General features: G+C 42.8%; 5 protein-coding genes across 5 annotated transcripts in view; 3 read left to right on the top strand and 2 right to left on the bottom strand.

Annotated features, from left to right (window-relative positions):
- Nucleotides 1-2,030, top strand: part of LOC133919692 (GPI-anchored protein LLG1-like) — a 3,203-nt gene extending 1,173 nt beyond the window's left edge. Inside the window, exon 3 of the mRNA XM_062364165.1 lies at nucleotides 1,422-2,030. Coding sequence (XP_062220149.1) covers nucleotides 1,422-1,780 — 359 coding nt within the window. The 3' untranslated portion in view covers nucleotides 1,781-2,030. The remainder of the gene's footprint in view (nucleotides 1-1,421) is intronic.
- Nucleotides 2,031-16,222: 14,192 nt separating this feature from the next.
- LOC133919690 (uncharacterized WD repeat-containing protein C2A9.03-like) lies at nucleotides 16,223-23,118 on the top strand. The gene is made up of 10 exons (XM_062364161.1): nucleotides 16,223-16,413; nucleotides 16,977-17,148; nucleotides 18,980-19,147; nucleotides 19,227-19,313; nucleotides 19,984-20,118; nucleotides 20,211-20,321; nucleotides 20,779-20,870; nucleotides 20,950-21,055; nucleotides 22,286-22,372; nucleotides 22,509-23,118. Exons 2-10 carry the CDS (start codon nucleotides 16,996-16,998, stop codon nucleotides 22,920-22,922), a joined length of 1,353 nt encoding a protein of 450 aa, XP_062220145.1. The 5' UTR covers nucleotides 16,223-16,413; nucleotides 16,977-16,995; the 3' UTR covers nucleotides 22,923-23,118.
- Nucleotides 23,119-34,863: 11,745 nt separating this feature from the next.
- Nucleotides 34,864-39,803, bottom strand: LOC133919689 (aspartyl protease family protein At5g10770-like). Its single transcript, XM_062364160.1, has 3 exons — nucleotides 39,614-39,803; nucleotides 36,567-37,113; nucleotides 34,864-36,144 (listed from the first exon to the last, which is right to left on the bottom strand). Exons 1-3 carry the CDS (start codon nucleotides 39,786-39,788, stop codon nucleotides 35,415-35,417), a joined length of 1,452 nt encoding a protein of 483 aa, XP_062220144.1. The 5' UTR covers nucleotides 39,789-39,803; the 3' UTR covers nucleotides 34,864-35,414.
- A 10,435-nt stretch (nucleotides 39,804-50,238) lies between these two features.
- LOC133917687 (aspartyl protease family protein At5g10770-like) lies at nucleotides 50,239-52,023 on the top strand. Its single transcript, XM_062361559.1, has 2 exons — nucleotides 50,239-50,412; nucleotides 50,503-52,023. Exons 1-2 carry the CDS (start codon nucleotides 50,277-50,279, stop codon nucleotides 51,720-51,722), a joined length of 1,356 nt encoding a protein of 451 aa, XP_062217543.1. The 5' UTR covers nucleotides 50,239-50,276; the 3' UTR covers nucleotides 51,723-52,023.
- Nucleotides 52,024-62,388: 10,365 nt separating this feature from the next.
- On the bottom strand, nucleotides 62,389-65,995 carry LOC133919688 (protein-tyrosine-phosphatase IBR5-like). Its single transcript, XM_062364158.1, has 5 exons — nucleotides 65,566-65,995; nucleotides 64,423-64,522; nucleotides 63,869-63,926; nucleotides 63,674-63,780; nucleotides 62,389-62,955 (listed from the first exon to the last, which is right to left on the bottom strand). Exons 1-5 carry the CDS (start codon nucleotides 65,806-65,808, stop codon nucleotides 62,654-62,656), a joined length of 810 nt encoding a protein of 269 aa, XP_062220142.1. The 5' UTR covers nucleotides 65,809-65,995; the 3' UTR covers nucleotides 62,389-62,653.
- Nucleotides 65,996-71,888: the final 5,893 nt, after the last annotated feature.

Below are 71,888 nucleotides of genomic sequence, written 5' to 3'. Positions count from 1 at the left end.
TGGGAGTAGCCTTAGCAACTTCTAAAGTATCCCTTAGCACCCCTTTATAGGTGCTATGATGATTTAAAATATTTAATTTTGTTACTAAAATGAAGTTAGCACTAGTGACAAACCTTAGCATTGATGCCATGTATTCTAGCCTTAGCACTCATGCCTACATCCCTTAGCACCGGTGCTAACTCATTTCTCTCTCCCGTCGCTTCTTCCTAGCACCAATGGATGTACTTTCTCTTATGCCGATTAAGCTGAAAAGGAAAACCCATTCGTCCTGCTTTGAAACATTTGAAGGAATCAAACAGAAAAAGGAGGGCATTAACTTATCGGTCTTGCAACTACATTTTATATATGCAAAGGAGAAACATAAACTTGATACAAAAGATTCAATGGTGCCACTGAAAATAGAAAAAGATGGCAGTAACCATACATAAAACAATTATGTACAACACAGCAAGTTAATTAATTTAAGAGCACACCGTACTGCATTAGCAAATGCAAGATTTGCGAATCTCGCGGGTGAGCTAGTGGAGTGTCAGGAGCACATGGATCGTGGCGTTCACGGTGATCAGCGCCATGCGCAACTTGCTCCTAGGCGAGAGTGACATTCACATTAACTTGTTAATAGGAGGCATCTCGTATTTTCATTGACAAAATCACCTTGGAAAGGACAGGGGATGAACCACATTTAGACATCAGGGATAAACTTCTTGGTGCTGTAAAAGGTGCATATATCATATATGGTTATAGCTTTCAGAGAGTGACATGGAGCTTCTGGACTTGGAGAACAAAGCAAAAGTTGCACATAAAATTTATGAGACATCATTCGGGAGTATAACCAGGAATTTTGCATTTGTGATAATTTTCGAACATCAGGAGCGATAAAAAAAAAGGACCTGACCTTTACATGCTGATACTTACTAGGATGTTTTCGTTTGCTAATTTATATTCATATCAATGTATATCCATCCGTAGTCCCTACCGTAGCGCCAACCGCCAGTAAAGAGAGCGAAAAAATGAAGGATATCATCAAGCCTGTGTGTGCCCTGTGACGGTGAAGCCTATTTTAGAACCTTTTCTGTTGTAAAAACTGAACCGTTCTGATAGGAAAAATGGATTATTGCAAGAAATTTGTTGACATGACAGCCAATTTCTGCGGAGGAACTAAAAGTTTTAGGTAGGCTGGTCCTGGCTATAGTCTGCGAAAGAACCAAATTCTTCGAGGCAACCCCTGACTGCATTTTTTTTGTGTAACCTCAATGCAAATAGCAATACATATATATTGCTGACATTGAGTATCGAGTAATATCAAGCTGAGCATATCTCATCATTCTAATGTATTTTTCTCAAACACACCTCTCGTCACGTTCCATAGTTTTAGTACCTCGATCTGACACAATCTTGTTACTACTGCCTATGGTTATCAGATTGCCCCGTGAACTTTGAGTTCCAAAACTACACAATCATCACAAGCAAGTGCAAAGGGCCAAAATTTCCTGCCGACAAATGCTGTGGTGCTCTCGTGGAATTTGCATGCCCGTTTAATGAGTACATCAATGACCTCAGCAACGACTGTGCATCAACAATGTTCAGCTACATCAACCTCTATGGAAAGTACCCACCAGGCCTGTTTGCCAGCGAGTGCAAAGGAGACAAGAAAGGACTTCCTTGCGCAAATGTCTCCCAGAAAGACAATACCGCTGCAAATGGTGGCCAACGAGCTCAAAGCAGCTTGCTTGCTTTGGTTACTCTCATGTGCGGACTAGTAGCATTGTTGTTCCACTGAATGATGATTATCATTTCTCCGAAGTGGTGTGTTGTGACTGATGAGTCTATTCGTTACTCCTCATGGCGCTCGTGGTGCGGCCGCCTCGTGTTTTTTCCTTTTACATGTAAAATCCCATCTAATGCAACATATTCTCTGGAATTCCATTCGTCGATGCCAGCTTAAACTCGAATTCAACTCACCGTATCATTGTATTGTGACTGTAACATTAAATTATGTTGAATGCATATCGTTTATGCTTATACTGATACATATTTTGTTGGGTCAGCCTCAGAAAAAGAGGATTGATCGTACCCAAGCTTATGTTCCTCGGGAAATTATTGTATTTGGAACATGGAAACTATTGTTGCCATCTTGTTGTCAGTAAGTGATCCTAAAGGATTGCCTTTATCCAGGAACTTTTCTGATTGATTAGAAATCGGTGCGAGGTTTTCCACCGACAGTCACAACAGGCGTAATCTTTCGGTGTTTTCCTGGTGACAGATCGAGATAAAGAGCATTTAGTTTTGGTCTCCGTTCAGTAGGGCTGGGCCCGAAATGTCCTGGAATCCTAACATCCCTGGACTGCTTCGTGCGTGAATGTTATTGGCCGCCACCGTCACGACTCAGAAGGGCTAGGTTGGATAGGTCGTGTCTTTATAGTTTTTGTTAGCTGAAAAAATGGTTGTAATTGTTAAATTTTATTTGTTGGTTATTATAATAATTTTTTAGCTTTTCAGCATATCTAAAAGCTAATTAAAATCTGCTTATCAGTTTTTAGTTTTATTCCAGCTACAATCATTTCTCCTATTAGTTAAAAATAATAGAAACTAGGATTAGAAGCTAGCCGTTTAAATAGTTTATTAAAAAAAAGTTTAAAAAAAGTCTATCCAACGGGGAAAGTCACGTTGCTTTGTTGAGTAAATCGTGATGCTTGTCAACTACTTGCATCTCTATGTAGCCATATCATTTCACAGTTTCTGGAAGCACTCAGAACCAATGAATTTCATAGTTCCTTTTCTAGGGGGTTTGTGTTAGAAAAGGCGCTATATACGGTGAGTTACACTTTTCACTCTGCTTTTTTCTTGATTGTCATAAGTATACTTGGACTTGGATTCTGGTTAGTGGAAGTGCATGCATGCGCATTCTTCTCTTGTTAACTTATGCACTACTATAGAAATAGATTTATATATCGATCCATCACTACCGATTTCTTACGAGTTGACAGTGATAGAGTATCAGTATCGTTTTGTATCAAAGACCGACATAAAAAATCATTTGAAAAGAACCGACAATGAAACTTGATTATCACTGCCAGTTCTAGCCACGAACCGGCAGTGATACTATCACTACCGGCTCGTGGCTAGAGCCGGTAGTGAAACCTTGACTATCACTACCAGTTGGTGGCTAGATCACTGTCGGCTCTAGCCACGAGCCGACAGTGATAGTATCACTGTCGATTTGTAGCTAGAGTCGGCAGTGACAGTGGATGATAGTTTATTTTAAAAAATTCATAACTTTTTCATACAAAGTTAGATGGGAACAAACTTTATATCAAAATTGTAGCCCTCGACGAGATCTATAACTTTGTAGTTGAAAACTTTTTCATTTGATATCATATCTAAATAATCATTTGAAGTTTCAAACAGAAGATGTCAAAAGAATTGCATATGCTAATGATATCACTAGTACTTCTATGGTGGGATGGTAAAGACATATCGCGCGAGCTGAGAGGTTTCGGGTTCGAGTGCAACGAATCACACGCGCGCGTATTTCGCGTGACTTGTGACTCGATGACGTGGGGATTCCTCGGGTGCAATTTTTTTCAATTTTTTCGGCCCCAAAAATATCGATTTGGTGTCCGACTATCATTGCTGGCTGAAGCTTTCTACCGGCAGTGATAGTCTGAAGCCTTCAGCCGACAGTGATAACCCCTTTACTGTCGGTTCCCGAGTCGACAGTGATAGTCTGAAGCCTTCAGCTGGCAGTGATAGCCTCTTTATTGTCCGTTGTTTACTGCTGGCTCTAGAATCTAAAGTGAAACTTTTTTTATGGATCGGTAGTGAAAGGTTTTTTTTAAGTAGTGGTATGTGATACGGTTTGAAGTCAGACTATGTTCTTCTCGCTAGATCAAGAAAGTAAGGCCATGCACAACGCAATGAACTGGCCAGACGCTTGGAGGAGGTTTAGTGCGGTTGTTGCCACGTTAGAGTGATGGGCGCGCACATACATGCGCTTGGAGAAGGTGTCACCGCTCGGCCAGCGCCGGACGTTTGGAGCGGAGAGCAAGTGATCTTGCGATATAACCACTATTTCAACTAGCAAACCGATTGTTTATGCATCTACAAAATAATTATTTTCGTTAAAGAATGTGGCTCTTGTATAGATGCTTGATGATGTAGCAATTATTCTCTCTCCTTAAGCATCCGTGGAAATATCTTTGCATTGTAATACCCTTAGAGACTCCTGTTAGCAGTTGGAGAATAATGGCCACCGCAATCCACTAATCCATGTTGATTTGGGGCAATGGGACCAAGACACGTAGGCATCATCTCTCATACTTAAAAAATTCATAATACATGTATCGTTAGCCTTTTTCTGCCCCCGCGCTGGCTCGCCCGCCCATCGTCCGCCTCGCACGCATCGTCCATCCCACGCCCTTCCTCACATTTCACCCGCTCGCTCCCTCTCGTGTCGAACGGCCAACCACTGTCCCACGATCTCCCCACTCCTCTCTCCCCGATTCCCCACCCTCCACTTCTGGGAGCCACATCCAACCGCCCCACCCCTCTCTCCCTGATTCCCCTCCCTCCGCTTCTACTTGCGCCGCTTGTCCCATCCCTCTGCTGGCACCTCCAAATCGCTTCGCCACAACCTCATGCATGCCATCGCGTCCACGTCCTCCACCTCCTTTTATTCACACCCCTCCCGAGGTCGTCACTACTAGTCTGCGCCAGATCTGGAGGACACGGTGGCCCTCCCCAAACGTGCGGCCCTCCCTGAGCTCCTGGCGATAGGCGGAAGCGGTAGCCCTCCCCAAGGTCAAAGGCTCGTAACAGCCGAATCTGGTGGCAACAGCCCTCCCCGAGCTTGTTGCGGCCAAAGCCATGGCGGCGGCCCTTTCAGGCACGCTGTAATGAGATCAGGTGATGACAACTCTTATCAAGCGTGCGGTGGTGGAATCTGGTGACGGTGGATGTTCCCAAGCACGCGGTGGTGTAATCTGGTGACGGTGGATATTCCCAAGCGCGTGGTGATGGAATCTGGTGAAGGTGGCCATTCCCTGAGGCCCAGATCTAGTAGCCCTTCCCAGACTGGGTCTCAATGAGGGCTACATGAACCGTTGGATGTGGCACCTTAAACAATGCAAAGATGCGTCACCGCTGCCACGGCCTGGTCATCGTGTCTCAGACCGCACCACAACTGTGGTTAAAAATTTGGGCCCTCAACGATAGCTGCAATCTCATTCTCCCCATTTCCGTGCTTGTTCACTTAGGTTTGAAATACCCCAAATTCGCTTGTTCACCAGTGATCCCAATCCATAACTATGATTACATCAGTTTTGCTATTCTGAGTATTTCTCTCTTTTCTTTTATTCACGTGTGATTGCAGTTGTGCATGTGTTAATGGTGATAGGGTTAAAATTGCTTCAGCGCTTGCTTCATGCCCCGAAGTTTGAAATGGGATTTGGTGCATGCGTGCTAAAAATATACCGTGTTAATTTGACTGTGCTAATTAGTCTGAATTGATACGAACAAATGAAGCAGAGAACAGTCCACACCGTGATTCGGCTTTCTGTTGATATATATGTGCTCCAAATATTTGATTTCTGAAAAACTTTGAATGAGGAAAAAACAAGCTGACGTCTGTTTACTAAAACGTAAAGTCGCATCTCTGTTGCTTTGCATCTTTGTATGGCGATAGCTTTCAGAATTACATATAGGCAGGAGGCAGAAGTTTGATGGTTGAGTGCTTCTGCGAGACTGTGATAAAACATGTTGACAGTTCAAGTTACGAAGTAGTTTATTTTTGGTCTTTTTTTGTTCGTAGTTCCCTCATCCTGGTGCACGATCACACCAAACTGCTGTCACTGGACAAACAATTGCGGCTTAGGATTGAGTTGTAGGTGTCTAATTACTTTTTCTTTTTCTTTTTTTCTTTTTGTAATGGGCATGCTGATTCTGACCAATAGTAACCATAGTTGTTCAATAATTTATCAAGTTCTATCAATTTTACTGCATATTAATTTTGAGCAAATTTCTTTTATCATTAGCCATCTATTCTTATAGCTTAGCATAACATGTCAAGCTTGTGCTAAATTTCCAGTTAATTATATTATCACGTGATTTTTTTTCGTTGCAACGCACGGAAAACTATTTATAATAAATAAATACAATTAGTGGCAGACTCTCAAGTTATTTCATTGTGAGTTCTTGACCTGTGTCTAACTTTGAGTCATCCTCATGTCAACAGGGTTTTGAAAAAAATTATATTTTGCATGATCAAGTGGACTAGGATGGTCTTCTCATTGTTGGGTATTACTGAACAAACGAAAAAATGGTAGCCAATAGTTATTACATTGCTTGATTTTAGCAATGATGTGTTCTGATGGATGCATTGCTTTGATGTTCTGGGTACTATTGATTTCACATTTCTTTTTATACTATATTTGATCGTTTCTACATTATAAGTTTATAACTGAAGAGTTTCTTTGGTGATGACAGATCAACTCATGGTATTGTGCTTTACTTATAACCAATCGATGGTCCATGCTATTTCTGATGGCATGCTCATAGACGATGACTTCTGGTGTTCTCAGAGGGGCTCTGCAATTAAATGTTTACCTTAGTTTTGCTTCATATGTCTTCTGTCATATTTGAAATTTTTGTGTCTATCTCAAAAAAAAAAAAAAGATGTTACATAAAATTTATCTTCTCTCTGGATAATGTTACTATAATTCTATATTTAGTAGCTATATATAGTTAAACTAATAAATTTATTGTTCATACATGTTTGTCAGTCATAGTTATCTCCTTCCTAAATTTAGCATGCATGAGTTCGATCAGTTAATTTCATGTAGCCTAAATTCGGGTTTGAAAATTGTCACGCCCCAAAAATACTAATCTAGTCATTTAGTGTGCATGAGCATCATGGCGTCTTAAAATAATGTTTTAAGACGCCATGAAGCCTAAATTCGGGTTTCATGTTTTAAAATCATGGCGTCTTAATTTCATGTAGCCTAAATTTGGGTTTGGAAATTGCCATGTTCCAACAATCCTAATCTAGTTATTTAGCGTGCATGAGCATCATGGTGTCTTAAAATCATGTTTTAAGTGTTAAAAAAAGTTTCAAAAATGTATGTCTTTAGTTTATGTGTGTTTTTACCATATTACTTTTGGTGAAAATGGTTTGGCAGTAGCTAGGAAGACCTAAACCCTTTAGAAAAAACCGGGAAAAAGACCCTCCCCCCATGGTCCAACTTCGCACCTGTCGGTTTGACCACTAGAGGCGTGTAGAACCCCCAAAGCCTCTGTTCCCGGGTGATCTAACTGAGACTTCTTGTGGTCTGACCACCAGAACCCAGAACGTCCACTTAAAGCCATTGACCAACTCTTATCTACTCGCCCGCTCATTCGTTCTTTCCAACCCGAGTGAGAGAGAGAGAGAGAGGGAGGGAGAGGGAGAGAGAGGAGAAGAGGGAAGACCCCCCACCTCGAGCTCAAAAAAGGCCGACGATCAAAGGAGATTGTCGTCCATGAGTCCCTCGCATCATCCCCGAGCTTGTCACAAATTTTTCCCCTTGTTGGAGCAAGACCCAAGCCAGAGGAGAGAGAGAAGAGTTCCATCTCAACTGCCACGACTGCCGGAGATCAACGAAGATGATTTCCCCAAGCTCCTCAAGGACTTCCACAAGCTCATCCCCTTCCTCCTCTTTACTGAAGACGTTTCTATGTGGGTTCATCCACCCTAAGCTCGTACACCACCCCGGAGCCCGATCTCCAAATTGAAGCTTCCCCGGAGTGATTCCATTCAATAGAAAGCTTTCTTACACTAAAGTGAGGCATCTCCTACCATTTTCCTGTCATTCCCGAGCCCTAATCGGTCCCTATTCCGTTTAGACTCAAGCTCATCCTAGCCTAGATCCTTTCAATGGAGCTTTTCAAGTTTAGCTTGATGAATGTTGTCCAACCCACTCTAGAAGCACTTGACTAGTCTCCTAGAGTATCTTGGTACCCTTCATGTTCAAAGGCATCGCCGGCGACCTCACCAAGGTGCTACTGGTAGGGACTCATGGTCTGACTACCGCTCAGGCCGGTCTGACCGCTGATTGTAGGTCAAAACGTCATTCAAACTTCGTAATCAGGAGTCAGATTGCCGTTTAGCCTGTCTGGTCGCCAGCCATGGTCTGACCTCTAGATCCACTCAGAGTCATTTTCGTCTCTATTCGCCCGTGGTCCGACCGCCACCCTGCCCTGGGTCTAACCGCCAGCTACCCAAATCATAGTTCCCTTAGGTTGTCTTGTCCGATGTTTAAACATTCTTCTATCCTAATCTTCTGAGCGTTCTTTTACAAATATTTTCATAATCACACATCATATAAATTATTTTGTATCATATCATCATGCTTATTGCAATGCATTCTCCTCTTTTAGTGATCGTCGAGCCAGAGAGTAGCGAATTTTCGTGAGAAGGTTTTGCGGGTTGATCTCGTTTTGAAGCAAAGCAGCAAGAAAAGCATCTAAATATATTTCACCTTATAATTTGGATCATGTAGAGTCTAAATTGATAAGTTACTGCTTATGTAAGATATTCATGTTAGAGTTCCAATGTTGGGTAATATGGATAGAACTTATGTTGATGTATTACCTCTATCTTAAATTATTTATAATTTCTATCCTTGTAAACTGGGTTAACAATGTTGTTGTCTAATTTAAATGTTTTCTTTAATATGCTTAGCAATGCATATATCCTCGGTAGAAGTCGAGCAGTAGTTCAACCATTGTTCGCGAGCTTAGGGTTTATTTTATGATATTGGGAAGTACGAGTTGTCAGAACGAGATGAGATATGAGCAGTGCTGGGGTAGGTCGGGAGAAGAACCTGGATGCCATAGACCATTTATATCGTTTAAGCACTGACCATTGTTATAGTTGGATCTAGTATTTTTCGTACTAACCACATATCTGATTATGAGAAAGATGAGCCAAATACCTCGTGTAGTTGTGACCTTTTAGCTTGCACGTCTAGGGTGTCGTAGACATAATAGGTTTGCAGGGGTATCTAGTTTGCTCTAGAAGTAGTTTTAGATGACCCCCGCACCTAGAGTCGTATGTTCAAATGGTTGGGGTTTATTTGTGAAAGGTTGACACGAGTACCCGTTGTGATCATGCAAGCTGAATAGTCTTTGAGTCGTGTGGTTAAAGATATACCACATGTAGGGTGTAAGAACAATTTAAATTACCATACTCTCAATTATGAGCATGCTTCTGTCCATTTGCAGCAGTCGTAGAGTACCGATGTGGGATGATGGTATGATATATTGGGAAATTGTTGGTGATGGCTATTGATGAGATAAGATTATTCTGTTACAGATATATTTGTGTTATGAATTTCATGATAGAAGTGTATATGTGGTTAAATATAGATGTTCACACTTTTGTGCCAAAATTAGTTTTTCATATGAATCTGCTTAACCTTGTGGCTGATTCCTTACTAACTCATCCAAATGCATAATCTTTTGAGTCAGGTTATTATATAGACCTATTATGGATTAAGTCTTAGAGTACTTTTGTACTCACGCCATTTATTTCCTTTTCAGGCCTTAACCAATAGAAAAAGAAAGAGATCACAAGCCCGTACAGTTTGTTTTGGGGGGGAAGGAGCCCGAGGGGGTTCGGGGGGAAACCTTTTAGGTCCCCTCGTGAAGTTAAGTCATAGCTACTTGTCTCCCACTGAGAGCGGTGTGGTGGCGAGCAACAGCTATACTACTCTAATCCCAGTTGTTGGCCTTGTGGGCAAATGGCGCCACCGGTTTTGTTTCTTTAGTTGTGTTTTACGTTGCGATGTATATATGTTTACGCTAGATGAAATCTTGTCTTTTGTTAAATGTATCAACATGTAATCTTTTGAATCCTAGTAAATCTTGATGTTGTGATATTTATGTTGTTAAAGGTATATGTGGGTAATAGCTTTCCTGGGAGTTATAGACGCACATATATCGGGACTACCGGAATTAGATTCGGACTAATCATTGGTGGTTACGATCTTTGTGATGACATGTGGGTTCGCACGCGACGTGTTGGAAGACATGCGAGGTTAACTCTAATCTTATCAAATGATCGCCCTAATAATTAATTCGAATACAATTTGAACAAGTTCTCACAGAAATAAAAATCTAAAACCAATTTAGAATGTATTTTGTTGTAGTGACATGTCTTGTGTTTGTATGTTTCGTTGACCTAAATGCCTTGCCTTTCTTTGGTTTAGTCTTTTCCCTACTGATTTTTCATGTGATAGTCTATTGGCCATTATTTCCTCTTGCTGCTTACTGATACTAAACATTCCAATTGGGGAAGATGCTTTTTCTTACAAAATAGCTCGCTGGCTAAGTCGTTTAAAGAAAGACATTTGAGGAAACTTTATATATATCAGTAATCTACTTTTGAGTACTTTCCCCAAATGATACCATATTATGAAGGGGTTATTCGTTATAAGGATGACTGCATTCTGTAAACCTCTCGAATTTCCTTGCTATTTGCTGAAAGAGGAGTAGCCTCAAAATTGGCGTGACCAAATATCTTGTTTATGATAGTTTCTATTGTGATCTCACTGCAGTGCAAAATTTGGTATGCGCAGGTCTGCTTCCATCATTCTTACTATTCTTTTTTTTTTCACTATCTACGGCCTCCATTTTAGGTATATGATGATGCAATGATGTTCCATACTTTCTGATTGCCGTATTTTATTTTCTATTGACTGTACTATCCTGAGGAATTATGACATCTCCTAGTCATTGACTCTTGCATCCCCACCGCAGTAATGCTTGTCATTAACATCTTTCATTAGGCACATGGTTTAGAGAATCCCGTCAATCATTGTTAAGGTTTCTCTATATGATCTTCTAGTCTCCAGGTCAACATTGTGGATCCGATAATGAAGAGATACATGGTATGCCTATCTGGTTTTCATGGTTTGGTTGCAGTACTGAATGATAAAGAAAAAAATTCCCTTCATTTCGAGTGTTGAATGAGCGTCAAGATGGTATATATAATATTCTTTTGCATCTACCAATTTACAGACATCAAAATTTAGGATCCTTTGTTGGGGGTAAAGATTATAATGCATCTCTTGCTCAAGGAGGCTGAGAAAAATCTGCTCAAGATGCAAAAGAATATTATATTTTGTTGGAATTATGTAAATGAAAGTGTATCCTGTTGGAATTATCCAAGAATGTCGATCATGCAAATGAAAGTGTATCTCGTTGGAATTATCCATACATGACCTTTGTCTGCCAAAATGCAAACATTTTATTCAGTATTTGAAGTAAAATTGATAAACTCAAATAAGTATAAGGGCTTGATGTTTGCTGTAAGGGAAAATACAAATCATACTATAACTTGTACGGCTGTACTGCATAAAAAAATTAAATCACAAGTGCTTATGCTAATGAAAATGTTCAGAGCTGGATCAAGCTGCAGACTTACCTACTTCACTGCACATTCTACTGAGCTGCTAAACTACCTATTTTAAACACTAACGTAACAATTGCCTTTCATAATCCACAAGGTAGGAAGTAGATATTATACAATGCTTAGTAGCCGCTTCTTATTAATACCCGAGTTTGATTTGTAATCATTTTCAGAAGTTCTGCATTGTAGTTTCTACTAGCTAGACCAATAATTGGTTTTTGCTTGTGTTGTCATTTGGCATGTCCTTATGAATTTTATTTGTCACTAATGTTGCTAAAATTTTGTTATCTTAATATGCATGGACAAGTTGCAAGGATGTATCGTGTTATTTTGTATTAGCTTCACCCAATCAACTATATTATCTCAGAAAAACTCTTGGCTCCTGTTGCAAGATGGCCTTCCGTTGTAGCTCGTTGTGTTTCACTCTGTAAACTATATTACCTCGTGTATATTTTTAGCTCCCGTTGCAACGCACGGGTATGTATCTAGTCTAGTTATTTATAGAACTAGTTGTACATGATTTTTTGTGTGATCAATTTCTTTCAACAATTAAAAGAGCATGAGAAATTATTACAAGTCAGCAATAAGTTTTTCTAGGCAACATATACATATTTTCATGGACTTGTTGTTATTGGTCTTGTTAGATTCAGGGTTCCAGTAGGTTGTAGAAGAAGGATGGGAAGCGATGAGTGGTATGGGCTGGACTAGTGCCAACTGTTGCAACTAAGAAAGAGGGCAGTGGGCATAGACAGAGAAAGCAACATAACTACACCGATGGATGTCTTGGGCCAATCAAGGGCTACGACGGCGACAACCAATGATTGTAGAAGAACGACAGGCAGTGCTAGAAGTCGAAGCAAGAGGAGAGCCAACGAGTTAACATGGCAGTCAACGATGTCACTGAAGACAAGAGAGACGACTGATCGTGCGTTAGTCACCTCATAGTATTATTTTTGTCTTGCAACTTTCCACTCATCAAGGTCATACTTTTAAAAAATGTACAACATGACTATATTTTTACCTCTAAGTTTTGTTTACTATATCAATGAAACACAATAAAACCATATATTATAAGAGTACTTTTGGGAAGCTATACATATGGTTTTCGTGTGTACAATCAAAGTATTTGAAAAGACACTGATACTCAGAGATTCTAAAAGTTACTAAACATATGCCTACTTACCCAGACGTGTATTTGTTGCTGAGCCTGAAAATGAAATAACTCTTTTAAGAAAACTAAGGGTGGGCACCTCTAACGGTGACACGTCAGCTGTCTATAAGAGTCCACATAAACCTTTTTTCCCTAGATGGAGGGGATAGAGAGAAAAACTCGCACTAGAATAGCCACTAACCGATAGCACGCAAACTGATGCTCGAACGCCCTCACCCATGTGCTTTGTATCCTCTGCATGCCCTCTCTCCTGGCCTTCCCTTTGTAGCAGCACCACGGAACATCAACGATGACAATAGTGGTGTGAAAGCTGTGGATCAGGAAGGGGAGTGAGGATGTGGTGGCCACCCAACAACAATGTGCGGTGTGCTTGAAAAAGACAACTTCAAAGGGGCAGACAATGACGGTGGGTGGGGGTCTTGGACCTCATCAGATCTAGCCGCCAATGGCTCAATCAGCGTGGGAGGTTGAGGGGAAGAGGGTGGTTGCCAACGAGATTGGCAGGAAATTTCTGGTGGGTGAGGGGGTTGACGACCTAGTTGTGGGAGGGAGAGTCCGGTGATAGAGCAAGAGGGAAGGGGCCAGCTGGTGCAAAGGGAGAGGCGAAGGGCATGGATCCTGAGGCAGTAGCTCAGATCTGGCTGGTAGCTGGAGCTCTGGTCTCTGGTGGTCGGTGGCCTCATCTCGCTTGATTGGGGAGAGGGTGTCAGGTTGGTGGGGGAGTGAGCAACAAGGAATGGGGATAAGGAGGCATCTGACAACATGCTTGCATAAAGCATGATGATGAAGTATATAAGCTCTTAATTAGTATTTTAATAATTAATGATAACACTTATTTATGGACTAACTTGTTTAATTGAGGCATGAGGAATGTTAGTCCTGGAATTGATGAAAAAGCTAGAAGATGCATGTGTGAAGGATATATAAAGATAGCTAGCTCATGGCAAAGGTATAAAAAATAGTTTTTTCTCCAGTCAATGATGATTAGAGGAATAAATGACCAGATTATTAAGAATAGATGACGTTCTATTAAGAGGGGTTGATGTTCATTTACTTGAGGCATCTATAACTGCTATTTTGCTCAAACTTGTATTGCATTATAGATGAAATATTAGTTTGAGATAGTGGGAACTTTACCCTAGAAAAATCTAAGTGATTAGTGTCTAGCGGTCTGATCATCATCTGCGTAGGGAGGGCAAAGTCATTCAAAGGTCTAGCAGTTAGACCCCCAAAGTGGGTGGTTTGACTTCTGGAGCTTGAAAACGATGTGTTCCTCAGCTAAAAGGCCTCACCATCAATGAGTATATAGTATGGGTGGTCTCTAGACTGACTCGTGGTTTAACCATGGGGTTTCACGATTTGACCATCATTATGTGCAATGTTAAAAAATAGGTGCATTTAATACACCTACTAGCCATTGGGCTCGACATACTTGATAACCTTGAGTCTCCCTCTCCCTTTCATTGCTTGGAGGTGGTAAAATCGGTGAGCCTTTCAAGAACCTTGTGAATGTGCCCTGGTTGTGATTTTGAGATGCCTTGTGCATGCATCACCAGAGCGGTCAAGTGCAACTCTAGTAAAATTAAGGTCTTGAGTTGTTCATTGGACTAATTCGACTCAAAGATCAAGTCTATTTCTTTCTGATAATCGTGACTTGGTAGAGGAGTGGTTAGAGGCTTAAACCAATCTCAACGTGGATTAGTGGTGACAAGCAAGTCATCGATACCACAGAAAAATTCATTGTCTCATTTGTGTGGTATCTCTCAAGCTTAATTTATATTTATGCAATTTACATTTTTTTCTATTCATATTTCAAGAAATTTGAATTATTATATGTCACCATTGAATTGCAAAACTTTGATTTATATCAACTTAGGTGTAGTCATATTTACCTTACTTAGTGATTAATTGATTAAATTCTATAATTAGAATTATTTGTTTAACAATTAATTTTACAACCGTATATTCACCATACTCTAATCGGTATCTTATATCCTACAGACGGCCAGTGGTGCACATGTGGAGCAGACGGTGCTAGAGGTGAGGAGAGTGGTGCACGCGTGGAGCAGGCGATGCTGAGGTGAGGAGAGTGGTGCACGTGTGGAGCAGGCGTTTGGTGGATGGACAAGAGAGAATGGGTTGGTGTTGGTCCAATAAAATATTCTAATATATATGATGCACATGGTGGTACTATAGATAGTTGATAAAATTATAGCTAGCAATTTGCTATATTAGAAGTGCTCTTGCATCACATTTCTCGAATTTCATAAACATAACACACAGAAGCAAGGTTTAAAAAATTGTTGAAAATCGCCTGGTATTCCCGAATATCTGCCAATTCGGTTCGCACAGCATTTAGAAATCGATTAGTTTCCAAATTTGAATTCAAAAAATTCCAAAAAATAAAAAATCATAAAAATTCTAAAAATACTAAAGATAATTCTAAGTCCTTATGTGAAAAAAAAATTCAAAAATAATATCATTTGCATCGTATTTTATGGAGAGAAAGTTTGAAAAAAAATGCTAAAATGGGTCATATAAATATGATGATTTGGTCTATCACCTTAATTAAAAGCTTAACATGCAAGCACATATTTTTTTTTATGTAGAGCGTATCTTAAGATGATCTTTAAATTTGGTTTCACTTTATTTAGAGTTATATTAATTTCTCCATGATTTTTATAAAATTCACAAGCATAAAGTGAACATGTTAAGAAACAACATTATAATTAACATTTTCATGTCTACTATTATTTTTCCTACATAAAGCATAATAAAAGTAGTTTCACTAATTTTGGAGGTGTGATTTGTTAGTTATGAATTAATCTAGTTGAAACATGAGTTAATGCATTTTTAAAAGATATACGATCATGTAAGAAGACTAACAAAATTGGTTTCATGATTTTTGGATTAGTAAATAATTAACTAGGTTTATCAAATATATTTTCTCATAAAAAATATTCAACTTTTTTATGAGTATAAATATTTTTATCATGTAGATCAGGTTACAACGAAACTAATAAAATTTATTTACTTGATTTGAAGCTTAGGTAAATCGAAGAATTTGCTCGATTTTTTTGGAATTTAACTGATTTTTTATTCGATTAGGTCGTTTTTTTCTTATAAATTCGATCGAATGAATTTATCCAAATTTTTACCAATTTTCTAGTTTTTATAAATTTCGGAAAATCACTAGATCCCCATTTTCAGCGCCAAATGGTTTTATAAACCTGGCAGGAAAGTACGTTTTACCGGGCTGAAGACAGGAGCGCCATGTCTCCAACGATCTCATCTGCTACTGTTGCAGCGCCCCCGTCAAAACCGACGTGGCCAAAATGACGTGCCCCCTTCTTCCATGTTTTCCACCGATATAGGGGCAAAACCGTCATTTCCTGCCACCGCACCCGCTATACTATCCTCTCCCTCCTCCCGCCGCTGTCCTGACACGCGGCCTGTCCCCGTCTAGCCACATTGCGACGAACGCAGCAACAGCGATGGCGAAAAAAATTGATTTGCAACGAGAGAAATCTCGGTAAGTAATTTCCGGAAACGAGATAAAATTAGAAAACAGTTAAAGCAGTTTGGGAGACAACAAGAAGGGGAAGGAGAAATAAAAGAGGAAATATATATTAAAAAAAATTCTGTGCTGTCACGAAGAGGAGGAATAGGAAGCGGCTCCCCGTCTCTTTTATATCCCCGGGAATCCGTCTCGGCTGGGGTTCGGGCTGCGTCTGAGGCGCAGAGTTCCCGCTCCGCTCCCCCGGCGGCCGGTTCGCCGCGCTCCTGATCAAGCCAGGTGCGTCCACTCTTCCGTTTTCGCTTTCCTTCGGCGATTATGTTGTGATTTGCCTGGCTTTTTTTTGGTTGGTGGGGAATGTTGATCTATTCGAATCGGGGGCAGATCTGGGTGGTGGGCGTGCTGGGGCGGCGGGTTCTAGGGTTTGTAGCGTGGGCACGCGGGGGGATTGGTGATGTGTGAGCCTGATTTGAGGAAAAAGCGCGTTTGTGAGGATTTACGGGATGATTGGTCTGCTACAAATGATGTCACTGTTGACTTTTCATTACAATTTTTCCGCTTCTGATATGCTTCTGAATTCTATCCCGTGTTGACTTCGTTCCATTTAGTGAGGATTTTATCATGTTAAAACAAGGATAGTATGTGATGCTAGAAGTTGCTGAGTTATGTGCTCAGCAACTTCTAAGAGCAGCTAGTGATTATTGCTATGATTGGAAAGTGCTACTAGTGGAGTGGATTGGTGTTGGAGGTTGTAGAGGTGCTTGCTCACATGATATGTAAATATGTAATTGATTTCAGCGAGGGCATGTTCGCTGATGGTGGTGTGGTGTTTCTGTTTGCAGGCAAGGAACGCTCTCTCTTATGAGAGGATCAATGTCCAACTATCACGACGACCACGTCGAAGAGATGGAGGACGATTACGACATGAATGATCCCACTGATGACATGGTCGATGAGCATCAGGAGCGAGGGATTAGGGACTCTGATTCGGACGATGATGAATATGGGCATTCGGTATGCTTTGTTATTTTCTATTGTTGCGTGTTGTATGTGCAATCAAGGCTATGCAAAGCTTTTCTGATACGCAGGCTAACTGAGTGAGTAGAGCATTATTCCACTGATGACTAGAAGCGTGTATAGTCTTGAATGCTGTGTAGTGTTTCTCTTACATAGTCCACATGCTTCTTGTGACATTAGCACTATATGCTGAGCAATGTCTGGTCAGCGAATCAATGAAATGTTTAGTTAAACTTTTTTGTCGCATGTCATATGTGCAATCAAATCTATTAAAAGCTTTTATGATACATTGTTCTTATTGGGTGAATAGAACGTAATTCCACTGATGATTAGAAGCGCTTGTCGTCTTGAATGCAGCTGTAGTGTTTCTCTTACGTAGTCGGCATGCTACTTGTAACTGTAGCACTATATGCTGAGCAATGGCTAGACAGCAAATCAATGAGAACCTTCTGTCATTGACTTGGTTGGGCCACCTGTTGTGCATGCCCTTGTTTAAATTGTTAACTGAACCCATGGAACTCCTATGTTCACGCTTTGTTTGCTGACCGTTTAGACTTGAGAGCCTTGTACAGTTGTCTCTCTCCTTTATATATATATATATATGTGTACTTATAGGTTTGTCCTCTTATACAGTTGCACAATGTCCTTTTCTGCTACCGATCATAATTCTACACATTCGGCGTTCGCTACTATCTACTTTTCTATCTTTCCAAAGTTGCCCCTTTCTTTCCATAATTTCTGTTGGTTTTGCTATGTATCTGCTTGAATTGTTTCATGTATTCTGTCTTAGTGTCTGACATCTTTTAAATCACTGTCAATTTGGTTTCTTTCTGGAAGCATAATAATATATAAGATGATTGTTTTGTTTCCATCGTTCATTTTTTGAATTTATAATGTCACTCGTCTAGCTTTACCGACACAGTTTTGTATAAATATGGTTTCTTTCTATTGTACCACCAGTTTGGTATCCCATGTAATGAAATATTTAGGTGCAACTCAGTGCAAAGGGAACCATGCAACTCAGTGCAAAGGGAACCATAGCTGTTTGACTTGGAAGCAATGCCTTATCTATCTTCACCCACAGACCAAGTTTTCCACCTATCTTCTCATCTTCCTCTTAAGATTTTATCAGAAAATTATGTCCGTACTCATGGAAAGCCCCTGCCATCAATCAAAATTGGAGAAGCGCTGGTGCTTGCCGCCATATCAATGCATCCCTTTTCAGTTAGACCCATCTTCCCCAACGCACGAGCCAATAAAGAATGATTTGGACAACACTGATATTCAAAAGGATCTTTGATAACGGTGATGATTCTATGGCAAAGTTCATTAGTATCCTTGATGAAGCAATCATATCAAGACACAACCAGTATCACACTCTCCAGTTGTCAATCACCTTCGGTTTCAAAGTGAATACGGCTTGGCAATCGAGTCCTTGAGAGGAGCTTGGGCAGGAATATGAGATCTGGTATTGGTCTTGAGGAAGAGGAGCAGGGTAGGTCTTGTTTGATCAGTCACAACTTGTATTCCCTGGAGGCTCTAGGGCAGTATATATACATATGTACAGGTGATAATATGCAAGAAACCCCTTATAGTCTGGGGATATTACACAGAGCAATATATATATGTAACAACAACCTCACAATCTAATCCATTGCAATAAAATCAATCATCTGTGGGTTTATTTTACATTAAATTGCATCTAAACAACCCTTTGCATGGGCCATAGTGTGCCATTTATGTTGCAACTTGAAAATTAGTCCAGTTGCTTATCTGATCACTTCCATGCACTAACTGGTTGTATTTTTTTCATCTTTTTTCTGTCTAGCACGATAAGATCCCAGATACTTCATCAGCAGATGCAAGAAAAGGAAAAGACATTCAAGGAATACCATGGGAGAGGCTAGCTATAACTCGTGAAAAATACAGACAGACCAGATTAGAACAATACAAAAATTATGAGAATGTACCTAATTCTGGAGAAGAAGCAATAAAGGTGTGTTTCTAACTCTTTTTCGAAGTTGAGTTTTGTAAAATTTTCTGCGGGCATATGGTTGACACTTACCTTGGAACAGGATTGCAAACCAACAGAGAAAGGTGGAATGTATTATGAATTCAGACGAAATACTAGATCAGTAAAATCAACTATCCTACATTTTCAGGTGAGCTCATTTCCTCTTCCTTATCCCCCCCCCCCCCTCCCCCCCTTTGAGATAATATGCCAGCTTACCCCAACTTGCTTGGGACAAAGGCTTTGTTGTTGTTGTTGAGATAATATGTCACAGAGTAATTATCAGACGCAATTGATGTTTCCTCTGAGGTCTATTTCAGTCAATTTCACTTTGCATGTTTGTAAATTCTTACTACTAATTCTAAGGCAAAAGTTTGTGTACATTAGGGCATGCTTTTAGATGTATTGGTTTCTTGGATGTATGCTAAGTTACGTAAAGGTTATTGAAACATTAAAAATTACTTAAACTTTGCATGGACAATGACATTTATTCTTATATACAAAGAAGCACAAGTTACACCTGTTAACTGTGTAAAGGATTGTGTTACCTTTTGTACTAATTCAACTCTGTGTTTGCTGTTTGGAGTTGTTCTACTGAGGTAATGGTTCAATGCATTCAGGGAACCAGGGCTATCTGCATGGTCTGATTATGTGGTTCTGCCTATGATCTCTTATGAAAAGTGAACTAAGATTTTGCTGTATTTGAGCTAACCACTTGCAATAGGTCTTGAATTCTTGATCAATGTTCCTGCTCTCCTTTATATGGTTTTGATGTGTAAACGTTGAGAGTATGAAACAATGAGCCTGATTTATGCCTGCAGCTGAGAAATTTGGTATGGGCTACATCCAAGCATGATGTCTACTTAATGTCGAACTACCAAATTCTTCACTGGTCGGCATTGAGTGGTGTGGATACTGAACTTATGAACGTCCAAGGACATGTGGCACCAAGGGAGGTATGATATTTCCTTTTATTTTATTTTCTGTACCAGTTTTCGCATCCTCCCTTCATATTTAACTAATATTATTGATGGTCATCTCTGTACAGAAGCACCCTGGAAGTTTATTAGAGGGTTTTTCTCAGACTCAAGTTAGTACCTTGGCGGTCAAGGACGATTTGCTGGTAGCTGGCGGTTTTCAAGGAGAGCTAATCTGCAAAGTAAGTTATGCAAAAATTATTCAAATTTGTTTGGATCCAAGCCGCTGCAGCACAAGAAAGGACAAATAGCAAAGCCAATTGAATTTTTAATAGACCACTATGCTAGGCATTAGTTATTTGCACAGTACTAACTTTTACATGGTTACATTATTTCTGCTATTCAGCATGGATCGATTTGTTCTTTTACTGGATGCTCATCTAAAAGTCCAAGTGAACTATCTATTCTAACCACTGGAATTTTCTCTTGTGGAAATTGAGATGTTATGGTGAATGCTCAATTGCTCATAGTAGACCAGTATAATAGCTGATTTTGATCTATTGAAATGAACTAACGTATGTCATATACATTTAACTACAAAATAACGAACTGGTGGATGTTATGCATGTTTACACATGGTTAATCTGTTCCTGCGTTCTCAATATCTGATTATTTATTTCCGGCTGATCTCAAATGCAGCACCTCGATCGGGAAGGAATAAGTTTTTGCTGTCGAACAACGTATGATGATAATGCTATTACGAATGCGGTTGAGATATTCAATACCTCTAGGTAACTTCCTATCTATGTTACTAAAGATGCAACCTCATTGAACGCGTATATTCATTTTAGCTTTTGTTTTACCCTGCAGTGGCGCCGTTCACTTCATAGCGTCAAATAATGACTCTGGTGTGAGAGACTATGACATGGAGAGATTCCAGCTCTGCAAGCATTTTCAGTTTGAATGGCCAGTGAATGTAAGTTCCTTTGGTTTCTTTTTCCCTTGTGCTCTGTTTGGAACATCTCATCGGTGCCTTCATTACTAGAGATGCTTTTTTCTACACATGGTTGTCAAAATTTATCTTTAGAGACTTTATTCCCTATTTCATTCTATTCATGTTGATGTGCTTTTCTATGATCAGCTTATTTGCCTTCTTAGGCTTATTTTTGGCCACCTTGCTCTTGGTGAACCTGGCAAATTAGGATATGAACCTATGATAGGTGTAAAGGCAAATTTGAAGTGTCTTACATTTCAGTTGCATAGTTACGACATTGTACACTCCCATCTTCTGGGTACAGTGAATAATGAAAGGAAAGAATGGCATTGCACTGTTGGCACCCTTGAAGACACTTGCACATGCCAACCATGGAACCCTTTTCTTTCATCTTTCTCGTCGCTGCCCTTCTAACTTAGTGTTGAGAATAAATGGGTCCAACCTTAGTATGGACATGATCATAGTTATTAAGGCGTCGCCATAGTGGCGATATAGCGTCGTGGCGGTGAATTGGAGGTCACCACGGCTTGGTGTGGTGATCTCCTCGTGGCACTGCAGCCTGGCAACGGAGTTGAGGACGGGGCTGTCCAGCCGCCGCTTCCGTCCCCCAGTGCCGCCCCCGCCCTCACCCCCTGTGCCGGAATGGTCCGTGCTGTCGCTGCCCCGTCATGTGGAGCCGCACCCGCAGCGGCGACCGCTTGGGCCCGTCCATCCCCCTTTCCTCCTCCGCCTCCACACGCTGGATCTAGGGGGTCTCACGAGTAGGCAGTGGTGGTGGGATGGTAGGGGATAAGGTTGGCTCAGGTTCAGTCGAAGCTCTTATCTGTGTGGGACTGTGTGAATAACGCACTGGGATCCTCTGCGCTGCTGCTGCTGCGGTTAAGTGCATGTGTCTGTCTACTACTATGTACAAATATTTCTCATCTACGAACCCTCGAGCAAAACAGCCCTCAAATCAAGGAGAAAAAAAAAGTTAGTTCCCTTACATTACATGCCACCGTATGTTCCTAATATCCTAGACTGTGATGTGTGTATGGCGTCGCCATGCCACGCGCCATCAGCGATATAAATGTGCGAAGGTGGTGGGTCGCCGTGCCTTGCCGCACCGCCGTAAGAACTATGAACATGATAAATAATAGGCCAAATACAGTGTAATTCTTCAATATGTTTGTTACTGTATTCTTACTATGTGCTTTTTTTTTGTTGATGCAGCATACTTCATTGAGTCCTGATAGAAAGGTGGTTGTTATTGTGGGGGATGACCCTGATGGTTTACTTATCGATGCTAATTCTGGAAAGGTATGCCATCACATGCAAGTCCAGGCATAAAACATCATGATGTTAACCATGCTCATATCAATAGATCCTTCGCATCGAAGTACTGGTATGATATGTGCAATTAAGCCCACTTCACCAATTTTATTTCTGGATGTAGACTCTTCATTCCATGAAAGGCCATCGGGACTACTCATTTGCATCAGCTTGGAGCCCAGATGGACGGACATTTGCTACTGGGAACCAAGACAAGACATGCCGAATTTGGGATGTGAGGAATCTTTCAAAGTCCGTCCATGTTTTGAGGGGTAACCTTGGAGCCATTCGGTCGATACGCTTCACCTCAGATGGCCAGTTCATGTCAATGGCAGAACCAGCTGACTTTGTGCACATCTACGACGTGAAGAGCGATTACAACAGAAGGCAAGAGCTGGACTTCTTCGGCGAGATATCTGGCACGTCTTTCAGCCCGGACAACGACACCCTTTTTGTTGGGGTGTGGGATAGAACATATGGCAGCCTGCTTCAGTTCGGCCGCCTGTACAACTACTCGTATCTTGACTCCCTGTTTTGATGTGGAACCAAAACGGATGTTGGTGGTCCTGATGCACCTCAGCTGCTCTGAATCATGTCAGCATAAATTTAGGTGGTATCCTTAAATCAGAATTTTAAGTTGACCTGATTGTTCAATTAATAAATGGTGTATCCTGCTCGATGTGTATATAAAGAAATGTACAGATGCCTATATAGCCCTCATGGGATAAGGCGCAGATGATGTCCAGTGAAGTGTGAGGTCTGCTGACTCGATTCTGTAGAAGTCGAGAACCTTCGGCAGCAGTTGTACTCTGCCCTCGTCGCCTTTCTGAGTTGCCCGAGTGAAGCTCACGCAAGATGCATACTCCCTCGTTTGACTTTTACTATTTATATTTTAACTAATTCTAGTTTTTTTTAAATATTTAGTTGATTGATATAATATAAATATCACTTATTATGCTATTAAAAGTATTTTTATAACATCATACACTTATAAATATTCGGTCATGTATTTATGAAAAATCGATGATCAAACTTTAAATAGTGAGAGCAAGACGGGCTGTTCGTTCGGTGTATACGGTGACTTGGCAGATACGGTAGTTCTTTCGTTAATGGATTTAGGGCTGTTCGTTCGGTGTATACGGTGGCTTGGTAATATGGTGTTTTTCCGGTTCATACAGTGGATTTTTTGTGTATGGTTTGGGATTGGTATATATTTATCGAAGTTGACGCGAATTGCCGAGCGACATGACAAATCGCCAATGTTGCAAATTAGTGCTAATAGTCGCCGGCCGGCTGTTTCGGTGTTGCCTGCCTAGTGCTAGTGGCCTCCGGCCGCGGCAGTGAAGCACGGTTAGAACTTGGTAAGTTGGAAGGCAATTAGCATGATCTCAAATTAGCTAGCTTGGAAGCCATTAGCATGATATCAAACTATGATCCATTACTTTTGTGAAACAGCGAAGCAGATTTGATAGGGATGAGATGAGTGTTAAGCTGCCTTTCCGTTGGTTATGTCCTTGTGATGAAACATGTTCACCAGAGTTTTAGACATAAGACTTGCCACAGGTACTAGTATTTTTGAGATTAAATCTTAACAAGAATAGTATATACGTATGTATATGTGTTTAGTGGTCAAAATATGTATCCATATTATGTGAAATTATGCCTTTAATTTTGTTTACATATTCACTAAGACGCACCGATATGAATGTATGTAGATGTAAATACATGTGTGCGTGCGACTTATACATAAAAAATGTCTTCTATTTTAGAACTTTGTTAGAACCGAGAGCTAGTTTGTTATACCACGCAGCTTGCCGCCACGCCACGGCAAAACAGGGCAGAAGACACATGGAGAACGGAGGGAGGGGAGAGCTGTGAAGAACCGTCTAAATAATATTCTAATTAATCATCATGAGGATCATTATTCATAATCTAATCTCGACGATTATCCTGTTTCGGTAGTCCCGGCACGTGTTTTGTGTCTAAGGATCGAAACACATTCCTCTAACATAGTACATCACAACATAGCTTAATAAAGAGCAAGTAATAAACATTCATATTAGAAAAATTAAGTATGCAACTGATTCCAATAATTTATAACAAAAGCGAGCTAGGAGCAGACAAAAACCCCCCTCAACTCCTAACTAACCAAAGATCTACGCAACGAAAAGAATAAACTAGACAACAAAAAATAGTGGAGCCACATGCCCTTAGGCTCCACTCCAAAAGCTCGAGCTTCGGAGTAGGATGCACTACTTCTGCCCGCCACCCTGATCGGCAGGCACAAAGTAACCAAACACTGTCCCTTCCTCAGCAGCCGGAGTACCTGCATCAACTTAAGGGCAGCACCCTGAGTACGAAGGTACTCGCAAGACTTATACAATATGGGTATATAATATCCCGACTCCAAGGATTATGCATTGAGCTGTTAGCAAGAATATAAACATGCGGTTAAGTTAATTAAAGCTATAAGCAAACTAGACATATGTTTGAGCAGCTAACTTAACCAATATATATGAAATTACCCTGCAACTACCAATTGATCATATGAAACTGTAACCACAATAGTATCAATGTGTAACAAGTGCCATCTCGACCACCTCCCACATATCTGAACCACAGACCACATATCCGAACCATCATCCACAAGCGAGCACTCTACGACCGATACAAATGAAACCATAGCATGCTCATGAACGAGAGCGCGACAGATCAAACTGTTTATACACCCTGCAGGAGGATACTCCTGGACCCACACGACTCGGGGACCATATGGCTTGTGCCACCCGCTAAAGTGCACACAGGGGTACCCGTGTCAACCTTTCCCAACCAGCCCCAACCGTGTGCGGCATGCATCGCTTGGCGTGGCGGTACTAGAATTACTCCCGGAGCAAACTAGTACCACTTACAAGCCCACCTGCTCATACCGTCGATGTTCAGGCCCCACAAAGTCACAGCTACGAATGTATTCAGCTTGCCTTACTATTAGATCAGCATGTAGTGAGTAAGGTAAGTGCTAAGGCTAACTGTATCGACGGACGGCCTTAAACGATGCAAGCGGTCTACTATGTCCAAGTTCCCTTCCCGAACTGCCCCCAGACTTTCCTTGAGGGCAGATGACACCCCTAACACCGCCCACATCTCGTCTCATATTCACCACTCAACCAACCATAACAACGTCAACCATGTATTTGTGCGACAAAAGTAAATCCTATGCTCGCGAACAACGGAAAACGCCATCGTTCGACTTCTACCGAAAGACCTAAGCATGGCTAAGCATATAAGTCGAACTTGTACCTAGACATAACATCATCTCAAAACTACAAGGAATGTGAATGAACAAGTCATCAAGGTAGAAGAATGCAATTGGTGTAGGTTCTACCCATTTTTTTCCGACATCGACTCTCTATACATGCAAACCTATACATAAGCATAATTTATCAATATTTAGACTTCATTCAATTCAACTGATAAGGTGCAATATGTTAGATGCTTGCCTTGTTGTTCAGGTGGCTACCCAAAGTTCCCCTCGCTCCCCTGGATCACCGGCTCGACGTTCTCTAAAAAGAATAACGCGTGCAATGCCATGAGTATGAATAAAGTGCAACAATACATGCCACAATGCTTAATAACATGCTAGAAGTATAAGATATGCGAATCAATGCAACACTAAACGATCTAAATGAAAACCGGAAAACAACAGCCATCCGGAGTATCCGGGCTCGAACTCTCCGGGTGACCCTCTGGAAGAGGTGCTCGGTTGCTGCCTTTTATTTGACTGGCCCGGAGTATCCGGGTGAATCCAGAATGTCCGAGTTCCGGAGTATCCGGACCATCCTCTGGGAAAGGCTTTCGGTTAGCATTATTTTAACTTGACTCAGAACCTTCGAGTTGGTCCAGACTATCCAGGATGTGCCGGACACTCCGAGCGAGGTTCCGAACGAAGCTCTTGGCTACACGATTACATAACTACCCGGAGTCTCCGGGTTTGTTCGGATAATCCGAGCGATAAGACTTGGTTTCTTCACGATTTTTTCACTCGGGTGTTTTGACTCATTTTACAAATCTGTGCTACACAAACGTGTACATGATCTATCCAAAGGATCCTAAACCAAACTCGCATCCTAAACCCTAACCAACTTTGAACACAATTCATCGGACAAATTCTGCTAAACCTGGAGTATCCGGGTGAGTCCGGAGTATCAGAGTCAGCCCAGAAAAACTGTTCTCGAGTGGAGTTTTGGTTGATTCGAGTTGCAATCTTTTCCAATCCTAAAGGGAACATGTTAGGGATAGTCCAAGGGTACTAAAACTTGCTCATCAACCATCAACACGACTCTAGAGTTCAGATTCGACCAAAACTCTATTTTTGCTCCAAAAAGCTCAAGAATGTCAAGAACTTCAAGAACTACTCGATTCTTCCACGAAAATAAAAATTGATTGGATAGATGAGTAGCTTATGAGCTAGATAATGCAATGACACCATATGCATACCTTGAATCCTCCACTTGAGCTCGGATTTTGGGAAGAAAGGGAGAGAGAGAGAGCAGGTGGGGTGCTGCCCACTTGAGAGAGGGAGTGGGTGAGGAGTGGGGCCACATGTGGGGCCCATATGGTACAGAAAATGGGTATTTCCAATGCATTTTTCATTATTTTCTCCCCCAACTTTTCCTCTTATCCAATGATTATTAATGAAGTGCATTAGCGCTCTGGATTACCATTACGCAAAATTTAAGCATAATGCTTAAGAAGCATCATTTTGCTTAAATGTGTGATTAAGAAATTTGCGTGGATAAGCACCTCACTGTCGTTGCCGGCCAAGGAGGAGCCAAGCAGGCTCCGAATCCGGAAGGAGCTGCATAAGCTGTGGGTGGACCCGCTGGTGGTTTGCCGGCCCGGCGCGCCGGCGGTGGCGGACCTCCTCCACTGGGAGGTGGTCATCGATGGCCCCTACGCCAGAGGGATGTTCCCCGTCAACGTCCAGTTCATCGGCAATTATCCCTTGAAACCCCCAAAGATCACGAATAATTCTCAATTGAAATAATCTATTTCTCTAGTAAGTAGGTCCCTATCAGCTAGCCCACCACCTCCTCTTTCTCTTATGTAGCCACACTTAGTGTCTATTTGGCAGAGCTGTCAGAGCAGCTTTCCGCTTGGAATCAGTGGGAGCTCTGTCAAACAATAGCTTTTAGCCTTTAGCTCCCTGAGTGGAATCCATGAGAGTGATTCTCTAAAATGAATTAGAAGCTGGGGAGCTGAAAAAAGTAGCTTTCTTTGATTCACTTCTCGTATAGAATCACTTCTTCTATATAGTTTATTCTAGAGAATCACTTTCAGCCACAGAATCACTCCCCGAGAGAATCACTCTTCGCAGAAAATTTGAATCAGGAAGAGCTCTACCAAACAAGCCCTTACTCACCCCTTCCTCATGCCACTCCCTCTCTCACTCCAACCGAGCAGCAAGGAGCTGCTCCCCCCCCCCCCCCCCTAGCTCTCTCACTCTCCTTTAAATTTCTCCTTTAAAAGTAAGGATTTGAGATATGCATATCATATCATTGATATCTCTAACTTCTTAGCTACACATCCACCTAAGATTTTCCTGCATACATGAAGTTTTGGGTGAGTTTCAATCAATTTCGTCACCTTTGCTCCACTGAATTTTCAGCAGTAGTGTTTTCCTCATCCGTGAACTTTCCCCTCCGATTCTTCCTTCGCCAAGCCGTCCCTGCAGCGTCCCGAGCCGCCCTGCCTGGAACTCACCATTGCCGGAGACGTCTAGTCCACAGGCCGCTTCCTCGGTGCAGAGAAGCAAGCAACAGAGAAGAAGCGAGGAAGAAAAGAGAAAGGAGAGAAAGAGGAAGAAGGGGATTTTTCTGGGATTTCATTGGATTCGTTTTAAATTTGTGGTTTATGCTGTAAGGTTAACCTCTGATTAGTCTCTAGAGTGTTGTCGGTTAATTTGGATGGAGGTTTTAGTCATCGAAACGATAGATCGAGTCGGTACGCATTAACTATGCTAATTTATTCATCAAATTTCTGGGATTAAATGACATAGAATCTCAATATGGCACCAAAACGAAAGTTGTAGGTCCGCCCGATGTCTTTCTGATTGCCGATGTCTTCTGATTTGGATAAGCAGTTTGAAAGTTATCAAGGAAACCGTACCATAGTCTGGAACCAAAAACCTACGTAGAAGATCTTCTTTTTAAGTCTGGGAGCGATAGAGGTAGAATTCGAGTTTCGCACAACATGAAAGTTGTAGATAATTTTCTCTAGATATCCCAGATGTATTTATTTACTATATTTGGATAAGCAGTTTGCAAATTATTCCCAAAACAGTGCAGAACAATCAATATGTCTTCCTGTGTTCCGGCGGTCAGATCGCGAGCATAGTAGTCAGACCGCCAATCATACATAAAGTTTTGAAAGTTCTGAGTGTTTCTCATGGTCAGACTGTCTGGGGTCATGGTCAGACTGCCCGGGGTCACGGTCGGACCGCGAGACGGTGCAGTCAGACCGCCCGCGGACAGAGACTATTTAGGAACTGCGTATTCTAGCGGTTAGACCGGCCATGGAGCAGTTAGACTGCTAGGAAGGGTGTTTTTTGGCTGAAGGGAATTTCTAAGCATGTTCCCTTCAGAGTTCAATTCGAGAGCATAGTTCAAGCATCCAATGTAAATTCACGTGATCGTTTCGGAATAGATTTTGAGTATGATCTTGTTTCTTAGGTGTCGATGCTAGCGGTGGGAGACCGACTCTCACCACGGTTAAGACAAGTGTATGATGAACCCGTGCTTTGGCACACAAAAAACACCCATTGGTGGTTCCTACTGATTCTTTACAGTTGTGTTTATTCAATATTCGAATTCCCCTATGTTCATGTGATTCAAGTTCAAGTTCAAGATTCGAGTTACATGTTGTTCTACTTTATATATCATTCATGATCCGGTGTTCTAGGAAATTTGGTTGTTTTTCCCTGATTCATTCTGGTTGTATTTGTTGAATATTCGAGATTTCTTATGTTCATATGATTCAAGTTCAGGGATGTGGTTCAAGATTCCAGTTTTTGGTTTCAAGTTATTTTTTTACATTCCATTCAAGTTCCTAGAGAATATCGGTTGTGTAATTTGGTTCTTATATTTATGTTCCAGTGAATAAGTGTTGGTCACATTTGCTTGGCTTTACCGGTAAATGCAAAGGAAATTCAAGATATTCGTCTCGAACGGAAACTACAGGTTTATTGCTGAAATTCAAGATGCCCATCTCGAAAGTTTATTGCTGAAATTCAGGATGTCCATCTCGAACGGAAACTACGAGTTTATTGTTGAAATTCAGGATGTCCGTCTCGAACGAAAACTATGGTTTATTGTTGAAATTCAGGATGTCCATCTTAGACGGAAATTACGAGGTTTATTGTTGTTTTCAAGGAAAAAAAAGAAAAGAAAACTCAGCATTTCTCATTCTTCCTTGACACTATTGATGCGTATGTTCTTCTAGTTCCATTGTGTTCTTGCTGGGTGTTCTTACCCACCCTTATATTTATTTGGTTTTTTGGTATCAGTGATCGCAGTATGTGCGGAAGAGGAAAATAGCATCATAGTGATAGTGATCACACTTAAAATACTTAGTAATTGTCTCCAACACTCTATCGCCATACTTAGTTAGCTAGTCGGTTGCTGTTTGTGATTGTTTTGGTGTAAGATATCCGGTTCATGTGTTGCATCGGGTCCTAGTTTTAAATGATTATGTTTACTTTCCTTTGTGAATATTATGCCTGTGGCGTATGTATAGATTTTGCTTGTGCAGAAAAACGATAGTTACAGAAAAAACTCTATTGAAATTTCAAATAATTGTCAGCCTTGATAGGTCTGGTTGGTAGCGATCCGGGTTGTAGGAACCCGGGGTGTTAAAAGAGGCGCCGCGCATCTACTGCTCCAGAGAAGGGCAGTGGCGTTTCTTCAGGGCCGGTCCATCGCATTGCTATGATGCCATCTACCGCGAATGCTGTAGCAAATTAGCACAAGAAGAATTCTCTGCTCTAAGGCACCTCTATAGCATACTCGATAATGTTGAGAAGCTGACGCCAGACCAAGTGACGATCGAGCACTTCACAACTGTATCCCATGTCGTATTAGGTCCTGATGTTTCGTGTGGTGATTGTAGCTTAGTCCAGTTGTAGGTTCAAGGGTGTGTTTCGTAACTCTGTCGTCTGGATAATAGTTCTGAACTTCTAATATGTTGGTGAGAGTCGTTGTCATGATAGTTCACTCCTGCAGTTACCTTGCCATTTTGGATGTTGACATTTATGACGATTGCCTCCCCAATTATATGCTAGCAAGATACTAGTGGTCATTTTGTAAAAAATAAAAAACAATGCAGATGTGTAGCATCATCTGACCTATTCTTAATTTGGATCTCAAAATGATAGACGATATTCACTCAGTATTTTATCATATATGTCAAATAATAAGCATACGAATTAATTTCCCATTTGAACCTAGGGCGCTTGCTCGTTCACCATTTTGATATCTATGTTGGGGACATGTGACGGCTATTCAAGCGGTGCGTAGAAGGAGGTGTTTGTAGCACCGTTGCATATAATTTGTTCCCCATCTTTTTCATGTTTCAAATGTGTATATATGCTTTTATTTTAGTGGTCAGCTGTAAATGGCTGATTGCTTACACATTCTAGACGAAATCTCTTTGAGAGTAGTGTGGCTTTTAGTACTACTGCCTACTAAATTGCTGGTTTTGCGAGAGGCCACAAAAAGAAAAAGGACAAATTGAGCCCCTTTTTACCATTTTGGTTGTTAATGTTGTGTGGCACGCACAAATTCTTCAGCTGACGCAGGATGTGTTCGTGATGGTTTATCAGGTTGGACGTATTATGATATCTATATAATTCTGAGAGTGTATGATATCATGTTGTCCTTGCTTTGTCCAGCTTAATTAGATGCAATCATTCATGTGTAAATTCCTCATTTTCTGAATGCTAGCTTCTACATGTGTTGTGTTTTAACGTCCATAATACCTATATGAGGCTATGATTGGTCATATAGTCGCGCTTGTTTTGCAACAATAGTTGCTTTATCTAATATAAGTTGTTATATTCCATCACCACCATCTTGATCAGCGAGAGTATTTCTAGAATTTTGAGCTTCTCTTTTATCTTTTTTTTTAAATACTAGTAGAACTTGTAGACACACGCACACAATCACATCATCACACATGCATTTATACAACGTCTACTTAAGATTGGATATACAAATTTGAAGATTGATGAAGTCATTATATAACTCTCAGTGTCAACATGTATGCCATATTTCTTGGTATGGTATTGAGGTAGTTGTATATGTTGCGCGACTAGTTTTCGGCAAATGGAGTCCCATCGGCCAGTTACGGGCTCATGGCATCTGGACACATGCGAGAACCTAATCAAGTAATCCAACACTCACAACTACGGCTGACATAGGGTGCAAGTCATCTCGTTCCGTCTATATATGGAAGTTCAACTCATCACAGGTCGTTTCGCGCCAGATGCATCACCACTCACCAGCCCTGCAGGCCATGGCTCTCGGCGCTGCTCTCCGGGGAAGGATCACACCGCTGCAGGAGGATCGTCTCTTCGCGACGAGGCGGCTCCAGAAGGAGCTCGACATGCTCGATCTGGACCGATACGGCGCCGGAGTGGTGCATCCCCGGCGCGGACGCAACGGACCTCTTCCACTGGCAGGCCATCATCGTCGGCCCCGAAGGAAGCCCCTACGACAGGGGAGTGTTCGTCGTCGGCATCAAGTTCCCGCGCGACTACCCCTTCAAAGCTCCCAATGTAACCTTCAAAACCAAGGTAACTACTAGTACTGATCGATCAATTAGCCTTCTCTCTGCAATGCAAACTGAAGCCATCTGTTCTTTCTCACTCAGTACCTAGCTGAACTGCCAAAATTATTCTTGTCGGTTTTGGGTTGACACGCATGCATGTCCTGCTGCTCTGCACCTACAATTGCATGCAGGTGTACCATCCGAACATCGGAACGTTGATCGGGGAACTGACTGGTTTGTCTGGACTTCCTGACTGACAAGCACTGGTGGACGCCTGCGTGGAGCGTAGGCCAGATTCTCATGGTCATAGTCTCACTTTTGTACTGTACAAGCCTGTCATGGATGGCATCGCCATCAACCCGGGGGCCGCGCACCTCTACAAGAGGAAGAGACTCAGATATGAGGAGATCGCGAGGAAGAAGACCCGGGAGCACGCGTCCGGGTCCCCAGACGAGCCTTCAGAGAAGAAGCGTCGTCCGTCACCGTCATCCTGAGAAGGGTAGCGTTTCTTCAGATCGGCCCCTCCTTGCCTGCTGAAGTTAAGGGTGCGCCTACAGAAGTGTTTTGTGAGAAAACCAAAATTCTGAGATATATGATGGATGCATGGTGAGTTTGTCATATCATCTTAAGATTATCCTATGGTCGCTTATGATTATGTAATTTAATGCCATATTTCCAAGCTATTATGCGTTGTTTGGATGGTTTAATTTGGATAGTGATGTTTGCATGGTACCACAGTATTTCTGATTATGAAGAAGACAGAAAAAAAAAACTTTTGCTTGCTAAACTAAAGGTTGTCAGCGCATGCAGAATCTTATTTCTTCTGCGATTGCGCATATGGTGTTCTTGCTAGTAAAAGATCGCTTGGTTTTGATCATATCCCACTAGCACGTTTTGGTGTTTTACTTCTCGATCTCAAAGACGTTTTGTTGTGCACTCTCTACACATCATGGACAAACCTTTCAGCATGCAGTTATCATCGACGTCGCTTCGAGCTTTGAACAATTTCCAACTTTGGAAGGACGGAAACGTTCCCAAAAAAGCTTTGATATATCCAACGAATGCCACGATTAGAGGCCATTCAGGTTACACGTTTCGGAAATTTCTACTTTAGCACTCCTATTTTTTAGGTGTGCTTTCTAACTTAAGAGAAGGATTGAGCACAGCAGTTGCTTACAAGATAGATATGCAAAATAAGTAGACATTCACATAGTGACTTCCTGACAGTGACTCCTATAACCTCCGTTAGGAAAAGATAGACGTAAACGGAAAAGGCAAATACAAAACACCAAAGAAAGAATATATAGTTCTCTCACTCGCGCGTGCGCCGCGGGTCACGCGTCCGTGCATCCTGCGTCCAAACGAGAGATTTGGATATTTGTCACTCTTAGTATGGAGTGACAGCCAATTTATCATCTAAATTCAGTTACATAGACCGGCGAAATACATTCATAGAACGTCTACAGTTTACTTAATTGTCGATGCCATGATGCAAATCAGGAGGACTGTGCTCTGAAGTCCTCGACACTTATCGACAATTGTACATCAGGACATCGATAAGGTCCCGTACGCTGGCCGTAGCCAGCTCCGGGGCGAAACGAATCCGACTGTTCCCAGGAGGCCAGGACCAGCGAGCCCCACAACGAAATATGGAGACCGCCCAATCCTGCGCGAGGTTCAATGAACTCCGGCTTCTCTCAGCGCATCTGGGTGGACTTCAATTCGACTCCTTTCGTCACAGCTAAGCCGACTCCCCCGAGTCCTGTCGTCGGCCCCAGCACGGGACCAACGGAGTGCCGAACTACCGATAAGACTCGCAGCGTATCATCCATCAATCACACCCAAAAAATCATGAACTCATTATGAGTGCGCGGTGCGGTGCGGTCTGTCACGAATCCCACGGAGCCTGCCCGATGACGCGGGGTTTATTAGGATTGATATTTATGTTGGAATGCTAACTAAAAAAATATATAGTATATAAAAAAATCAACAGATGTATTAGAGAGATGGACAGTCGAGATAAGTGTGCAATAAGTTGTGAGTGGTATTTACCGACAACACAGGTTGGCGCCCACCTCCCTGCATCAAAAACACCCCTCGCACGGCGTTGTGCCGACTGCCAAGAAATGCCGTGCGCGCCCGTAGAATCGGCGACCGCGCGCGCTGTCCAGGAACGCACGCCCAGTCGCCCGTCCGCGCGGGACGCCGTTCTCGGCCGCCCTACGAGCGCGCGGCTATGCCCGAGCCTCCGCACCGCGCGCGGCCTCGATCGGCCCCCGCACCAGCGCACCAGCCCGGCCCTGCGCGGTGTTGCACGGGCAACTGAATATGCTCGGACGTAAAAGAATGCGTCATTCAATATCTTTTCGGTTCATAACGGAAAAGCAGTACTTACGCTGTCTCGCTTTTCTTCCGTGCTGCAATTATTGAAGACTGCAACATTCGAACAGCTAAAGTTTCTCTCTTTATTCTCCTCGTAATAAGCAGTAGTTGCACTTTGCTAACCACTTGTTCGGCCCATGTCCGATCATATATCGTGCAAAAGTACAGAAGAATTTTTACTATATTTCTGGAGTTACGAAAATAATCTTGTATTCAGTGCTAAGAAAGGTAACTAAAGTCACCACAAACCATTTTCATTTCGTTAATACACTATATAAATAAATATCTGTTGCTCAAATAAGTACATATGCATACATCATATATTGCGGTTACAATATTTTCACTGTATAAAAGGGAGGAACCCTTGGAAGTTCTAAGGAGCAAACTCTGAAACACGCGCGCACACACACAGCCCTTAATTTAATTTACCTACACTGCACGAAGTAAATATTTTTTTACCAGTACTTGCCAAATTAAGAATTACATGAGCAGCTGCATGCTATATCCTGGCTATGTGAATTGTAATCTTCTTTAGAGTGTCATGCATTTTTCACTTTCACATAATTGGCCTGAACAATATAAATAGCTAGCTTTACTCCTATGTGTTTTGGGTGTATTTTTGTGTCACAACGAGGTAATAATACGTGCACACACCGAGCTAGGTGCTTGAGCAACACTTTTTAATCAGCTCCGTTGTATATTTCTTACATGTCATCCACATGCATCTACTGTACGGAGCTTGCATGGTCAAAATGAAGAGTTTAGATTTCAGAAAGCGAATGCGTTGCCCGTTTAGTTACCCAAGTCCGCGCATGCGTGTAGCTTCTCAGCGGCAGCCGCCGGCTGCGAACCCGATCTTGCTGTTCTTGACGTCGTAGACGACGCTGAACGTCTGCTGCTGCGTGTTCCCGATGATGGCCGCGCTCCTGGCGGGCGCGAAAGCCAGGCACGTCGTGGCGCTGTCCACGTCCACGAGCAGGTTCCGCGCCGCCAACTTCAACACCGCGCCGCCGGCGAAGGCCATGTTGACCGCTGGCACGCGCAGCTGCGAGGCCTGGCCCTGGAAACACGTGTCGAGGATGGAGAACGACGACGCGCGCCGCGCTCCCTTCATGGCCCCAGCCACCGCCTTGCTCAGCGCAGAGTACACGCCCGTGGGCAGGCGCGTGATCACCGTGCCAGAGTCGATGATCGTCGGCAAGCTTGAGTAAGCAGACGATGACACGGACAGCGACTTCCCGGCGACCGTTATCCCGGTCAGCTTGATGAAGTAGAGCGAGTCGTCGAGCGAGCTGGACACCATGGGTGTGTACGAGTACTGCCCCGGGTTGTACGAGCCGATGGACAAGTACCCGGAGGACGAGGACGTTGGGAGGCAGTAAGAGAACGAGTAACCCAAGCTCGGCGCGAGCTGGTAGAGCAGTGACAGCTTGTTACGCGCCAGGCCGATGAGCCCGGCCGAGCGACCGAAGAGCCCCTCGTTGTCTTGCCCGCAGCCGTAGTAGAAGTTGGGCATGCTGCTCGAGCCGAACGACACGGTGTCCTTGCTCAGATACCTGCGCGTAGCACGCCATGGAGATATAGCATTGCACATGCATCTATGTTAGTGACAATCTAGGAAAATCGTGTAGTTCTTTTTAGAAAATAGAAACTTCTTCTACCCTCTGCACCATTAAAAAATTGTGTACGTTCGAGTGAATTAATTTCTCAAATTATAAATACTTATCGTTTTAACTAAGATTCGGTTAAAATTTTAAAACTTTAATTGTCAATAACTTTTAAAATATTTAATTTTAAAATATAAAAATCACATATATAGATTCATCTTAAAAAATACTTTTACAATATTATATTTTTATTAGATATTATAACTATATTTTAATAAAAAATTATTGTCAAAATTAAACATCAAAGATCATAAAAAATAAAAAAACAACAAGTATTTATGATTGGAGAGGTAATTAAGATTACTGCGTACCCGACGGAGAAGGAGCTGTCGCCGTAGCTGGCCTGGTAGATGCAGACGTTGGAGGAGGAGCAGGCGGCGGGGTTGAGCGTGGCGGAGGTCAGGTCGCTGCACTGCGATGAGGAACACGGCACGGAGGCGTAGGACCTCGACGCCTTGGGGTTGAACACCGGCCCCGCCTGGCGGTGGCAGGACACGACGCAGGGGGAGCACTGGAGCCAGGTGAGCGAGGAGCCCGTGTCCACGACCATGGCGTACGACTTGGCCGGCGTGCCGAGGCCCATGCGGGTGACGTAGTTGCCCACGCCCAACGACGTGCCCGGGTTGAGCGGCACGGACGCCAAGGACTCGTCAGCGGCGGCCGCGCGGTTCTCATCGAGCGAGGTGGGCCGAGCGGACGGCTTCTTGGCGAGGCGCGCGGCGAGCGACGCGATGCGCGCGTCGTCGTGGGTGAGCACGGCGGAGAAGGGGAGGTCGGCCAGCAGCGGCGCCGGCGAGCAGGGGCTCTGCGGGTGGTGCAGCTCGAGGTGGAGCCCGGTGCTGTTCAGGTGCTGGAAATCTGCAGTTCAGCAAGTAGTAGTTTGTTCACCTCCGTCAGTTCGTGCAGACTTACTGCGACCGCGACAAAAGTTGCAACATTTTTTTTGCTGCTGCATGCATGCCAAGAAAGGCATCCCTTCCTCCAGTGCATCATCGTCGCCAAGACACTGAACACGCACTAAGCCTACCGCACCAGTTGCTGTCGCATAGTTTTTAGTACTCTCGTAATTAGACACTGGTGCATATAATTTTCTAATGTTACTGTGAACTTGGACTAATAGAGTTTTAGATTGTCTCGGAACATGCAGAGCAGCCATCAGATTTGGAACTGGCATGACCAGGCCTGAGATCAGATTAATTATTAGTCCAAGGAGTTTTGGATGACAGACGATACATGATAAAAAAAAAATCATGCAATACTACGTTATTTTACAGGTGGGACTTGTGACTTGTGAGTGGCAATCACATGACGTGGTACACCCATACAGTGTATATATGTATCATGTAGCGTGTACGTACAACTTGATGACCAGCACCCAAATATTGAAGGCAAACACCAATCAGCCCCTAAAGGCTATCACGAGAATGGCTTACAGTGTAGACGGGCGGACCAGGAGAAACCAAGACGTGTTACAGGTGGTTGGCAGCAAGTCTATTATTGACTTGAAGTTGTAGACAGTACGGCCCGTACTTGATGAGTAACAAGACATTCAATCTTGTGCTAGTTAATTTCCACACGTATAGCTTCGAGACAAATTGGGCAATCACGTGATATTACTTCATCGGTTAAGTTTGAGCACATGTTCGATCCATGGAGCGCGTAATATTAGCCCTAGAACACTTGATCATCAAGAGCACTCAAGATTAAGTTTTTACTATCTCGTTTAAGCTAGGGGTGCTTTCACTAACGAACATGCAACACGAGAGAGAGAGAGAGAGAGAGAGAGAGAGAGAGAGAGAGAGAGAGAGAGAGAGAGAGAGTCAAAAAAGAAATGAAGAGGATGCGTTTAGTTGGTAGTTAACACGACACTAATAATGGATCCTAGTTGAAAAGGAAAAAAACATTATGGATAATTGGAGTGGTTGCCAGTTTGTCACAACTCACAAGGACCATCCGTCTGAACACGTCTTCAGTGACTTTTGTGCATAAGTACAAACCATGCACTTGTAATATGCACCTTATTTTTCTGTGGAAAAGACATAACCCCCCTCCCCCCCCCCCCCCCCAAAAAAAGATATTTTTCCCAAAAGAAGAAGAAAGAAAACTGTACTACGCTGGATGATTGGAGAACCCATTACTTCAATTTCCAAAAGGAAGCTGGACCACTGCAACCCAGGGATGGTTCATTGGCTACACACATCTAGCCGAATCACGGAACCACATTTCTGGTAGACATGAACATGATGCCGTGTGGGTACATGCGCACGGGCTCATGGGGAAGAAAGGAGAAATTGAAGGAGGCATCTCCTTCATGGCGATCGAATGCATGGCATCTGCATCTCGATCGGCATTGAAAGCTATGCGTGTCCGGCCGTCTCTGGCGCAGCATGCATCCGCTGGCCATTTCGACGGCCATTCTTTGCCGACATGATAGATCATAGATACGGATGGTGGTTGGCTGTGGGAAACGATTGGTTGGTTGGTTTCACGGGAGGAGAAGCACAGTTCATCTGAACTTCGTATTTTGGAGTACGTCACTGAATGGCCAATGGGCCATCGATTCGATTGGGACCGTGTGATAGATGGCTTCCAAAAAGGCCTTAAATTAGAGCTAGCTTTGATCTTATCAGACTCATTTAAAAATGGCAATTGCCAAATAAACAGATGGATTCTAAGAAGCGATTTATTCGGCTGAATAGAAAGTATATATGTATGCATGCTTGCAGAGGAAAAGTATCTAGTGCAAACACCAGCCAGGCTATCTTCACGAAGCTAAGCAACAATTGGCCATCAGAAAATACATACCTAGCTACGCTTTCGTGCTGGTGGTGATGGAATGAAACCATGAAAAAGTATGAGTAATCTACCGAGCATACGTGTACCTAACGTGCTTTTGTACTGTTGCCGATATTTTAATTTTCCTGGTGGCGAAAAGAGTTAACACAGTAGGCGGCTTGAAAAGATTCGATCTGGTTTGTCCTTTGGCTCCCACCCTAGCTGTCAACTTTCAGACAGTTAGGCACTTACGCTTGTCATGGACATGGCAACGAGTTCAGCCTCTGCTTGGAAATGTTTTTACACAAAAAAGTTGAGCTCGAGCCATGATATTTGTCATCGTAATTTCAGGTCCATCACCTCAATATTACTGGTAAACATCTGGAAACTATAAATCTAATGCCGCCTATACTTTTTCTTCGAAAGGGCAAAAAAGAAGAAGTGCTGTCTAAGTTCAGTACTGATGTATGCTATAACGTTTATAAGTACGTCTGAATTACATGCAGGAACCAGAGCTAACTAATGGCAACAGAACATGAAAGAATCAGCAAAAAAAAAAAAAAAAACGAAGGCTGAGCAGTACCCTTTACTTCTGACGAGCAAGCATCGGTGATATCTCTGATAGGAGTGCCCACTGCAAAGAGCAGCGAGAGAGCAAGAAGAGGAAGAAGCAACGCCATCTTATCTGAAAGCTTCCTCTCCTCCTTGCGGTGGCTGTGGCCTGTGGCTCTATAACAATAGAAGCCCGGCCACCTCATGGCCCTTTTATAGAGATTCTGAGCGCCATTTCTGGTTGGGAATTCCATCGTAGCTTTCACTTTCAGCAGTTGAAATGGTCTGTTTTAAATTTTAATCCATTTCCAACCACCTGACTACTGCAGTACTGCTACAATTGCTTATTTCTGCTAAGGCCGTACCAGGATCAGGCATCAGACCTTTTAACTTCTTTTCAGGAAAAAAAAAACTTTTTTCTGTTTGGAAGCTTCTGATGTCGATGGCTTGTAGTGGTATTGTTCACCTCAAAATTAGGAGTGTTCTGATGTATGTAGCGAGATGGTAAGCAAGAGCTACTTTTCTGCAACCCAGAAGCCAAGTTAGGTGCACAATTATGAAGCCGGCTTCTGCTAACCAGGCCCAATTAAGCACCGTTAAGCGCACCTGTCTAGCTAAATAGAACTCCCATCACTGATAAATGGCGTCTAGCATCGGTCGTACAAGTTTTGACAAATCGTAGACTGCGGTGGTTACCAAATGCTCTTGGTGGATCGGTGTTGTATTCGAACTCTTTCTCCTCGCCGAACTGAATGAGCAGAGCTCCTAACATATGTTAAAAAAAAAAAGTGGCTGGAGCGAGCATCAAAGTAGTTCCCACTAGCACAGGCCTCTAGATAACAACTTGTTTAAAGCTGGTAAAAATTTAAAATTAGATAACATACATGAGCATATTTGCTGAAATAGACAATATATTATCGTATTTATAATTTTAGCATTCGTATTCGGCATATCATTTACTAAAAATAGAATTTCGGTACACTGTACGCCGAAAAACCGTAGAACCAGTCATATTCGGTACACCGTGTGCCAAATACGAAACTATAGCATATATTCAACACACGGATGTAGCCCATATTCAGCACACCATGTGCTGAATATGGGCTACAGTGCCGTATTCGACACACGGTGTGCTGAATATGTCATTTGTCTGCCGTGCTATCGCGATGTGAGTTGATGTGATCACACGGCAGGCAAAAGCTATATTCTGCATACCGGTATTCGGCACACTGTGTGCTGAATATGGGCTACAGTGCCGTATTCGACATACGGTGTACCGAATATGGGTTTTTTGACGTACGGTATACCGAAAATCTATTTTCGATAAATAATGCGCCGAATACGTATGCTAAATTTGTAAATACGACAATATGTTATCTATTTTGATAAATACACTCATATATTTTTTCTAATTTTTTTTTTTTTTGCCGTTTAGAGCTAGGTACCACTATCTCGTAGTCTCACTCTCAGTTCAGAAACACAGAAAAAGTACAAGAAAGGGACCTACTTGCTAATCGACATATGTAACGGCATCATATGATCATGTCACACCATACCATATTATCATGTTCCTGCAGCACTGAGAATTGCATACAGTTCAGTTACTGGAGAAGAAAAGAGAATCTAGCTAGCATCTGATTAGCCGGTGAATCTTTCCATCAGGGCAGCTCTAATGGTTGCCCTCAGAAGCTTCAGCCTGACGCCTCTGATGGGGCAACACCGCAACACACTGCTGCATGGAAATGATAGGGTAATGATCCGAAGCAGGCAGGCACGCACCAACCGGCCGGCGACACGAACACCAGCAATGGAAGTGGCCATCTCACCAACCGCGTGAGCTGTTCCGCCCTCATGGATCGATCGGCCGTGCGCGTGCGGCCGTGCACCGAAAAATCATTCACGCCCGCCCATCAAAGGTTGCCAGGACACGGCCGGCTGAGAAGAAAAGGGTGACGTCCACGGACACGAAGGAGAGGTAGGCGGAGTGTATTAGGTAGCGCAACACTGCGTCTGGTGCGGCGAGGCAACCCGTGAAGTTTATCAGCGAGGCAAAAAAGCTCTTGCCACAAACGGTTAGTGAATACCCGGTCCCTATCCGAGATGATACCAGGCGGCGACCCGTGAAGTTTATAGATGTGGTTCAGATATACCTGAGCAATTTGGAGCGCCGTATACAGATGAGAAAGGGGAATTAAGTGACCATACTTCGTGAATTTATCAATGGCCACCAAGGTGGCACCGAATTGTTGCGGTTTGGGTAGCCTTTCGATGAAATCAATATTGATCATGCTCCAGGCTTGAGGTGGCATGGGTAACGGTTCCAGAAGACCAGACAGCTTGACATGTTCCACTTTAGCTTGCCGACAAACCTCACACGATTGAACATACTGCCGGAAATCTTCTTTTAGCTTAGGCCAAGCAAACAATGATTTCACCTGGTGATAAATGGCATGGAAACCAGAGTGTCCACCGATGGCACTGGCATGTAGTGCTTGTAGAATACGACGTTGGGCCAATGTGTTAGTGCCCACCCATACACGGCCTTTGAAACGAATGACCCCATTCTGAAAAGAGAACCCTTGTTCATTGGAGTCGAAAAGGCTTAATTCAGTGAAAAGTAGCTGACAATGGGGGTCATCGACATAGCTTTCAGTCAGACGCTCAAGCCAGGAAGGAGAACTAGATGAGATAGCCAACACTAGAGAGTGCTCAGGATGGCGAGATAAGGCATCAACAGCATTATTGGTACAACCCTTCTTGAACTGAATTTTGAAGTTCAAGTCCATCAGTTTCAAAATAGCCTTCTGCTGGAGACGAGTGGAAGCACGCTGCTCAGTGAGAAACAATAGGCTGCGATGATCAGCCCAAATAAAAAACTCCCCATATTACAGGTATGGGCGCCATTTCTCCACCGCCATGAAAATGGCCATACATTCCTTTTTGTATGTAGACAGTGCTTTGTTCTTGTCACGTAAAGCTTAGCTGAGAAAAGAGATGGGGTGCCCCTCCTGCATGAGCACGGCGCCAATGCCCAAGTCGCTAGCGTCAGTCTCGACCACAAAGGTCTTAGAGAAATTGAGAATAGCCTTTTTCCATGGGCAAACCGTGCTCCCGGGCGCCAAAGAGCTCTGGAAGATGAAGGCCCCGCTGAGGTGCAAGTTCTTCTTCTGCCTTGTGCTCTTCGGTCGATGTTGGACTAATGACCGCTTGCAGCGACATAATCTGAGAAACGGTGGCCCCTGCTCGCTCTGCCTCCAGGCGCCCGAGACAATACAACACTTAATCCTCGGGTGCGTCTTTAGCAGAGAAGTGTGGCTCCACCTTCTTCATTCTGTTAATCTGCAACGCTTCACTCCGCAAGCGGAGATGGAGCTGGCTGATTGGTGGTTACCGACTCGCAAACGAGTGCCAAAGGTCTCCAGGCAAGGTTTCGACGCCCTATTCCTCCTTAGTATTTGGTGCATCTAGAAGGAGAGGAATCGGCGGGCTTTCAACCGCGCATGTCTGCTGCCCGGAGAGCTTTGTAATCTGGTTCGAGACGAAGGTCGCTGCTGGATTCAGGCTGGAAATAGGCCTCTAGCGCAGCTGCTCGGGCTCTAGTGTCGTGTTTTTCTTTGGTCAGTGCGTCACTGGCCGTGTTGTCGGTTTTAGTTTGTTACTGTGTTGTCGGACGACGCTACCGGCCGCCCTTTATTTCCTTCAGTGTAATCTGTACTTCTGCTTTCCTCTTAATGAAACAACGCACCAAGGCGTGTTCTCGAAAAAAAAGAATAGCCTGAATGGGTGCTTGCACCAGAGATTGTTTCAGAAGTTAAAAGGTGTCCTCAGTAGCACGTGTCCATTGAAAGGGTGTACCTTTTTGAGCAAAAGGGTCAGCGGCCAACTGATCAATACATAATGTTTGATGAAGCGCCTGTAATAGCCGATGAGGCCAAGAAAGCTGCAGAGGTGCTTAACTGAAGAAGGGCGAGACCAATTAGCCACAATAGCAATCTTTGAAGGCTCGGTGGCAACTCCAGATGCACAAATGCAGTGACCCAAGTATTCAATAGAGGTCTATGCAAACACACACTTCAAAGGTTTGATCAGAAAACGATGCTCCCAAAGGATGGAAAACACTTGCCTGAGATGGTCGAGATGCTCGCTCAGAGACTTGCTATATACTTAGGATATCGTCCATAAAAACCAGCACACAACGATGCAACAGCTCTGCAAATGTATGGTGCATGATACTCTGAAAAGTAGCCGGCACGTTGGTGAAACCAAAGGGCATAACCAAGAACTCATACAACTCATTGTGTGTGCGGAAAGCTATTTTGAATTCATCTCCAATCGCAACGCGAATCTGATGAAACCCAGTGCCAAAATCCAATTTGATAGCTAAGGTGGTAAGAGAGTTGCGTGCGAGACCCTGGACATGAGTTCGAGTCCCATAAAATACAAAGACCGAAATATGTTTGAAAATAATGTGGATTGTGCATATGCGATGGGCCTTGTATTAGAGTGGCTCTCGGGTGATTTTTTTTTAACCTTTTCATGTAAAAAAATGTGAAACACGTTTATCAGTCATAAGTGATACATCACTGTTACAACTCGTCACTTATATTTAGTTATAGATAATGGGTAGAGACGATCCGTCACATATGATATTCATTGGTGTAGCATCTAGGCCCCTAGGTAAGTGGTAAGTGTTTCGGTGATTAATGACAACCATATTACTGTGACTAACAATTTGTTTTGAAGGGAATCAAAAATTCAGTATACAATGACATTTGGTTAATCTTGGTCCCTAAAGTGCTTATATGGACAATCAAAGGACATATGCTTTAAGACTAAGGATCTTCTAGTTCTAAGTGTCACAAAGGAGATGGAGGATACTTAGAGTAGTATAGGTCTCCTTTTCTTTTTGTCTTTTGACCGTACTATAAAGGGGGGCTAAAAGTAGTAGCTTGACTTAGTGAGTCTAGACGTAGATGATGCACACTTATTAAATTCTAGCACTAGGTAGAGCATACAAGTCCATGGTGAAGCTGTCAAGGAATTAGAGCTCAAAGAGAGTTGAATTGGACAAGCTCACAAAACATTTATTCACCGGATTATCCTCTGATGGATGTCTAATACTCACCGGATAAACACTAATTGAGGCATCCGAATTATATGAAAAATTTCAGAAGTGTTATACCGGAATATCCGGTGATGAAAGTCCGGTGACCACCGGAGCTTTTCCAGCAGAGAAAATTTTCGGAGAAAAATAATTTTGTACCCACCGGATTATCCGGTGAATGCATAATATGAACACCGGACTATTTCTTGCAGAGAGCATTGCTTCGGGCCACAGTGGAAAATTACGTTCACAGGATTATCCGGTGTTGACTGTTGTTCACCGGAGTTTATCACCGGACAAATGTTGCCGTGCAACGGCTAGTGACAGCTGGCTCTGGGTTTGAACCCACCGGACTATCCGGTGATCTTAAGGATATAGCCAGCGGATTATCCGGTGATTACAGTAAAATGAGAGTGGTTAACCAACGGCTAATTTTTGATCTCTAGGCTATAAATACCCACTCAGTTGGTTTCAACAGTCGCTCTTGCGACCCTGTAGCAGCTCATACACTTGGTGTGTCATTTAGAGGCAAGAGAGGGAGCACTTGTGTCCATTTTAAGTTCTTAGTTGAGGATTAAGGGCTTCTTTGAGTGCTTGGAGAGTAACAAGTGTGCATCTAGCTGTTGTCTAGGCTTGGTCTTTGTCAAGTGAAGCTTGAGGCTTGTTACTCTTGGTGGTTGGCAACACCTAGACGGTCTTGGTGATCGGAGGATTTCTCGGTGAGCTCTTGGAGCAATTGTGGGAGCCCCGGAAAAAGAGGATGTACTTGGTTTGATACCCGCCAATCCGGAGATGGAGAAGGGATAATCAAGAGGGAGCACTTGAGCCTTGGTGACTCAAGGGGGAGCGACATCCTTGGTGGATGCTCCAACGAGGACTAGGGGGAAGTGCCAACTTCTCGAAACCTCGGGAAAAAAATCGGTGTTGTCTTCTCCAACTCTTTACTTTCTTGCATCTTATTTTGAGCTTTGTTATTATTGCAAGTTCTTCTTAGGAATTGTCTTTCTTAGTTAATTCTTGCGTGGTTAGCTATCTTGTGCTAGTTAAAATTCCTTACTTGCGTTTCTTATAAGTTTTATTTGGTCAAGCAGTAGTTAATTAAAAAAAATTAATATCCCAATTCACCCCCCTCTTGGGCTATTCGATCCTTTCAATTGGTAACAGATCAAGTTATGATTTATCATCTATGATCATATTGGTAATGAATCTGTAACTATCACCTACGACGACTCATCAGTGATACGTTCAGAATGATAAGCGTGAAACTCATCACCCATAAAGATTAGCACCTGCCATCCATATTCTTTTTTCACATAGTAAATCCGGTGCATACATGATGTGCTTGTCCAGCGTTTGCTGCATCATGAGCTCAAAACCTTGAAACTGCTTCACCAATCCCTCGATCGATGTCGCCATCTGGGCTTCGAGCTTGGTCGGCTTCGTCAATGGTGCCAGGTCGGAGACGACAGCGGAGAGGCGGAGGGAGGCTTTGATACCACTTGTGACGTTCCCGACGGTGCAGTTCACCGTCGAGATCGGTTACGCATCCACGAATCAAACTGGAACCAGAAGAGGTGAGGGAGAGACGTGAGGAGGAAGAAGATGGTGCTCAAAAGCGTCTGTGTCATTGCCTGCCTGTCTCCAGAACAGCACGAGTCGTTTTAATCTTGCCCGCGCTCACGCATTCATTACAAGCCGAATCCGGGGCTAGCCTTTAGAGGATTAGCTACTGTTCGGCGACAAAATATCACAACTGTTTCATTCATTTCTTGGTTAACAGAAAAAAAAAAACAGAGCTACAAAGGACTGAGAGTGAGAGGGCATCAGCTTCTGCGGCAACTTCTCTGACGGAGGAGGCATTCGGTGCCCGGCGAAGCTAGCACACCTCCTGAAAAGCTCGTCATATCCATCTCAAGGGGTCGACGGCAAATGCTCAAATAATCACACAGTGCGTACACAGACGTATCTCTCTCAGATATGCGCACGTCGCACGTCGCACTCGCTCGCATATATGCCCGCGCCACTGTAGAGGAATCCCCGGTGCAAAACAAAGCCAGCGAACACCCAACTCGAGCAAGGCGAAAGCTCAGCGCACGCACAATTTCCACAGAAACAGCAGCCCGTTTTCCACTGTGAGAGCAAGAGAAACACTGTGGCAGGAATTAATAGATTATCGGGTTCGGCCGTGCGATCGATGCGAGGAATAAATAATAAATAATTATATTAGTTTAATAAAAATATGGTATATTTTTAGAACAAGTATCTATCGTACACGTGTCTTTAACTCGGTGCGGTAGGTTTCATAACCGCCACGAGTTAGATAAGGCATGATAGCTTATCGTGTTCTACACGGAAACTATCATCATATTAGGAAAAAGTCTAATAGATATTTAGAAATAATATAATCTAAAAATGTTACACTGTAATTTGTCTTATTGATCTGACTATATAAGAAGGGGAGAGGGCATGTCTAAATGGAGTTGAAGTGAGACAATCAAACTCCAAGCCAGAAGCCGGATAGGCAGTACAGAGCAGATCTAGTTGGATAGGAGCAGAAACAACTCATTAAGATCCACAACAAAATCATATCATGATTAGATTCATCCGATAAGATTTTAGAATTTAGAACCCAAAGAGAACTCACCGAGATCCTTATGATTAGATTTTAGACATATTCTCATTGTAATTATCATTTAAGATTAATTAAGACAAAATAAGATATGAGACTATTATTTTAAGGGAGCCCTACATCTGTATAAAATATCGAGTTTTTCTCTTCAAAACATATAATTAATGACCATGTATTGTACTTTAAATAATTATTTATATAATCGACTTTACCACCATGGTGCATCCCCACTGCAACATTACCTCTACGTCTTTTGTCTTCAAGGATGATAAATACTGGCGCAAACAAAGTCCATCGCGTTTCCGCGTTGCATCCGCAAGATGCGAAGGAGAACGTCAGATAGTTACACAGGGCTCGTACTCACGCGTGAGAAGTCAAGCGCATAACAGGAAATGGGCCAAGAAAGCAACTTTAATATACGTTCTAGTTCGCATTGGTCACTGATCCGTCAAGAGGGGCAGGAGAGGCTGCGAATAGAGAGATTGATCATTGTTTGGTTGTGCACTACTTGTCCAATGTTACTATCCATGGTTGACCCATTGACCCTTTTTTTCTAAGGCCCTTTTTTTCTAAGGCTAATTAGCTGTTCTTTTGAAAGGTTGGGGTCTTGGTCTTTAACTTGTTCTTTTGAAAGGCCGGGCCGGAGACCGGAGAACGTACTGCATTATATTGATTCTACGACGGCGAGGGACATGACGTGTTGCCGAACCGGTCGGGACTTTCCGCGAAATGCGACCTCACAAATACCTAACCATAACGGGACACAGAAAACAAAGGAAATGTAGTTTACTAATGGCTACTCTCTCCGGTCAACTCTCACAAATACCTAACCACACAAGGTTCGATTGAACTTTTAAAATTTGACTATTGATAATTTCTATAATATTTAATTTAAAAACATGAAAATTATATGTGTATATTTGTCTTTCAAACACTTTCATAATTTATAAATTTATTAGAGTTTATAAATATATTATAGTAGAAAATAATAATCAAAGGTCACATCATGTCTAAAATAAGTATTTTTAACTAAAAAAGTATTATAATTTCACTCTAGCGGATGGGCCCGAGTCTGCTACCCAAACATATATGTTCTCACTTCAAAGCCCGATTGAAACACAAAAATTATTAGAATCAAAACATGATTAATAGGAGTGAAAAAATAAAAGTGGATGGACCTCATGTGAACAACGCCGCAACGCAAGGGGACAGAATGAGAACGGTGGAATTGTTAGTTTACTGGGCGGTCATTATAATTTCACACTATCACTACTAAAAAATTATTTTTAGGGACGGGTTATAACCAATTTTTACAGCCGTTTAGTGCAACCGTTTGCGATCGAAGGCCTGTAGAAATGAATGATTTTCACAGGCGCAAAAGTGACCGCCTGTGTAAATCTATTACCACAGTCGATTCCTGTGAAAATAGGTTTTCACATACGGTTCCTTAAACGGACCGCCTGCGATAATCGATCCCTCAATCGATATTTTTTGAATCGAAAAAAAGCAAAAAAAAAAAATTGACCGACCAGGAACCCCACGTGATCGCAAGTCGCAAGTCACAAGTTTTTTCGCGTGAAATACGCGCGTTACGTGATTTTTGGCACTCGAACTTGAAACCTGTCGGGTCGCGCGAACCCTCCCAACCATCACACCAGAAAACGACTACTGAACATATAAGTATATGTAATTCTTTTGATATCTGCAATCCGAAATTTTAAATAACTATTTGGGTATCTAAATGACTTCAAATAAAAAACTTTTCAACTACAAAGTTGTAGATCTCGTCGAGGGCTATAATTTTCATATAAATTTTATCCTCATCCGACTTCGCATGAAAAAGTTATGACAACTTCTTAAAAATTCATAACATTTTCATACAAAGTCGGATGAGGATAAAGTTTATATGAAAATTGTAGCCCTCGACGAGATCTACAACTTTGTAGTTGAAAAGTTTTTCATTTCAAGTCATTTTGATGCCCAAATAATTATTTAAAACTTCAAACGATTATTTGAATATCTAAATGACTTCAAATAAAAAAAATGTCAACTACAAAGTTGTAGATCTCATCGAGAACTACAATTTTTATATAGATTTTTTTCTCATCCAACTTCATATACAAAAGTTATGAATTTTTTAATAGATGATCATTTCCACAGACGATTCCTTATGTGAACCGCCTGTGAAAATGACCATTTTTACAGACGGTTTCTTATATGAACCGTCTATGATAATTTTATCACAGGCGGTTCATATAAGAAAACGTCTGTGAAAATATATTTTCACAGGCGGTTCGTAACCGCAGGAGTCTTTCGTCAATTGGTCAGACGTTTTTTTTGAACAAATCGTCTGTAAAAAATTACCTAAATATCTCGAAAAATAGTTTTTTAAGTAGTGTATCGGATGGACTCCATTGTTTATGCATTCCTGTTCTCTTTTTTTGGAAACAGTTATGCATTCATTCCTGTTCTCACTGAACCCGTTAACAGCACCAAATTTTCACAAAAAAAGAAAGAAAACAATATATTTTTCGCAGAAATCTAGTGGAATTCATGCGCTCCAAACAAGGTGTAAGCTGTTGAGCGCTCCGAAGTCCGAACAAGACTTCAGCTGGTTGGGTAAAAGAGCAAGACAGACATTATTGCCCAATCCAACATATCGAGGAACGTCCAATCTTATCGCGAAGGATTCAAAACCGGCGCTTTTGTGCGCCGATCAAGGCGGAAACATTCGTTAGGAGAGGACCGCACGTCTTGACCGATTCGATCGTCCCCATGTATGCACGCCACCGTTACCTAGTCTACCACGAGACCCCATCCAAGAAGCCTAGTTGCGTACGTGCCGGGCACCCCGGCCCCGTGCATGTCACTCCTCTATATAAGCAGGTTGGCATTCTGGAGCTGCAACTCACTACATCTCAGCTGCTGCAACATTGCCTGGGAAGCAAGTACCAGCCAGTCATGGCCTCTGTTTCGAAGCTTCTGCTTCTCTTGTGCAGCTATCACACTCTCACTGCTCATGCAGGTGATGATCGCAGCTACAAGGTTCTTGCCACCGGTTCTCTGAAGACTGACGCCGTCTGCACCGACCCCAAAGGTGCGGCACTCTCCCTGCACGCGCGTACAGTTTCACTTGGTTGTTCTGTGCACGGTTGTAGTAATCCTTCCCATGATTTTATTGTTTCAGCTACTCCGTCCTCCGGTGGCGCCACGGTGCCGTTGCACCACCGTTACGGTCCGTGCTCGCCGGTGCTTTCCAAGAAGATGCCAACCTTGGAGGAGATTCTCCGCCGTGACCAGCTCCGAGCTAGCTACATCCTACGGAAGTTCTCCGGTGCCACGGGCCGCGCCGGTGACGTCCAGCAATCGGATGCCACCGTGCCGACCACCCTGGGCACCTCCCTGAACACGTTGGAGTACGTGATCACCGTCGGCATAGGCTCGCCGGCCGTGACCCAAACATTGCTCATAGACACCGGCAGCGACGTGTCATGGGTGCAGTGCAGACCGTGCTCGCAGTGCCACTCCCAGGCGGACCCCCGCTTCGATCCCAAAGCGTCGAGCACGTACTCCCCGTTCTCTTGCAGCTCGGGAACCTGCGCGCAGCTCGGCCAGGAGGGCAACGGCTGCGTGAGCTCCAAGTGCCAGTACATTGTCAATTACGGCGACGGATCGAGCACGACAGGGACGTACAGCTCCGACACGCTCGCCCTGGGCTCCAACGCCGTCAAGAGCTTCCAGTTCGGGTGCAGCAACGCCGAGTCGGGCTTCAACGACCAAGCCGACGGGCTCATGGGGCTCGGCGGCGGCGCGCAGTCGCTCGTGTCGCAGACGGCGGGGACGTTCGGCAAGGCCTTCTCGTACTGCCTCCCGTCGACTCCAGGCTCCTCAGGGTTCCTCACGCTCGGCGCTGGAAGTTCGGGCTTCGTGAAGACGCCGATGCTCAGGAGCAGCCGGAACCCGACGTTCTACGGCGTGCTCCTTAAGGCCATCAGGGTGGGCGGGAAGCAGCTCAACGTGCCGCCCTCGGTCTTCTCCGCCGGGTCGCTCATGGACTCCGGCACGGTCATCACGCGGCTTCCGGCGACGGCGTACTCGGCGCTGTCGTCGGCGTTCAAGGCCAGGATGAAGCAGTACCCGCCGGCGCAGCCCAGCGGCATCCTCGACACGTGCTTCGACTTCAGCGGCCATAGCAGCGTCAGCATACCGACCGTCGCGCTGGTGTTCTCCGGGGACGCGGTCGTCGACCTCGACCCCCACGGAATCATCTTGGACAACTGCCTTGCCTTCGCGGGCAACAGCGACGACGGCTCCCTCTGCATCATCGGCAACGTGCAACAGCGGACGCTCGAAGTGCTGTACGACGTCGGCCAGGGCGCCGTGGGGTTCCGGGCTGGGGCTTGCTGATCGGCGCGCGTAAGGACATTGTCCCTACCACACTGCGGGGAGGTAGCACGATAGGCTTCTCTCGCGTGGTTGTCTACTTGTTTGTGGTTGCGAAATAAGGGAGGGGTTGGAAAATAAGGTATATTTAAGTTTATTTTAATTTATAAATAATTTATGAGTAAAAACTGATAAAATGATATGATTATATCATCAGAGCATAATCTAGACATGTGTACGAAAATACAACATATGACTAGATCTACTATATTCAAAATTAAAAATCGCAGTAAATAAAGTACAAGTAACATATTTTTTACGTATTGGTCATGTGTTGTGAAGGTTGCTGAAGATACTGGTTGCACTGTGTTAACGACGCGATCGATCCTACTGATGACGCTATGAGTTTGTTGACGATGACAGCGGGCAGCGCCCAAGCAACTAGGAAGAGGAGCCGTAGTGAAGAACTTAAACAGTCGCGCGAAGTATTTCCCCAAAACCTTACTCGCTCTCTCTCGGTATAAGATCTCAAGAGCGAGGGTTTTAGAGACCTGCTCTTCCATTCACCGGTGCACGCTGACGCCGGGATAGAATAGACTACAGCGGCAACACAATCGAGAGAGAAAGAGGCAAAACCCTAATTCTTACATAGACTCATGTAATTGAGAGCGTTCCTAATTTTAGGGCTACTCTTAATTAACAGTCTATATTGTATGTGTACCCAATGAGGTGGGGTCATTGCATATATATATGGAGAAAACCCTCACATCTACCTCCATTAGCAATATGGTACTAATAGAGTGTGGGTCTCAATATATGTCACATCTCCATAATATGAGTCTTTGAGATTTATTAGGAATTATTACGTGGGTTGACCATAATAATTGTAACAATCCTCCACTAGATCTCAAAGTCCCATAGAGAATTATCAGTTTCCCGCTGTTGTTTGATATACCAATGTTTCAGTAGAGACTGTTAAGTTAAACATCCACCTAGAACATCAAGATACACTTATTTACAACTTGAACAATGGATTATGCCTTGAATTGTAAGTTTTGTGCAAACAAGATTTACTTAAAGTCATAACTGATACTTGGCTGTCAGTATGCTACCCCGCGGGTAGAGATATAAGTCCTACTCTATGGTCTTTTCATGAGTTTACTAGAAATCACCCAAATCACACCGGTTGTGCCAAATCTAGCCGCAGCACATACAGACAGTTGACGCTGCGCTTGACCTTGGCAAGGAGGCATCGCTGAGGATCACAAATGCGAAGGATGCCATCGTCAATGAGGACCTGGCACTTGTTCTCATTGAGCTGACCCAAGCTTATGATGTCGCTGCGTAGCTGCGGTATGAAGTAGACGCCGGTCAAGGCTCGATGCTCGCCGCCGTGACCCATGAACACCACGGTACCGCAGCCAAGGATGTTGACGACGGAGCCATCTCCAAACTTGACGTTGCCGGTGATGCTCGTGTCCAACTCGATGAAGATGTCATGGCGCCTCGTCATGTGGTTGCTGGCGCCTAAGTCCAGGTACCACGCCTCGTTGTGATGGTCACCGATATTCCCGAGCAAGTCCTTTTATGCGTGGCTCTTCGAGGGAGACAGTGTGACCGGTGATCGGTGTAGGCTTGACAATGGTACATGATTGCAGCATGAGGAGTGTGAGTTCATTGTCGTCCTCCTTGGTTAGATGTGCCTTGTTGACGCGCTTCGGCTGCCTGCAATCTTTAGCACAGTGCCCGATCTTACCGCAGTTTTGGCATTTGTCCCACGTCTATTCGCGTGCACCTTCCTTGTCATCCGCCTTCTTGATAGGTTTCTTGCCACGCCGTCGGTCACCTGGCTTGCCCTTCTAGCCGCCGGATGAGCCTTCACCATCTTGGCGTAGCTTGAGCCTCACGAGCCACTCCTCCTCCATGAGCAGCAGCTTGCCACTGGTGTCCATGGCGGGAGCAGAGCCGAGGCTATCTTCTACCGCCTTGAGCCACCCAGTGACCTCCTCCATGGTCAGTTCACCCAGATCGAGCAACGTCTCAATGGACATAGCGATCTGGCTGAACTTTGGTGTCACCACCCGCAACAGCTTCTCCACAACCTTCTGCTCGTTAATGGGGTCGCCGAGGGTGCTCAAGTGGTTGATGAGGCCAGTCAGGGGCATGGCGAAATCCTCAACTGCTTCGCCGTCCCGGAACGCAATGTCCTCGAACTCCCTGCGGAGTTGTTGCACCTTGGACTTGCACACGTGATCGAGCCCGACACGTACTGTCTTCACCGTGTCCCAGGTAGGGGTGGAAATGGATGGCAGGAAATCCGAATTATCCGATTCCGTATCCGTTAAAATAAGAATATGGATATCCATATCCGTATTCGTTTCTGAAATGGATACTAAAATGGATATATCCGAATTCGTTTTCGAGATTCGGATTCAAATGTGGATATCCGAATTCGAGGTATATCCGATTCGTATCCGTATCCGCCAAACAGGGAACCAAATTTTGCTAAAGTTTTAGAAATTTCAGATATGAACGAAATTCCAACCCAATCAAATTGGAACAATTTCAGTCAAATTTCATCAAATTTCAGTTAAATTTGATCAAAAATTTAAATTTCCAACATGAATTTTGAACAAAATTTGTAAAATTCCGGCCCAATCAAAGTAGAACAAATTTCATTCGAATTTTATCAAATTTCAGTCAAATTTTTTCAAAAATTTAAATTTCCAACCTAAATTTCGAAGATCGAGTAGATATCCGAATGCGGATTCGTATTCGAACTATCCGATTCGTATTCGTATTCGAAGATATCCGGATCCGTATTCGTATTCAAATTAAAATGTGGTAAATCGTACTATCCGAATTCGATTCCATACGTATCCGATCCGTTTCCATCCCTAGTCCCAGGCTTCCTTGGTGGTGGGCTTCACGACGAGCGTCGATAGCATCTCGACTGGTACAGCGCGCAGAATAGCCTCCAGCGCCATACGGTCATGTTGGAACTCGGTGTTGCTCATGTCGACGGCGTCCCACAGGCCGCGTGCTTGGAGCATTACCTACATCATGAGAGCCCAGTCGCCGTAGTTGGTTCATGTCAGCATCGGGTAGTTCGCCGCTCCGCCGATCTCCTTCACCGTCTGGTGCACCACCATCTCCCGGTTGCTGTCATCACGGTACTGGGGTCGAAGCAGGGGAGGTGACGAAGAATGAGTACCTCTCCGCCGCAGAGGCGTTCACGATGCTTCACTGCGCGCTGGAGTTGACATGGCCAGGACCCTGAATGCGAGCTCTAGTACCAAATGTTGGTTGCGCCGATATTCCGGCGGGCAGCAAAACATTGACGCCGGACAATCCGGTGGTCTGAACGAGTGGGCGAGCGGACGCACACTGTGTTTGGAAGCAAAATACACAAATATACGCGAATGCACAGTGAGTATTTGGTGCCGCAAGAATATTGCAACATCTTTTGTTTGATTGTTGAATTTAAAGGGAAAATAGAACAACCGAAACTCCAATTTTTCCTCACCATGATCCATGCGCGTCGCACCATCCCACGACACAGAGCGTGGCGAGCAAGCCGCGGAGCATGCCCACGACTCGGCTTGACGTGCACAAGCACGCCCCAGCCTCTACTCCTATCCGCACGGCTCGCACAAAGGACCACGAGCACATGCAGTCTCCTAAACTAAACAAAACGACTTATGCACGAGTTTAACTAACAGCGGCACATGGCTTGCACTGCACCCACGATAGGTCACTGACGGTGTCCACCTCTAGCGCCTGTGTCACGCCTAGCATGCCGAGGCTCACGATCACCACATAGTTCAGAGTGCCGATGTCGTACCCCCAGTTCGCCGGCACCGTCACAACCACCTTGGATCCCCACATCTGCTGCGCGCCGGCACCCGACATTCTCCTCAATATGTACTTAGCACGCTGCTGATTCGCACGCAGCGTGTAAGAGACCGACGAGGGCGCCAGCGAGGACGTCCGCAAGGGGGCGCACGGCCCGTGCCGGTGTGTCAACCGCAGCACGGCCGATGTGCCATTCCGCCCCATCGCAACTGAAACCTCAACGAATTCGAGCCAAACAAATCAACTCCTGAAATTCTAAGCTCCCACAATAGCCGCACGCCAAGAAACACTGAAACAACTGATCAGCTTGCCAATGCTCGCGAGGCATTTAACTTTTTGCCATTTTTATAGGATGAGTGGTAATAAATTTACCATCCCGACCTGCATTCAGTGATTTAGATGGTTCCATATGTCAGTGAGAGATTGAATTGATACACGATAAATGTGATAAATAGTTAAGGGCGTTGCATGTTGAGCCCGGAATGAAACTGCAGTTGAGACGATGATGTAGCCCGGTGCCTCCGTGGCGCCACGACAGTAGGGCAAGAGACCGAGGGTGCCAGCGCACAGGAGTGACAAGAGGAGTGTGCGGCGCACCATGGCGGCGCTCATAGTGCGTAGGTTCGGCGCGGACATGGCCAAAAGAAGGTGCTTAAATAAGGAGAACTAATCGGCGCGCCGTCCTCGGCGGTGCAAAGCGCGTGAGACATGGGCAGGGGCGAACCCAACATGGGTGGAATTCTTCGTCCTTGTGGCGGGATGGACGACTAGGCGGACTTGTTGGCCGACTTGTTGCCGGTGTCTAGTGTGTTTCCCCCTTCTCCGCCACCGGAATGACCCGCTGTTGGGCACGATGTGACGCGGAACCCAATGGTTTGTTCTTCTTTCGGTACCTCCCAAACACGAGGACGGTAAAATAAGGTTGGTTTCTGTTTGGTACAAATACACGTATCGATATTTGAAGACACACTTTTCGCACATCAGCAGGATGTCAGCGAATACGGTTCAGGCTTCGGAAATTCGACGCCGACACGTCTGGGACAGCTTGCATAATCGATCCCACATGTACACAACTGATCGATTCATCCAAATTGATTCGATCAGTTGTATGCGCCTGTCCTTGCAAGTTTCAGTATGACCTTTTTGGGTACATGCCCAACCAAAGCTGTAAAGAGACTCAAAGCTGTGGCACACGATTCGTCTACACGGGGACCTTGTTCCCAGACGGAGACCTTTATCTACGGCTCTTTCCCGAGCGGTTTTGGGATATCTAGCTTGCCAGGGGCCAGGGCCATGACCGCGACAAGATTGATGTGCAATCGCCTTGCGCCCCCTCCTGTGCTCTCCCTGATCGCCCAGCTCCGCTTCTCGTTTGCCTGCCGCCGTCGTGAGCACCCGGCGGCCTGATGCCGGCGTGTCGCGATGGCTGACATCCGCGTTGCCATCCAGTTGCAGTGTAGAGTGTGCATGCATGTGGGTGGTGGTGCCGGGCCAAACATAGGTGACGTGGTTGAGCATGGTTTGGTGCTGGTCTTTTCGTGCTACGCGGCCTTGGTTGAAATGTCTCGTTCGCTGGTATAGAAGACTGGTAGTGGAGCGGGCACTAGGCGATCACCCAGGTTTTGTGCAGACTATTGATTGGATGGAGTGTCACGAGTCCAACAACGTACTCGTAGAAGTCGTTTTTTCGTACTAAACCAGTAAATTAACCTTTTCTTTTTGAAGAAATTATTTGCGTGTCCCAATACCAGGCCATCTCTAAGTAGTCCTAATGCCAGGCCTACCATAGCCCACATAGGTTACGAGCACAGTCTTTTGTAGAATGACTATGGTGCAATTCATTTCATATGTACCAAAATGTACATTTAAGCATGACATGGGTTCTGTATTTTTTTTCTTCAGCCATATCATACAAGTCTTTCAAGATGCGCAGAACCACAATCCCAGACACAGAGTTACAGCAGGCAAAGAAGCTAAGAACGATCGACTCATCGTCTGACGCATCCACCCTATGTCACAATCATGTGAACAAAGGTCTCATGCTCACCAATGCCTCTCGTCCCATGGCCCCCTCCCGGCGCCCCATCTCCATTCCGCAGATCTTCCTGCCGCCAGGACGCCGGGCGTGCACTACCGCCCTCGCTCCTGCTTCCGGTCGTGACCCCGTCGTGGCCATCGGCGCCACGTTTTCCACTCTCTCGTGCTGGTCAGACCACTTGGCCTGCACGTACCGCGCCCGCCTCCATGGCGGCACGTGCATGACCGAGCCTCGGATGGACTCTGCTGCCGCAGCGACGTGCTTGAAAGCGTCCGGGCTCGCCACGAGCACAGGTGGGAGGGAGAGGAGAATGTCAGATTGAGCTATTCTATAACCAACCATTGAATATTCTATGACCAGCTATAGAAGCTTATTGGGATCTTAGTCATAACATAGAGAATATTGCTCACATCACTACATAAAAAATAGATAAAGAAGATATAAAATTAGTGACAGATCATAATATAATTCGTCACTATTATTATCAATGATGGACCATTCTAGGTATTTTCTTTTGTTTTTCTTATGCAGCATCAATAATTTCATTGGTGATCGTCACTGTTACGACCGGTCACCAATGACTTATGGATGAAGGAGGAAAGACTGAAAGTCCAAATAAGAATATAAATGTGACAAATAAGCATTTAATTGTAACAAAATATGAAGGTATTTGAGACAATAATAGTCAACAAGTTGTTAAATGCAAGTTCATGAAATGTAAGGATTTATTCACATATAAGTATAATCAAGAACATAATAAAAGAAAAGGAGAAAAAAATATGATGGGAGAGATACATTATTAGATCATTTGGTGACTTTAGGTAATCGCTCATGAAAACTTTCTGAGAAAAAGAATACATATTGCAATACAGCGGGAGTATTTAACAACTCCAAAGTGAATAGTTTAACTTCAATAGAATCATCACAAGACTTTCTAGAGGAAATAGCCAATCAATTTGTTCTATAGTCACTAATGACCAATTCAAATTTATTATTTTTATTATTATTATTTTTATTTTTCTCTTATTTTTTCTCACCTCAGTAGTATGAGAATATGAACTATTGTATATTTCTGCTCAAGTTTAATATAAAGGGTGGCGGCTATGGATACAAACGCGTATCCGAAAATGATGCAAAAACTTTAGAGGACGAGAGCTCAATCTTCTAAACTAAATTTGGCCTCAAAATTTTTTACCGAACCAATAAATTAAGTAAGGTTATTAGTGACGGGTCATGGTTCTGACCCATCACTAATCAGTCATAGGTGACGAATCATGGTTATAAACCGTCACCTATGACCTTCGGTAAAGAAGATTAAAAGAATAAAATCTCTGATGTCTATCACAACTACGTGATAGGTAAAGTGGTAAGTGAGCTACGCGTGTGAGGAGAGGTTGCGAGTTTGAGGCTCATAGAACGCAGATTGAAAAGTAGTTTAAAAATAGTATGTTTTGTAGGGCATATGCGATGGGCCCCTGCATTGGTATGGCTCGGGTGAATTTTTTTGACTTTTTTTATGTCTAAAAAACACGAAAATGCTCATTAGTCATAAGTGATGGATCACTGTTACAACCTATCACTTATGTTCAGTCATTAGTGATAGATCATAGTTACGATCCGTCACTTATGACCTTATAAGTAACAGGTCGTAATCCGTCACTAATGACAACTTATCAGTAACGCATTCGGGGTGTGTGACCCATCACTAATGCCAGTTATTATCCATCACTGAAGCCATTTTTTTCACGTAGTGCACATTAGACTAGAAATAAGTGTTCCTTCATGTAACATCAGTTAGGTGAGAACATTTATAGCTATACTTTAACCATCACAATCATCATTACGTTCGTACCCTTATCCCCATGAATATTGCCCCTTAATCCTGGGAATAACTTCAGAATATTCCTGGTTATTACAGTAAAAGGCAAAGCTAGAGCTTAATCCACCCTGTGCACCACTCATCATACACTTAATGAGCCATGCACTTGCGAGAGCAAAAGACTAGTGCCTGGTTCACACACTTAAGTAGAGAGGATGAGATATCAACCTATAGCTAGCAAAAAAAATTATTAGTGCACCAGATAACTCCATTGGATTTCGCCTCTGATTAAAATCCATGTATATTTGCAAAACCCTAACCTAGCCATGCCTGACAAGAACACATGTCAGGCCTCCCTTTGGGTCTAACGCTGACTTTTTTCTGGTCGTCTTCCTGTCATCCCCTTTTTGACTCATATGCTCCTCTCGGGACCGTCATCCGTTCTCTTGCCGATGGTCTTTTTGTCACATCCTATCCTTCGTCGTGTTCTCTCTGGCCTTATCCCTACAGAGCACAGTGAAAACATCTTTATCATGATATTAGCATTGCTACCTCGTATTTAGAGTTGGCTAACGTGACCGAAGTCAATGAAGGAAGCTGACGTGCTACCATTCCCCCAACAAAATTTATTCTATAGCTACATATGTTTATCATCACAGAAGTACATATTTATGATACCTGGATCATGGGTACTTGTATGAACTCACTTCAATATCACTATCAAGATTCCTTGCCCTTAATGGAAACTTGGGTGAAGAGTAATGAATCAGCCTAGGCATCCATATTGGACCGCGATATCCCGCATGCAACCCATCATCTTCCTCACATCCGACATCCTCCCCTGATTGCCCCTCCACCGCTGTCCTTGCCCACCGCAATCGCCGTCACCACAGCTGCCCACCGCACTACCCATCCCCTCTCTCCACTTAGTGCATCCCCTCCATCCACTGGTGATAGACAACCATAATTATTGAGATCAGATCGGAGATTAACCAACAAGGTCACTAGTTTACCGGTCGACGGTCCAATCGCAGGTCACTTGTTGAACTGTCGGTTCAATATATATTGATATTATAATGTTATTCTATTATTTTAACTCCAAAAGTTACCATTACTTCTGTTATAGTATTCATTTATACTGAAGCAATAATAATCAACAATCTTCCGGATCCTCAAATCCAGAAATACAAGGTCAAAAAACGATCACAAATTGTACAGATCAAGGCTAGATGAAATGGAAAAGTAAATCTGCTTGTTCCTTCGTAAAGAAAGCAACGAGTGCTTACAGATCGAGTTCCAGTAATTTGAGAGGAAGATCGAGCAATCTAACGAACTCAATGTCTCATATCCAAACCAAAAGAAGGACGAAAAGAATTTGGCAAGAATAACAAGAACACAAGATCCATGAATACACAATTTTTTGGACATAACGGTGCTACACTCCTTGCTGGCTGCTGGATAGCGCAGTGCCGCGATCAAAGGAGAAGTCGCCGTTGTTGCGGAGACCCCTGCTGCGAAACCATTGGCAAGACCTGGCAACCGAGACACCATGGATGGATGGACCCTGCTTGATGACAAAAGCTAAGAAGGCCCGTGGAGGAATGGATGAAGCTCTCGACCATGGCGGTCTTTGAATTGAATCGAGCCGATGTAAGACTCCGGTTCTAGTTTTTAACGGTCCAACCACCGGTCCGGTATGATCCTAATAACTAAGGCTATGTTTGGTTGTCTGGAAGAAGCTAAGCCTGGATCGGACTGTCAAATACGAGGTCTAGTATAGGTGTTTGGTTATTTGAATCAGATATTGTCTAGAATAAGACTTGACACAGATTCTTAGTAGATTCTTCCTACATGCTGAACCAACTGATAGTGCAAAATCGGCCGCGGCTGGTCAGGACGGACTCGTCCGAATAAACAGTACCCGAGTGTCCGCTGTGAACAGTACTCACCAAAATCCGCACCTCGTGCGTCTTCTTCTGTTGCTTAAAAATTCTAAAACTTTTTTACGCGTTCCATAATTATTTACAATCCATTTTAATTAGATTAAAAAAACTGTGTGAAATTTAAATTAAAATTCTTCAAAAATGCTACTTTTATAACTATCATAAATTTCCAAAAATCTAAAAAAATCACTAATATTCTTCTTATGTGATAGAATAATTTCTAAAATTATTTACATCCCTAGGTTATATGATAAAAATTGAGTTTATTTGTAAATACTTCATTTATATATTTTTTATTATCCTATACAGTTCATCCAGAATCAAACCATTCAGTCAACCAAACAGAATCTTGTAACAAGTTATCTCATTCTATATAAATAACCAAACATATTCTCATAACATATTATACATCCAAGCACACAACCTGTCTATAACACCTCATTTAGGACCACTACATCTAATACCATTTCATCCCATTTAATTTCGTTAAACCAACCAAACTTACCTTAACGTGCAGCCCGCCATCCACCCCTTGTCACCTCTTACTCGTCCTCCTCTACCCCGCTGCCATGACGCCCCGCCGTGCCACCCGCGGCTGGCGTCCGCCGGCATGCCACCCCACCCACAAATGGGCTGGCCTCCATGCCGATTTCGATGTCAAAGGGAGAGAGCATAGGCTCCAGAACCCTAGCCTTCTCTGACGACTAACTTCTTCAGCGCCGGTTGTGGGGCGCGGTAAGCCCAGGGCACGACCAATCACGCTTTAGAGTTTCCCATCCATGTTTCGATGCTCTAATGATGGTCCCGGATTGACTCCATATTAGTCGATGATGCGTCCAGATACATAGTACATCATGCATGTTTGTAGCCGAAGAACTATACTACTAGGAGTCCACGTCCACTTTGACAAAGCACAATTTGTGCCGCTGTTTATTTAGCCAATGCATCACTTCATCGGTTGCAAAAACATAACAAATTCCAGTATGGGTTACGAGCAGCGCATCAATACGGCACACTAAAATGGAGGACGAAGAATAAAAGTAAAACAAGTTCAAGCAGCCCAGTCATACAAGGAAGGAACCGAAATATGAGCCACCAACCAGTGTTTCCAGCATCAATTGCCAGGCCTACGGCCATATTCGTTCTACAGCACAAGGTCAGTTGCCAGAACCATTTCTCAATTGTACAAAATGCAAAATACCTCGCTGAAATCTAAACCAGTTGCCAGAACCATTTCGGTACACCTGGCATTAGGTTACTTCCCCGACATGGAGATTCAACAGTGCCAAGTGAAATCATCTTAAGAGCTGTCCATCAGGTTATCAGTCGAAGTTGGGTTGACGCTGCCATTGTTATTGTTTTCTTGAGGGTTGACTCCTACTGTCCTCTCAGCTCCAAAAGTGAAATTAGCAGGAACATTATTTGGGCTGACTCGCTCGAATATGGATGGCAGAGTCATTTGGTTGCACGTAGGTGCTTGGATGTCACCTGCTGGTTTTGGGAAACCAAATCCAAGAGAAGCAAATGATTCAGTGGGAACCAACGATTGAACACTGGATCCAAAAAGCTTCTGCTCGTACTCTAGAAGCTCATGCTGAGAAGCTGCACAAAATAAACAGATTACTGTAAGCTTATAATAATACATTTGGATTGTTCATGAATTCACAATATTATTTGAAAATCCAATCACAAATCTTTGAGATTTAAATGTTAAGTAGGTGCTAAACAAGGTACAGTTGACTAACTCATGATCTTTTTTTCACTAAGAAGAATGATAATAACTTTGAACTAATTCCCCAAAAATTAATTCTCACAGTGACCCCCCTCATCATAAGTTCATAACACTATCTTAACAAGGGAAGAAAAAAGATCGCTGGATTTATGCTGTATGTGCCAAAATTAAGTAAACAAGAGGAATCAGGGTAATGAAATAACGAACATAACAAGTTCTCATTAAACTAAAACACACACACACAGACATACATACATACATACATATATATATATATATATATATATATATATATATATATATATATATATAGGAAAACTAGTATGTACTCCTGAGTGTATGTACTCCCACCTCTCATATACCACTTTTACACGTGTGTTATACTTCTTTATCACTTTAAATATACTCCTACTTTACATACTCCTAGGAGTATAGAATAGGTGTCCTATATATATATATATATATATATATATATATATATATTTCACGTAATAAATTTATCAATAGTTGATTGGCAAGGAGCGGATTCAAATGCAGAGAGATGATATCTTTGATTACTCAACAAACATTAAAGGGTATGGAGCTAACCATCTGCAAGTTGAACCTGCGGTCGCCGATCTTTCACCCACTGGAAAGACTGAGCAAGTCTCCATCCTCTAGACTTCATCAAGAAGGCTGCAACAATAGCTGCTGACCTAACAAATGTGTTCCAAAGAAGTATTCATCAATCAATCATAACAATGCTGACAGAATCAATGCTCATGAAAATTTCTCCACAAGTACCTGTTTTTTCCAGTCATGCAATGAACAAGAACACGTGATTTATCTCTTTCACATTGTTCTGGAATTGCAGAGAAGGAAACCATAGTATCATATTAGATTATTAGTGATAATAAAGAGGTCTAATAGCTCAGTACTGGGGGAGCAAATAAATACAATCCCCTCCGTTTTCCAGAAGACCAGAAAGTACTCTTCATTTGTTAAAATTTCAGAAAGAAGCACTAAGGGAAAGGATGATGTGCAATATACAAACAAAAAATAATCTGGAACAAGACAATACATATGCTCAGTCCATTCTTAACAAAGACAGAAATCAAGTTGAATGGAAGCATGGCTTCAAAAATCAAGTTGAAACAATTATGGAAATAACATATTACTAGACAGGGCAGTCAGAAAATGGAATATGTTAGGATGAAATGCAGAGAGTATATCTACTTGAGTTCATCAGGTAACAACGTGTTTTCACAGGGGCAACACAAAGAGGAAACAAATTAGTCGATGACTCGCTGTACACTTAATTCCACATCAAAATGCTGAAAGAGTGACACAGACAATACCTAGAAACTGGTTTGCCTCATCAAAATCCAAAGGCCTGTCATGTTGAAGATTGTGATACGTGAATGAATTCTTGTATAGATTTTGGCAAGCAGGCACAGTCTGTGAAGCAATGAACATAGTGATTAATCTTCAATTTTCATACTGAAGCATGCTCTAAACAGTCGAGGGCAACAACTGATTTTAACAGTTTATGGCAGGAATATATTAAATGCCGGCAGTCAAGATACATAACAGACTACAGATTCACAAGAAATTAACCATATTGAGAAACTAGCCAGAAAGAATCGTTGATGAACACATGCTGCACAGCATCCATATGACAGAACATAACTAGAATACTGAACCCAAACAGGCAGAACACGCATTCATTTACTATGAAGATTAGATGTCAAATTCACCTAGCTTTGTAAACAAATTTATGGAACAGAAGGAATCATACTTATCACTGTGTAATGAAAATTCACACTAATTCAATTAGCAACCTTCCATAAAACGGGTTTTTAGTATTTTATCTCCATAAGCATGATTATCTCAAGTGAAATATCATGTCAATCCATAACATGTTCTGTTAATTTCATATACCGGACGAACACTTTAAATGCCAGGTACGTCTGTCAATTGAGAAGCCAAACATGAGTAATTATCACCATGGGTTACTCCTCGTTCCTTATTGTTTCACAACTACCCATTACCCCAATTATCACGAGTGAATCGATTTCCTTCTATTCACTCCAATCAAGCTTCACAACCGTCAATTGCCAGATGCTCCTGTTTGAGTTTGATATCGAGTTCAAATAAATACTATATGTTAATGGTCCTCCCATGTTCTGAATATTTCTGCATTTTGCCACAATTTTTCTATGCATTCAATTATACCACCACTTACTTCACAAAATATAAACATTCCCCTTTGTTTGCTATAAGCTAAACCTACCTAAATAACCTTTCAAGTAAAAACAATACAAGCAGATAACCTGTGCTCAATAGACAGTGAATGGTAATGAATAACCAAACCCTCCAACTTCTTTGTTTCTTTTTTTTTTTTTTTGACGGGGAACCATTCTCCAACTTCACCACGCGGAATCAATAAACACAAACTAGGAATCAAACGGGGATCATCCAAAAAGGGTCCCATTACGTACGTTGAGGATGTGGGAGATGCTGAGCGTCTTGAGGACCTCGGAGCGGGAGGCGTTGTCGTAGCTCCCGAGGAAGAGGAAGTCCTTGAGCACCTCGGTAGGGAAGGCGGACTCGTGCCTCGCCGGGACACCCTCCCCCTCCGACGCCTTCCACCGGTGGCCGCACACCCCGCAAACTTCCCCCTCCTCGTACTTGTGGTAGTGCCCGCAGATCCCGCACGGGTTCTCCCTCTCCCGCTTCCTCATCTGGTCCCCTCCCCTCTCTCTCCTTCCGCCGCCGCCCTGCTCAATCCCGGCGAGCCATAGGAGGCGGTGGGATCGTGTGGGTGCCCGACCTTGGAGCTGCTACGTTTGGATCTGATCGACAGGGCAGGTATGGGAACGGCTGATCCTCTTGCGCACAGACAGTTTATCTCGGCTCTCAATCCCTCTCATCTCATATTTATTTATCAAATAATTCTATCTTATGTCGTTTGATTTTTTTATCTATTATCTTCAACACAAATATCAATATAAATGAATGGCCTTAAACATGTCTACATACATTAATGATTTTTTTTGTTCATATAGGATGTGTTGGATGGATGGACTAGGAATGGCAATCCTCGTGGGTTCCGGTATCGGCGTGTACCATGCTTGATCGAGCAAGGTATGGTATGTGATTTTGCCCAGGGACACAAATGGTCGCGTAGCTGCTAAGAAGTAAGTCATGTATGGATTTTGTAATATGCTCACGGGTCTACCGATAACTTACAATATTAGTCCAATTCCATAACAAATAATTGATATTGTGATTTGTGAATATGGTAGTTTATCCTGGGATAAAATATTTATGCGAGCATTAATCCAAACATATCCTTATTAATATTATTATTCTGAGTTATGATTTTTTTTTTGAGAGATCTTTAAAAGAGTTTTTTGGGCTCACAAGGATACCCATAGGTAGCGATTAAAATTTTGCCGAAATTTCAGGAACGAATGAAATATTTAATTTTGGAACTTTTTTTTACTGATATGTGGGACTCAGAGCAGATGACGAAAAATAACCGAAATTTCAATGAATTTTCACGAATTTTGGTATTTTCGCCAATGAATGAAAAAATTGTAAAACGAAATTTATAATCCTGCCCACAGGTTTCAGATACACGGTGGATACAAGCACATGCATGAAATTTCATCTATTAGTCTTCACAAGCGTGGGTCAAGTAACAAAGTGCAAGTGACGAGTGAGGTGCGGATCTACTCTGCCCATACCCAACTTGACCCATTGTTATCCTTTGATGGGATTGTATCATCATTGGATGGAGAGTTATCCCTCATATCATGCTCTTTAGCACAAGTGCATCATTCCATTAAAAATAGAGCACCCAAGCGCATCACAATTCACAACTCCGTGCTAATATTATTCGGACCCCAATAAAATCTCCTCTTCTAGAATCGTTATTCTGACTCCAATAAAATGTCCTCTCTTCTGGAGTCCAACTGGCATGCTTGCTTCACCCGACTAGTCTCTCCCCCTCACTGCCATTGCTCTCACCCACACTCCCCTCGCTGCCACTCCTCTCCCCCCCCCTCCCTACATTGTTGGTCGGTGGCGGTTGTCTCACTAGCCGCGTGGCTTCCGCTCTCGCACAATGACAGTGCTACATCGGGATCATCCTCGGAGGAGGTGATGGGACCAAACAAATTGTGCTCAGGTTGCTGCCAGACAAACATAATGCAAAAATACATCTTTCTCAAAGAATACAAAGTTGCGATCGAGGAGACATTGGGTGACGAGGTAATGGAGCTTTTATCTCGAGAAGCGATGGCGGAGCTCACATCAGATGATGATGAATCAGCGGAGCCGCTGCCAGCTGGTCGTAGAAGTATACCATCTTTGTTCCTGATTGACATCTGCATATGGGCATAGGGTCTCGGGATGCTATCACACATCCGACAATCCTATGCAAAGATAGTTTGTTTAACTCTCATCCCGTAATTTGTTGCATTCCGCGTTACAACCTTTCTAGGTGATTTTGGTGTTTCATTTAAGAAGTGTAAGGTGATCTATTCAATCTGGTTCAATCCTATCAAATTGCCAAATTCTACTAATGTGACACATCATTAAAGTGATTACTAGAATTTATCAATTAGTTAATGACATTTTACACTCTCATGCTAGTAGTTAACAAACAATTCATAAAGAAATTTATCGGTCCATCCTACTAAAAGGGCTACTCACATCACCTTGTTTGTGGTTGAAAACAATGATCCACTCTTCAATTAGTAGTGGATGTAGAGTACCTGCATTTGCAGCATAAGTGTCATTTTACCTCATGGCTTTCTAATTGAAGCTAGCTCACCATTCACGAAATTATTCTGCTATATCATCCAACTCAGTTGTTCATTAGCACTGATTTGAGTGCAATGTTCAAATTTTGTTGTTTGGAATATTTAAATTTTGCTTCTGGAGATATATGTTTATGTGATATTTAATGTGTTTATGGTTATGTTGAGTAGGGCAGGGTGATTGCATCTGGAAATCATCATGGTCATTCAATGTAGATGCAGATTCGGTCAAGAATGAAGAGATATCAGACACAGAGCATGATAAAGGACCAATAGTTATTAGTATATTCTAATGTACTTATGGTTACGTTGTGTACTCATAATGGATTCATGGTAACCCTTGTTTAGGTATTTTCTTGATATTCCAAAAGCTTTTAGGTAAGTTAACAACCTAATACTTAAAGTCCCAATCAAATTTCATTATGTTAATCGGTGCAATTATGTTAGAAAGCAGAGGAGAAAGAGATGTTTATATAAGTGATTGTATCTTGAACATTCACACAAATGCGCTGTCAAGATCTCTACTCATGTACAGATCGTGAGGAACTGCGGTTAGTGCATGCTTAGTTTTTTCATATATTTTAGATAAAGGGAGTTTTATATCATCGAGCAAATAAAAATATCCCAGCTATATGGGAGTTTACTTAGTTTTATATTTTAGATAAATGGAGTTTTTTTTGATATATGAGAAACAAAGTCTTTGTTTAATTTATTAGTAATGCAGTGCACTCCTCTCTTACCATTGTGCCACTGATTGTGAAGGAGCATTTTCATCCAAATCTTACAAGAATGTTTTGTGTGTGGAAAAAAGATAAAAATGTGTGGAAAGAAGATAAAAAAGAACTGTCCTTACCAAGGAGTCATCGGTTTATTTAGCACGGGAGCTTTGCAAGTGGTGCGTAATATACTTGTGTTTATATTATATATTTTATTTACTTGTATTGAAACAATGCCTTTATGTAGCACTCTCAAAGACTACCTTAATGAAAAACCAGTGAATTCAGCTAGTGAGAAGGTCAAGATTTTCAGTGAAATTATTTCTGGAATAAGCTATATGCACACAAAAGGTATCGTTCACCTTGATATCAAGTGCAGAAACATATTCTTTGATGACAACGGGCACGTCAAGCTTGGGGATTTCGGTCAGAGTAAGTACAACAACTAGACAGTTTATTTTCATGCAATTGAGCATTATTTGACTTCTAGTTATTTGTGGCTGGCGTGTCAATTGCTTCTCCTTCGTGCTCCTACGGAGGCGAATTTAATGGGATATTATTTGTATGGTTCACCTGAACTGCTTCAAATGCAGCTTCATGATGAAAAGGTATTTTCACCTTTAGGCACATGCAGAATTCATAGTTTAACTCAGTTTTGGAATTCTAATTTCTGTTTGATATGTATAGTGACGTCTTCAGTCTTGGAATGGTATACGCTACTGCTTATGAGCGCTGCGAAAGGCTTCGAAAAATCAGAAAACTATTCAAATCACGCAAGTGCAAGACTAACCCTGTTATTACATGGGAAAAGTCTGAACTGTCCCAAGGGATGGACTGGAGATGTATCTCTTATGATAATGATGCTGGAGATGCATGTCTCCTGAACATCGTCCGTCCGTCTTGCGCAGAATTACTGGTGTAGTCGAAAGATTTTTGTTTCCCCAGGATTGTATCTGTTCTTGCTTACTTATATGTTATTGTTGCTTCCATTTTTCAGGATATTCTAGCGTGACAAATGAGCCATTGAACTCTAAGGGATTGCAAAAGAAGGTTCAGTTCAAAATACTACGGTTCCCCGAGGATTGTTTCTGTTCTTGCTTGGCTTATATATTATTGTTACTATCATTTTTGCATATGCTTGTACAGATTGAGAATGAAGCCATTGAGTTTCTGGGAGATAGCGACAGAAGGTTCCATCAAGGGACTGTGAAGGAAGAGAATAAATCCATATAAATGATAGTGAACTTAGAAGTGTGAAAAAAGATCCATGTACACTTAGGATTCTGTAGTGAACTTTTTTAAGAGTATGAGTAGGACACACATGCACGCACATCATATTTATAATTTTACGTAGCGTGGACACACGTTTTAACTATTAAACGTATCCATATGTATATATCACTATATAAAAAAAGCTAAAAAATAATTGATCATAATCGTCATAGGCGCAGTCACCTAAATATGTCACTGATGACTAATCATAAGTATGAGTAAGAATCCGTTAACAATGAGGTTATTAGTATTGACCCGTCACTTATTAAGGTCATAGGTAACGAGTCATAACTATGATCCGTCATTTATTACAAGTTATAAGTGACGGGTTATAGATTGACGAACTTTTTTTGCATTTTTTTATATAAAAAGTCAAAAAAAAAATCATCCGAACATCCCAACCTAGCGTCATCATCACTCGCCACGCATCATAGATAATTTTTCACACTGTTTTTATACACTGTGTTCTGACATAATCGAACCTATGACTTAGCCTCACGCGTGTATCCGCCTTACCACATCACTCTCGTGTGACTTTTGAAGGGAGACAGATATTTTATTATTTTAACATTTATTTAGAAGGTTATAAGTGATGGGTCATAAGTGACGGGTCACAGTTATGACATGTCACTTATGTTCATTGTACGATAGACACGTAAACCAGTTAATCTAAAGTATCTTCGGTAAAATAGGCATAACTTTTACACGCGGACTTCGATTTCGATATTTTTTTTTTACTCTACAGACATCTACAGAAAAGGTTACATCCATTTCTTCCCTACTTTGTCAAGTTCGACAAAAAATTTAAGCAAAAAATAACCTAAAAGATTGAGTTCTTGTTCCCACAATTTTCTGCACAGTTTTCAAAACACGCGTTTGCGTCTATAGCTATCATCCCTTACATTAAACTTGAGAAAAAATATACAAAGATCCATATTTTAGTGCTGCTGAAGTGAGAAAAAATAATAGAAAAATATAATAAAAATAAAAAAATTGGTACCGGCTACGGACATATTTTACTAATGAAAATAAATAAAGAAAATAGGAGAAAAATTAGCAAATAGTCTCATCCTCTTTTTTCAGATCACATCTAAAATCAAACTATGATATCGCTCACACCGTATTTGTTTGGTGACACTTCCATGACACATTTATGTCTTTATACTTTGAGCTTATTCTTGACGTTACCTTGTCTATCTTTTATGTATTTATTACGATGCACAAGCATTTAGTAGTTCCGAAAAAATACAAGCTCTCATTTGTACCTCCATATCTTAAACTTATTTTTAATATTATCGTATCTATTTTTATGTTTTTATTATAATGTATAGACACTTAGCTAGTTTATAGAAAATTCGAGCTTTTGACTCGAATTCGGTTGGAAAAGTTCCACCACAATAGCTCAGTTCGCGGATTCTGTAGTGGATTTGTCCACTTTCTCTTCTGACCGCTGCAAAATGCTTGCTCTTTTTCTCCCAGCCCACTAGTTCCTAGACAATACAATGCAATAATTGGGCCAAACACCTGCCCAGCCCACCAATTCCCAGTCAACACTATACAATATTTTGGCCCAAATACCTTCAAAACAGCCCAACCTATATTGTCCCATCACTAACCCAGCAGGTCAGCACCCCCCTTGGGCTGTTTCTGGCTCCGCCGTAGTTTGCGGAGAGTAGAGTGGTAATGGAGACAAATTGGTTTGGTTGTCTTTCTTTTGCAAGCTGCTGGGATGCATCCCACCCCCCATTTTTTGTTCTTTCGGAACACGTGCAAGTTGCAAGTTCCAATAGACATTTGGAGTGGCAGGGCTAACCCCCTACCCCTAGCCAGATCTAGTTCATGGAGCGGCACGCGAAGCATGGGTGGTGCAATGACAAGAGTGACGACGGTAGTTCGCGCGGCGGTGGGATCTGGCCCGGATCTGCTCGGCGGTGCATGTGGCCGCTGGTTCTTTTGCTGGGGCCTCCTGGTGGGACGACGCGTTAGTCTTTGTCTCCGGGTTATTCT

Source organism: Phragmites australis, chromosome 5 (genome assembly GCF_958298935.1).
Source record: "Phragmites australis chromosome 5, lpPhrAust1.1, whole genome shotgun sequence".
Classification (NCBI taxonomy): Eukaryota; Viridiplantae; Streptophyta; class Magnoliopsida; order Poales; family Poaceae; genus Phragmites; species Phragmites australis.
This window is presented reverse-complemented; position numbering and strand designations above follow the sequence as displayed.

Coding starts and splice junctions, on each gene's coding strand:
- LOC133919690 (XM_062364161.1), top strand. CDS start 16,996: ATGAGAGGATCAATGTCCAACTATCACGACGACCACGTCGAAGAGATG. Junction 17,149..18,979: donor ATGATGAATATGGGCATTCG/GTATGCTTTGTT, acceptor TTTTCTGTCTAG/CACGATAAGATCCCAGATAC. Junction 19,148..19,226: donor CTGGAGAAGAAGCAATAAAG/GTGTGTTTCTAA, acceptor ACCTTGGAACAG/GATTGCAAACCAACAGAGAA.
- LOC133919689 (XM_062364160.1), bottom strand. CDS start 39,788: ATGAGGTGGCCGGGCTTCTATTGTTATAGAGCCACAGGCCACAGCCAC. Junction 37,114..39,613: donor TTGCTCGTCAGAAGTAAAGG/GTACTGCTCAGC, acceptor GCTGAACTGCAG/ATTTCCAGCACCTGAACAGC. Junction 36,145..36,566: donor GACAGCTCCTTCTCCGTCGG/GTACGCAGTAAT, acceptor TGCTACGCGCAG/GTATCTGAGCAAGGACACCG.
- LOC133917687 (XM_062361559.1), top strand. CDS start 50,277: ATGGCCTCTGTTTCGAAGCTTCTGCTTCTCTTGTGCAGCTATCACACT. Junction 50,413..50,502: donor CGTCTGCACCGACCCCAAAG/GTGCGGCACTCT, acceptor TTATTGTTTCAG/CTACTCCGTCCTCCGGTGGC.
- LOC133919688 (XM_062364158.1), bottom strand. CDS start 65,808: ATGAGGAAGCGGGAGAGGGAGAACCCGTGCGGGATCTGCGGGCACTAC. Junction 63,927..64,422: donor TGAGGCAAACCAGTTTCTAG/GTATTGTCTGTG, acceptor CTGCAATTCCAG/AACAATGTGAAAGAGATAAA. Junction 62,956..63,673: donor GCAGGTTCAACTTGCAGATG/GTTAGCTCCATA, acceptor TATTTTGTGCAG/CTTCTCAGCATGAGCTTCTA.